At 37.0% G+C, this 72,089-nt stretch overlaps 1 protein-coding gene across 2 annotated transcripts; it reads right to left on the bottom strand.

Annotated features, from left to right (window-relative positions):
• Positions 1-12,778: 12,778 nt before the first annotated feature.
• Positions 12,779-56,680, bottom strand: DCN (decorin). Of its 2 annotated transcripts, none has more exons than XM_062202027.1 (8): positions 56,503-56,680; positions 52,437-52,683; positions 36,888-37,000; positions 30,957-31,170; positions 30,341-30,454; positions 23,113-23,206; positions 19,303-19,441; positions 12,779-13,518 (listed from the first exon to the last, which is right to left on the bottom strand). In XM_062202027.1, the coding sequence occupies exons 2-8, from the start codon at positions 52,648-52,650 to the stop codon at positions 13,324-13,326; spliced, it is 1,083 nt and encodes a 360-aa protein (XP_062058011.1). In that variant the 5' UTR covers positions 52,651-52,683; positions 56,503-56,680; the 3' UTR covers positions 12,779-13,323. The 2 variants fall into 2 exon arrangements, with proteins under 2 accessions (XP_062058011.1, XP_062058012.1); XM_062202028.1 differs by lacking the exon at positions 56,503-56,680 and adding an exon at positions 53,430-53,598.
• Positions 56,681-72,089: the final 15,409 nt, after the last annotated feature.

The following is a 72,089-nucleotide window of genomic DNA, read 5'->3' as shown; positions in this document are numbered from 1 at the left end:
GGAAATACAAAAACTAAAATGACACCAAAGATCCTTTCTTCTGAGGAGCTGATATTTGGGAGAAGAAAGATAATAAATAAGAGAACACTTTTATTACACTAATATGTGCTATAAACATAAAATAGAGTAAGAGAAAACAGAAAGGGATCACAGTACAGCATATACTCTTTTATAAAGAGTGGTCAGAAAAGTGACCTGGGAATCTAGATCTGAGAGTGGCCATGGGAGAAAGATCGATTACAAATGTCATGAAGTGGGTCAGGCTTGGCCTGCTGCTGGTAAGAGTTAAGTTCAGACAGGTGGGCAAAGATAAGATACTGCACAGCCTCATCATTGGAATTTTTGTCTAAAAACAATGAGGAGTCCTTGAATGGCTTAATCTTGGAGAAATGGGTGAGGAAAAGATGAAGTAGATGCAGAAAAATCAACCTGGATATTTCATAGCCCAGGTGAGAGGTCATCATGATGAAATAGGTGGTAGCAGGGGAGATGATCAAAAGGTAAGTATTCAGGATATGTTTTGGATGTTATGCCATTCATCTCTTTATTTTTTTCTCTCCCCTCTTAGTGGAACACTACATTTAGAAAATGTGGCCTATTTGAATTTCCTATAGTAGTGATTTACTTCTATGTACTGTTTATGAAGCAATATTTTTCTTCCTATATAGTGTTTTTATTTATTTAAAATCTGTCTACTTAGGACAGATGCTTGTGGAGTGGTTAAGACACCACTCAGATTATATGCATCCCATGTTGAGTGCCTGGGTTTGAGTGTTGGCTCTGTTGCTAATTCTAGCTTCCTGTTAATGTAGCACCCAGGAAGGCAGCAGGTGATAACCGAAGTATGTATGTCTCTGCCAGCCGCATGCAAGATTCAAATTAAGTCACCATTCGTACCACATCGACTGGATATCTTCCTTCCCAGAGTCCCTCTTGGATGTCTCTGTCTTTACATCCTACACTACTGCCATGTTGCCTTTGTTGCTGGGACCATCTCTAATGTCTTCTATGCCTTTTAATTTATTATCCAAATCAATTTACCATAAACAGAATACATTTAAAATTTTCCATTCAGTGATTTATGACAGATGTACATATTCATTAAGCCACCACTTTAATCACCACAGAACACTACTGTCATCACCAAGAATTTTGTCCTTCTCCTTTGCAATCCATCAATCCCTTGGATCTCTTTTTATCCCTGAGTACTAATGCATTTTAGTGATAAACTACTTATTAAAATATATTCATTTGTCAGTGGACATTTGGATTGGGTTTCTTGTTATTATATTTACTCCTTCACTTCTTTTTTATTTATACCTAAGCCCAGAAATGGAGAGAGAGATAGAGAAAAAATATCTTCTCATGCACTGGTTAACTCTACCAATGCCTGCAACAGCTGGGGCTGAGCCAGGCTGAAGCTAGGAGTTTGGACCCAGTTCTGGTTTCTTATTTGAATTTCTAGGACTCCTCTACTTTAATATCATCTGCTGCCTTCCAATGCAGATTAGCAGAAAGCTGGAGGGAAAGAGGAGCTACGTCTCGACCCCAGGCACTCCAACAATGGGTTCAGGACTATTAATCCTTGCATGAAACACCAGCCCTCCAGTTATTTCAGTTTTGGTTATTGCAAATAAAACTGCTGTAAAAATTCAGTATAGTTTTTGTGTAGGCATTATTTTTTCTGTTAAATACTTCAGAATGCAATACATGGGTCATATGGTAGGTTTCTGTTTAACTTGTTGAGAAATTACAAGCCTGCCTTCCAAAGTGGCTCTAAGAACAAGCCTCATCATCAGCAGTATATGAGAGTTCCAGTTGTTGTACATTGTAGCCAAGGCATGGATCTAGGAGTTTTCAATTTGAATCAGGTTTAAGGGTATATAGTGCTATCTTATTTTTTATCTTTTTTCCAATTTTTATTTACTTTTATAAAGAAAATGAAAATATGTAGTTCATAGATATAATTATATGAAAACAATGGTATTTTCCTTATTATAGTATAATTAGCATTCCTCTGATGAGTATGAAATTGATCTCATCATGTGCTATTTGGATATTTATTGTGCTTGGAGGGAATGAAGCATGAGAACCAGCTATTCAGCAGTTTTCTCATTTTTGAACTTTGATTGGCCTTATTGAGTTTGAAAGCTATATATACAAGTACCTACATACTCTAGATACAATTCTTTGTTAAATATATGCATGATAAGCATTTCCCTCAGTCTGAAGCTTTCTTTTCTTTAATAGCATGGATTTGAATAGCATGGATTTCAATTCTGATAAAGTCCGATTCATCAACTCTCTCATGGTTCATATTTTATGTATCTTATATAAGAAACTTTTGGTTACCTCAAATTCAGAAAAAAATTTATTCTTTGTTGTCTTCTAGAAATTTTATGGTTTTAATTTTAATTATTTTATGATCCATTTTGAGTTAGTTTTCATGTAGGTAATGTAATTGTCAATAACTAACTATAATGGCATGATTTATTAAGAGGTTTTCTTTCCTGTTTAAATTATTTTGTTACTTTTGTTGAAAAAAATTTCCCTGTATATGAAGCTACTTCAGAAATTTTGAGGAAAAATTGACTTTAAAGGTGTTCACTTTATACAAAATATTGAAGTTTATCTATAGTCTTTTATAATAGGCATCTTAATGTACTTACTAAAGATCACTTGTAAGCATGAATTTAAAATATTCTTACAACAAAATAAACTTTTTATTTCATTTCTATGAATTTTTGTGTGTTTGGGTTCATTTTCAGACTCTTCTGTTCAATAAATCTTTATGTCTATCCCTTATCCAGTACCACTGTACTTTCACAGACAATTTGACAGCAGAAGTCCTCAATTGTTCTTCTTTAAAAATCATTAGATTGCTGAATTTCCATATAAATTTTAGAATTAATTTCCCAGTTTTAAAATAAAGGCTTATTAGAATTATGATTGCAATTTTGATGATTCTCTAACTACTTTCATCATATTGAATGTTCAAGATATATATATATATATATATATATGTATATATATATCCTTTTAATATCTTTAATTTCCATTAGCAATATTTGGTACATTTATGATTTTTATCTTTCACATCTCTTACTCATTTGTAAATTCTTTTATGCATTTTATGATTCTAAGATAAACATATTAAGATCTATTTTCTGGTTATTTTATTAATAAATAAAAATAATTGTTACATAGTAATTATCTATCTTGTGATATTGCTAAATTATTAATTATGGTAGGGGTTTTTTGGGGGGCAGGATTTCCTATGCACATGTTTGTATCATATTCAGATGAACACAGTTTTACATTTTCCTTTCCAGTCTTCATGCTTGTCATTCACTTCTCTTTTCTGCTGCATCATCTAATCAATATTTACTAGAAATGCTGAGACCAGGCCAGACCTTTGACATGGCAGTTAAGACACCATTGGGATGCCTGCATCCTGTATCAGAGTGCTTATGTGGGAGTTCCAACTCTGCTTCTGATCTCAGCTTTCTGCTCATGCACTCCCTAGCAGGAAACAGATGACGGCTGCAGTAGGTTGGTCCCTGTCACCCACGGGTGAGACCTGGATTGAGTTCCAGGCTCCTGGCTTTAGCCTGATTCTGCCCTGGCTGTCGCTGCCATTTGAGAAGTGAACCAGTGAATGGAAGATCTGCGCTTGCGTGTGTGATTGTGTGTGTGTGGGGGGGTGTGTGTGTGTGTGGGGGGGTGTCTACCTTTTCAAAAAAGACTCAGGGGAGGTAAGCTATTTCCTGATGTTAGTAGTCTTCTTTCTTTAACTATTTACTATAGTCTCTTATAATTGTCCTAAGTAAATTAGCTGTCAGGCAGCTTTATTATTTGTTTCCACTTTAAGCTTAGAGTAGTAAACAGGCCCAACTCCATGCAGCTTGACACAACAAAACGAGGACTATTCTGAGTGAACCCAAGCACAGGCTTTCATTCTTGGTGGCTGCTCTACTCTGTCTCAGCAGACGTTGGCTCAGATTCTGCAGCTACACTTCAGGTCTCCACCCAGGCTACCTGCACCGTGCTTAGATCCCCAGGCACATCCTCCCTCAGCTCTCAGACCTACACCTGAGAGAGTGATGCAGCCCACGCCAGTTCCACATATCCCCTCTGCTGAGCCAGAGCCACTGTTTTGTGGCCCACTCATGTAGCAAGAATGTGAGTCTGTGCTCTGTGGGGCTTGGAATGCATCAAGAGGGTGGCTGATGGGCCTATCAGTGAGAAGAATAGGGAGCCAGTAAAACAAAGTATTTCTCATTTCCTTTCCCTGTTGGTAATTTAACTCCTCAACTCCTTTCCCCCGGGCTAATGAAGCAGGCTATGTCTAATCTCAAAGCATCATTATCTTATCAATCAAAGCACTTTTAAATAACTTATTCCTTATCTCTTTCTCTTATCATAATGTAACTCAATTGTCTTGTTGGTTAGCTGTGAAACAGCAATGAGATTGTGTGTGCATGTGTATCAATATAAAATGACATTATTACTATTATTGTTTTTATTGCAAACAAACATTCAAAGAATGGATAGAAAATTGAATTAAATTTGCTATTTTTAGGCATCAAATAGAACCAAAGTTAAGCAGCTCTAGTGATCAACTGAAAGACTGCTCTTACATTATTACTTGATTTCCATCTCTTGCCATCCAGGGCCTGGCACACCTTCTGAGAAAGGAGTCCAAAAATGAAGCTATAATCTGGAGGAAATGCAGGCTCTGAGAATGGCAGCCACTTTTATACATGAGATTAATTGCACAACCCAGTCATCTAGTGCATTTTTCTGCACAAACTTTCCTTTTCAGAAAACTACATGATAGTAGCCTTCATCTTTCATTAATATATCTTTAATGTAGTTATCCAAGAGAATTGATGAAGATAGACTCTTAAAAGTTTTAAAAATCCATCTAGCAATCCAGATGGTCTGAGAAGAACCTTAATCAAAATAACAGCATACAGAAACATCTGGCCCATAAGCTTTGTTTGTCATTTCCTGGACCTCAGCAAAAGCTGTGTCCTGTGATTTGTAGGTGGCCTGGTATTTCTTACAGCATTCCAGATGTTTTTCCTGAAGTCAGGGTAGCCACAGGAAATTTGTTTAACATTATAATTTTTAATCATGAATAGGTAAATAAGTTTTGACTTTCATTTCCTCTCGGGACTTCCTTACATGTTGAATTTTTATTCATTTTTAAAGTTTATTGAAATAATATCTTTTTCACATTCCAAAGTTATCTTCTAAAGGGAAGAAAATATATATCTGTTTTGTTTTTATTTTCTCCAGACCTAGCACAGTTCTTGCTACATTCTAAGTCTTCAATAAATGCATGAATTGATAGAATAAAAAAAGTTGAATTAATTTAAATTTTATTTGCTTTCATGTGAGCAGGTTCAGACTAGAAGAGCAAAAAACTCCACACATACCCACACCTCATTTTGTAAAAAAAAAAAAAATGAGGAAAAGTAAATTATTTAAAGAATTTTTTATTGTATTTTACTGATACCAATGCCAGATAAAGTGATATATGAGTTATTTATAAACTAGCGATCAATATAAACTACTACAGAATTCTCTGCAGCCACTCTACAACAGAATTGCAAGTAAAATGGCCTTATCTGTGGAATTTATACACAGTCCTATGGTTTTCTAGTTAAATGTACTGCTACAGTTCATGAAGCTCACTGAGAACTCTTGTAGTTTCACAAACATTTTTTCGAACTGTTTATTTATAACTGTCAAACCACCAGCAAGTTATCAACCCATATTCAAGGCAGGCACCAAGGAATGTTTTGTTAATATGAATTCTTGAGGAGAAAAGAAACTAGACTTTTTTTTTTTTTTACTATCATAAACTTTTAAGAGAAAACACAAAGTTAAAAAAAAAGCAATAAAATCCTTTCTCAAGAGGTTGATCTTTCTTTCGTGGTATTGTTTAAGCAATGACTGTTTTGGAAAAGCTCACAGAATCATAGCAAAGGCATCCAGAGGGAAACATATAATAGGTTTATTTATCTTAGAAACCACAAGACATTGCAAAAGTCCAGAATTGGCCCTGTAAAATCTGTTGCTAACATGTACAATTTGATTGCTTAGTTTGGATAAAGTCATTTCTGTGCTGATAAAGAAGGATCACAATGTTTACTCTGCCATCTCTAGCACTTATGTCTACAGCCCAACCCTTCCTCTTGACACTGAAGTTCTAGCTCTAAATCCTCCTTGATATTCCATTGTGGAAGTTGAAGACGCACTTCCAAAGGAACTGATCCAGAACCAAACTTCCCACTCTGTACAATTTAATCTTCTCACGGTCTTTCCAATCTCAAAATATGATGAATTCATCCTTCCTGTGGCTCGGGCCAAACCTTTGAGAGTCCTGTGGCTTAGGTCAAATCTCTAATCTTTCTTACTTCACATACGATTGCTCAGGCATCCCTATCTTCTCTATCTACAAAACAAGATCTGTATTCTGATCCCTTCAGAATACTTTCTCTGCTATTACTTAGGTCACAGTCACCCTATCTGTGGCTTGCTTATTGCAGTAGCATCTAAATATTCTTTCCTCACCTATTCCTATCTGTCTACAGTCTACACAGTCAGAGGAAACCTGAAGACAGTTTAATCAAGTCACAACCCCTTTGATAGCTTTCCACCTCACTCAGAGTAAAATCTAGTCTTTAGAATGGCCCAAAAATTAAAAAAAAAAAAAAAAAAAAAGAAAGAAAGAAAGAAAGAAAAGGTCTAAAAAGACCTACTGGATTCAATTCCTATGATCCCTCCAACTTTGCCTCATATCTAGTCCCCCCTTACCTCTTTATCTACTCCTATTTGCCCTCTGTGATATTACTGGTACCTGCTAGGCATCTTCCTAATTTTGGATCCCTTTTATTCAGTTGCTCATTCTATCCTCCATCTCTCTTCTCAAATATCGCTTCTGACTGCTGTCTTATATAAAACAGCAAGTCCTCCCTCTCACATGTCTTACTCCCAGATCCTGATGTACTGTCCCTTACTTCATCTGTGATGTCTCCTCCTACTGTGATATCTGGTAGACATTATTTATTGCTATATCTGAGTCACTAGAACAGCTTTAGGCACATAGTAGGTCATTAATAAGTATTTTTGAAAAAAGGAATATGTGCTAGTAGACATATCAAACCAGGACAGGAGAGTTCAACACTTTTATATATGTGGAGGGAGTAGATTTTAAAATTGATTTGTCTTCCTATACTTGTTCCTGATTGTCTGCGTGTGTTCAGTTACTCCTTCAGTCACTGTTGGAAAAATGTCCCTGGAGAGAAAGTCTTCTGACCACAATGCTTAATACATCAATGGGGTCATACTTGGGAAGCATCTCACCTCATCTTCTGTTTTACTGTTGTTGCTGAACAGAAGGGTTTCCTCTTTAAGATTATTTAACTTCATTGAAGGTCATTCTACATTCTTGGATGTTTATGATGTATGTGATTTTAATAAGTGTAGTGTTTTCCTTCTCTTGATTCTACTTTGTTTCCCATTATTAACTTTATAGCATGAAAGTGACAATCTGTCACAGACCTGTGACTGGAAGTAATTGTCACAGATGGTATGCTTGAATACGTGAACCGATTCACTGAAAGAAATGTCTCAGCAATAAGTTTGGGAATTAAAAATGAAAAAGTCAAGAGTGCAATGACGGTAACGTCAGCTCTACAGCCAGAAATGCCTGTGCTTCAGGAAATCAGACCTGAAGGATAATGAGGTCTTATGGAGAATTCCCTGTCTTATACCAGGCAAGTCTGGAACTCTGGGGTGAATGAGAAACCAATGAATAGAACGTTTTAAGTTTCCTTGAGGGATTAGGCGTTTCTTCGCTTGCATGAAGATAAAATGATGACATCCTCCATCTGCAGATGCAATAAAATTGGAATGGAGAAGTCCTTGGAACTGTATTTTGGAAAAGAGCAAAGGAAAGCATAACAATGGAAGATAATGGTGATGGCTCAGTGAACTGAAAGTGAACCAGAAGGAAAGGGGAGGCTCAATTTATGCCTGATTTATGTGAGGAGAATGACACAGTAACATTCATTGCCAAATCAAGGTCGCCAAAGAAAAATGCATTAAAAGAACTCACACACTCTCTTCTGGAAAATTTGGGTCACTTGAACATGGCAAGATGACCGCTCTCAAGATTGGAAAAGGCGCAGATGAGGACAGCACAAACACGAGGGGGGCTTGCCCAGCCAGAAAGGGTCAGAGGCAAATTCAGTTTCCCTTCAATCAAGTTAACCACACATGGTCAAATGGAATTTTTATTTCATAAAGAAATATTTTTAAAGGAAAAAGCGACTGGGTGTTAATAATTTACTGATGTCTTATCTCAAAATATATATTCGACTTCTATCTTCTCATATCTGTGAATGTGGCTTTATTTGGAAATATGATCTTTTCAGTCATAATAAAGTTCAATTGAGCTCATAATAAATTTGAGGGCAGGCCTAATTCAGTGTGACTTCTGTCCTTATAAGAAGGGGGAAGGGATGCAACCACACAAGAGAGAGAAGGAGACCCCATGAAGAGTTGGGCATCATGCTGTTGCAGCCAAAGAATGTGTAGAGCCATATGAAAGCTGAAAAAAGCAAGGAAGAACCTACTCCTAGACACTTTGGAAGGACCCTGGCCCAATCAAAACCCTGATTTTTGAACTTCCAGCCTGTGCAGCTGCAAGAAAATAAATTTCTATTAACTAAGCAACCCAGTGTGTTGTACCTCATGTATCTTTATTTCATAGGAAAAAAAATATATAAGAAAAGAGAAGTTGTTTTTATGTTTTAGAGATGAGTGCTGAAGAATCAGGCCTCTCTATGCTTTCAAAACTGAAATAGTTCTATTGATAGAAAGTTAGGGAATACTACTCAGCCACAAAAAACTAATGAAGTCCAATTTTTTGCAATAAAATGAATGTAACTGGAAAATATGCTTAGTGAAATTAGTCTCAAAAAGACAAATACAACATGTTTTCTCTGATAAGTGGCAGTTAATATAGAATATCAAAAATGTATAGGAATGAAATGGTCATTTTTGAATATGATTGTCATTTTTAGTCCTTGTATATACTCCTATGACTACAGTCTTCCTACATTTTACATGTTAAATTCTGAGACTGTGAACATAGAGTGGTTTAAAATTATGACTTTGCAAAAACTGATGAAGAGAGGGAAGGGAGGGATGAGGATTCACGGGGAGCAGGGGAGTGAGGGAAATGTGGTTGTCCTCTTGGGACTGTACCTCCTATGGAATGCATAAAATCTGTTCTTTATATATTAATAAGTTTGTTTTAAAAGAGGTGTACTGGAGGATCTGCCTTGCAAGTGATAGTCCAAAATGGTTTTTCCATCTTTCTGTCTACTCATCCCTTATCCTGCTTGTCCATTAAGTAGCAAGATAATTGTAGGCTTTCCTTCAACAGGAGAAAAGCTACAGTGCATCATTTAAACCTCCATCATGAAATTTACATCACTCTAGACTATAATATGGGGGCCGGCGCTGAGGCATAGTGGATAAAGCTGCTGCCTACAGTGTTGTCATCCCATATGTGTACTGATTCGAGTTCTGGCTGCTCCACTTTTTTTTTTTTCCCCAAAAAGCAGAGTTAGACAGCGAGAGAGAGAAAGGTCTTCCTTTTTCCGTTGGTTCACTCCCCAAGTGGCCGCTATGGCTGGCGTGTTGCGGCCGGCATGCTGCGCCAATCCGAAGCCAGGAGTCAGGTGCTTCTCCTGGTCTCCCATGCGGGTGCAGGGCCCAAGGATCTGGGCCATCCTCCACTGCACTACCATGCCACAGCAGAGAGCTGGACTGGAAGAGGAGCAACCGGGACAGAATCTGGCGCCCCGACTGGGACTAGAACTCGGTGTGCCGGCGCTGCAGGCGGAGGATTAGCCTAGTGAGCCACAGCGCCGGCCTGCTCCACTTCTGTTTCAGCTCTCTGCTATGGCCTGGGAAAGCAATAGAAGATGGCCCAAGCCTTGGGCCCTGCACCCATGTGGAAAGACCTGGAGGATGCTCCTGGCTCCCGGCATCAGATCCTCATTGCAACCAATTGGAAAGTGAACCAGTGGATGGTAGACCTCTCTTTTTCTATCTTTCTTTCTCTCTCCCACTCTTTCTCGATTTCTCCTTCTCTCTCTGTGTAAAACTGACTTTCAAATAAATAAATAAATCTTTAAAAAAAGACAACAGTATGAAAGGTATATCATCAAAGCTGCAACAAAAGTAAGGGTGCATCAATCAAAGTTCATCTCTGAAATAAACAAACAAACAAAAAAAACAGTATCCAATGATGGAACACTTTTTGAATAGCTAACTGTCTTCCAGTGGAAATCTCCTCTTCTGATTTCAAATCACAAAAATGTGAAAATTGAGCTCTTGGAAGATAGAAGAGACAAGAAATAGTCTCCTTCCCTCTTGTTGAACATATGGGGAATTCATATTTTCTGGTTCTACAAGACTGTGGAAAGAGAAAAATGTGGCTTCCCTAATGTTGTCATTAACTCTGATACAGTAAATGTAGGTGTTATATGCTTCTGCTGCCTCAGAAGGTGAAGAAGTTGAGAAAGCCCTTCTTCACGCCAGCTTATCTGAAGATGTGCCCGGGGGCCAGTATGGCAGCATAGCAGGTTAAGGCACATCTTGGCGATGCCAGCATCCTGTGTCACAGCAATGTTTTCAACCCTGGCTGCTCCCTGCTAATGTGCTTAGCAAAGAAGTAGAAGATGGCCCAAGTACTTGGGCCTCTTCTACCCATGTGTGAGACCTGGATGAAGTTCCAGGTTCCTGGCTTCAGCCTGGCCCAGACCTAGCTCTTGAAGTCATTTCGGGAGTGAATCAGTGGACTGAAGTTCTATCTCTGGTCAGGTATGTTTGTATATGTATGTTTGTATATGTATGTGTCTCCCTGTCTCCCTATCCTTCTGCCTTACAAAGAAATGAATGCATAGTTTTATATAAAAGTGTTCTCAGATATACCTCTTGGTCTTTGATATACCTCTAATAGCCTTTCTCTGTCAATTCTTTCTGTTGAATTCAGACATCAATCAAAACCCACCTTAACTGTGACTTCCTCAAAGAAGTCTTTCATATTCTTTTACATTCATTATGCTACTGTACACTGAGCCAATGTTATAACTTACATATATTCCTATCATAAAATGCATCCTGATATATTTCAACCACTGTTTCTTCTATTAAACTATTAGAGTAGGGGCCGGCGCTGTGGCATAGTGGGTACAGCTGCCGCCTGCAGTGCTGGCATCCCATGTGGGTGCTGGTTCAAGTTCCGGCTGCTCTACTTCTGATCCAGCTCTCTGCTATGGTCTGGTAAAGCTGAAAAGGATGGTCCAAGTCTTTGGGCCCCTGCACCTGTGTGGGAGGCCCAGAGGAATCTCCTGGCTCCTGGCATCAGATCGACGCAGCTCCAGCTGTTGCGGCCAACTGGGGAGTGAACCAGCTGATGGAAGACCTCTCTCTCTCTCTCCTTCTCCTTCTGTGTGTAACTCTGACTTTCAAATAAATAAATAACTCTTTAAAAAAACTATTATACTCAAATCCATTATGATCCATAGTCCTATAAATAGGACACTTATAAAGGACACTTAAAGACCTGTAAAGACTTGAGCAACAAATATACAATTTGTGGTAACTTGGAAACAAATATTATGTGGCTGAAATATTTGCAGAATTGGAGAGTTGGGCCCAAATGGGTTGAAGTCAAAGATGGTATCATTCATTATTATATTACTTTCATTCTGGGTTTGATCAATGGGGACAAACTGTACCTAAAGGGTCATCAATAGAAAGACTATCTTTTATTGCCTTTGTAGTTTAAAACAGTTGATTTTGTTTTTAACTTGGAACCATAAAACATCCACATGCATAAAATAAACAGTCTTGGCCGGCGCCGTGGCTCAACAGGCTAATCCTCCGCCTTGCGGCGCCGGCACACCGGGTTCTAGTCCCGGTCGGGGCACCGATCCTGTCCCGGTTGCCCCTCTTCCAGGCCAGCTCTCTGCTGTGGCCAGGGAATGCAGTGGAGGATGGCCCAAGTGTTTGGGCTCTGCACCCCATGGGAGACCAGGAGAAGCACCTGGCTCCTGCCATCGGAACAGCGCGGTGCGCCGGCCGCAGCGCGCTACCGCGGCGGCCATTAGAGGGTGAACCAACGGCAAAGGAAGACCTTTCTCTCTGTCTCTCTCTCTCACTGTCCACTCTGCCTGTCAAAAAAAATAAATAAATAAAAAAAAAAAATAAAAATAAACAGTCTTAACATATTTGCTTATTGTATGTTGCTAGCGTAATTGTTATCAAATGTATCTGATAAATATTTATTCTGATGAAATCAGCTCATTCCTCAGACTTGTTTTACTGTCTACTTTGATAGCTGTTTCTAAATCCTATGGAAAAAAATTCTAAAATCAGTAGTTAAATATGAACAAAGGTATTTTAATATGTCTATCAACTGTAGAAATGCTCAGACTATACTCCTAATTATATACATGATAGCTTTAAATTTACTTAACAAGTTACTAACTGGGAATATTAATTATTGAGACAAATCAGAAAATATATGATTTGTGCATTCTATGATTAACCCTGAATGTAGATAGTGTAAGTTGCCATACTCAAGAAAGACAGGCTGTGAAATTGAAAAGGTAAACTGTTATTGTCAAATCTCTACAGAAAATTGAGTTTAGGGAATATTTACAATTAAACTTTTTTGCCATAGTTATTTTGAATGTATTTTTTAATTTATTTTTTCAAAGTGATGACATTAGCAGAACGTTTACATAGCCAGTACTGAATTCACACATTCAAGTGTGGCTTTAGCAGTAACAGTGGTGGGTTAATACACACTTAGCATATCGCATTTCACTTTATGTCAACAAAGCTAACTGACCTATGAATTACAAAAGACCAAAACTCTTTATTTGATTCATTCTGAAAATTAAAAAAGAAACGCTTTACTAAATTATTGATATATGTATATTTACTCAAAATTTTACAATTAGTGAAATAAGATTAATTGTGGTAGCTCAGTTAACATCAATGGAAAACTTCAAAAAATGATTCTCAAAATGGCAGGCAATTTTTTTTATTGTAGGCAATTATTTAAACTGCATATTTAGCTTTATGCATAAGTCATGTGGGAAAAATATCCACATTGCAGTTAGGTTCCCAGTATCTAGCTTTTATTCTTTATTTTATTTTTAGTTTTAGCAATGACATTAACAGGATTTTGCCAGGTTATAAACATGAGGGTGTTCTTGGGAGTTACTTGTAGTTTCCCAGCTGAATGGCAGAGCGCATGTAGACGCATCTGAAGGTGGATGGCTGGATCTCCCAGTATTGCACAGGGTTGCTGAAAAGACTCACACCTGAGTAGGAAGCCTTTTTGGTGTTGTACCCAGGTGGGCAGAAGTCGTTTGCTCCAACTACAGAGATATTATTGTTATGAAGGTAGACAACCTACAATAGGAAACAATGGGTAATGGTTATTTTTTTCCAAAATACATCATGGACCTTCATGTAAATAATTTATGTTTGGTCATATGTTCATCCTTCAGTTTGAATACCTTAGTATTTCTCAAATCAAATTTTTTATTTTAAAACATTTTTCAAATTTTCCAAATTTGCTTTTCCCTTCTATAGTCTCTTCCCCATCACAGTAACTTGCCTGTCACTCATTTCAGATGCTTAATTATTATTATTATTATTTTTTTTTTTACAGGCAGAGTGGATAGTGAGAGAGAGAGACAGAGAGAAAGGTATTCCTTTTTGCCGTTGGTTCACCCTCCAATGGCCACTGTGGCCGGCGCATCTTGCTGATCCGAAGCCAGGAGCCAGGTGCTTCTCCTGGTCTCCCATGTGGGTGCAGGGCCCAAGCACTTGGGCCATCCTCCACTGCCTCCTGGGCCATAGCAGAGAGCTGGCCTGGAAGAGGGGCAACCGGGATAGAATCCGGCGCCCCAACTGGGACTAGAACCCGGTGTGCCGGCACCGAAAGGAGGAGGATTAGCCTGTTAAGCCACGGCGCCGGCATCAGATGCTTAATTATTAACATTATTTGTATTCTTGGTCCTCCCTTACTCTTATACTTTCTACCCAATCATCAAGTCCTGGTACCTCAGCCTTCAAAATGTACACATAATCTACTTCTTTTTCCAAAGTCCAGTACTAATAACCTTGTCCAAGTCCTTGTCTCTTTCTGGATGATTATAGTTGCCCACAATGTTGTTTTTTCTCCTCCTTCACCCCCAAAAGTCTATTATTTTTATATAATTATTTATTTCCCCAAACCATTCTTTTAAAAAGCAAACCAATGATGTCATGTCTGCCTCTGCACTTCAGTTGTTTCTTGTCTCTCACAGAATCCCAAGTCATCACAATGACCTACAAATCGTACATGATTGAGCAACTTCTGGTTTAACCTCATCTCTGCAGACTGCCCAACCCAACCATCCTGTGTACTTGCAATTCTAACACACAAACCAGGGTTCTCCCCTTAGGTAGTCACACATACTTTATCTACTTGGAATAAACTTCCCCAAGATCTCTGTAAAGTTTCGTGCCTCACCTAACTCATGTCTTCTTACCAGAGAGGCCTTCTCTAACCATGATTTGCCATTGTCACAATCACACAATTACATTGCCTTATTATTCTTCATAGCAAGTTATCACATTTAGAAAGACTGAATAAACTTATGATAAAAGTTTTCAATAAACTTGGAAATACAAGGGAACTTCATCAATTTGGTGATGGACAACTACTGAAGAGCTATGGCTAATATTCTTAATAAATTGAATGTCTCCTATTCCAAAAGAGAGAACAAGGAAAATACATCTAATTTAATACATTCCATTCAACATTAGACTGAACCTTCTAGCATTACACTGAGGATTCTTATTTAAGGGAAATAAACAAATGAATAAATCTAGATAAGAAAGGAAAAATTAAAACTTGGTTCACCAATGAGTTGATCAAGAAGTAAACTTACCAAAGGAAACTATAAAAATGACTGCAGCTAAAAACAGGCACAGCATGGTATTAGGATATAAGATCAGTATGTAAGCATCCATTGTATTTCTATCATCAACAAACAAATGAAATTCATAATTCATTCAAAGAAGCATAAAAATAATGAAAACTTAGAGATGGATTTAATAAAAGAATTGTAAGACTTACAATCTAAAATGAAAAAACATTATTTAAAATAATTTAAAGCTATATAAAAAGAAAGATACTGCTTGCTTGTGAATTGGAAGACTCAGTACTTCTAAGGTGGCAATTCTTAGAGAGGGGGATTGGCACAGCAGCTATGACACCACTTGGGATGCCCTTATCCCATATTAGAGGGCCAGTTCAAGTCCTAAGTCTGCTGCCAATTTCAGTTTCATACGAACACACATCCCGGGTGGTGGATGTGATGGCTCAAGTTGTTGGGCCGCTACCACACATGGGACACTGAGTAAATTCCAGACCTCTGGCTTGTGGGCATTTAGGGAGTGAGCCAGAAGGTGGAAACTGTCTCTGTTGGTCTCTCTTCTCTCTCTCTCTATCTCTCTCTCCGTCTCTCTGCTTTTCAAATAAAGAAAAATAAATTTTAATGCAAGTTCTTCATAAACTGATATTTGTATTCAACACAATCCCTTTGAGTGTCCCAGAAAAATTTTTAGTTTTCAGAAATGAATAAGTTGATTCTAAAGCTTACCCTGAATTCAAAGGAATAAGAAAAGTCAAACAATTTTGAAAGAATGAACAAAGTTGGAGGACATATTCTTCCTGATTTAAAAATTTAAACAAAAGCTACATAAATCAAAAGATATAATAAAAGGATATACATATAGATAAATGTTACAGAACTGAATGCTCACAAATAAATTTTACATTATGTACAGATTTTTAACAAAGATATAAGGCAATTCATTAGGGAAATAATAGTCTTTTTAATAAATGTCATTGGGACAATTGCCATTCTGTGCAAAATGTAATTAGACTCTAATTACTAAATATAATTATATTTATTTGCTTTATATTTATTTATTTATAACTATTTATTTATAGTTATATATTTATTTTATAATGTATAATTATAAAATACTAAAATTAACTGAAAATTTGATTATAGACATAAAGGTAGGATTTAAGAATATAAAATTTCTAGAAGTTACATAAAGCATTTTTAATTCAGTAGCAAAACTCTAGTCCATAATTAAAACTAATATAATAAATTAGATCCATAAATTCTTGTGGCTAAGAATGAAGTTGACAATTGACTAGATATGAAATAAAGAGCTATCTGGGGATCTGGCATTGTGGTGCAGCAGGTGATGCTGGCATCTCATATGAACATAGGTTTAAGTCCCAGCTGCTTCACTTTCTATGCACTCCCTGCTAATGTATCTGAGAGGGCAGCAGAAAATGACCAAAGTGCTCGGGCTCCTACCACCCATGTGGGAGACCCAGGTGGAGTTTCAGGCTCCTGGCTTCAGCCTGGAACTACCCTGGCCATTGCAGCCATTTGGGGAGTGAGCCAGCAGATGGAAGATCTAGTCTCTCTCTCTCTCTGTAACTCTGATTTTCAAAGAAATAAATATTTAAAAATGAAAGCATTATCTGTTGTGAGGGCAGTAATAGAAAAAATTTAAAACCAGATTTTGATGCTGGCTAAACCGCATATTTTTGATAAAAAAAAAATTGACTTGCATATTTTACAAAAAGAAGTACAAAGTGGGTGAAATCCCTAGGATCCCTGTGAATGTAAGTAAAATGGGTATAGGTATAGGCAAGCCAAGACGGAAAACCAACGATGAAGCTCTTCCAAATGTGTACCTCTGTGCAAATGTCTACAAGATTTGTTTACATTCAAAAAAGGCTCTGAAGCAGCCTGCTTTATAATTTTTCCTGTGATCTTCAATAAGAAACATGTTATACATTGAGGCTCTGTATATAGATCTGTGTATATGAAACAAAAAATTATAGTGATCTATTTTATTATTGTTCATTTTTAATGTTTCAACGGAATACATTGAACTAATACTATGAACTCTATAACGTATTGTGACCAATATCTGAAAATCAGCAATCAGAAAGTGAAATGATTATTCTGAGATGTTCGGGGGAAAAAGTATCTTGATTTTTCTTGTGGCTTCAAACTTAGCCTGCTCACGATTCCATTACCTCCATAAAAGAACCCACTGAAAATAATTAGTATTTTTTAAAAGATCAATTTCATCTTCATACTAATAAATCAAATGGCTTTTTGAGATATAAGTAACATAAATTAGGTTGGTCAATTTAATTTGGAGTTTTTGTCACAATTAAAAAACATCAAAACATTTAACAGTATTTTATTTACATTGTTGTCAGGAAAGTAAGAGATAATCCTATCTAGAACCCCAGGAAAGTTTAGGTCTAGGTTACAAATATGTAACTTTGTATAAATGATTTTACCTATGAAAAAGTATCAAGATATTGTTTATGAGTCATCATCAAGAACTAAGTATTTACATTTTTGATAGAAACAGATATTAAGTATGATCTTTAAAAAAACTGAAAAAATAGATAAGTTTATATGTAAAATCCTTGAATAATTATATTATTAATTTTGTAACAAAATTTGGAGCCAGCATTGTGTCTTATTGGGTAAAGCCGCCACCTGTGATATCAGCATCCCTGTGGGCATGGATTTGATTTCCTGGCTCCTCCACTTTTGATCCAGCTGCTTGCTGATGGCCTGGGAAAGCAGCCAAAGATGGCCCAAGTGTTCACCCATGTGGGAAACCCAGAAGTTCCTTGTTCTGGGCTTCAGCCCTGCCCAGTCCTGGCTGTTGCAGCCATCTGAGGAGTAAACCTGAGGATAGGAGATTTTTCTCTGTCTCTCTCTGTTTCTCTCTCACTCTCTCTCTCTCTACCTCTGAATTTCAGATAAACAAATAAATCTTTAAAAAAATTAAAAATTAAATCATTTGAAAAATATTTTTGCTTTGCTTCCTCAAAGTTACAATGTAGTCTTAGATTGTTATCGATGAAATTATTATCACTATTTAAAGTAGTAAGCAATTCTTTCTTTATAGATTTATAGACTGCAAAATGCCACCACCACCTTGAAGCACTAAGCCACATCTTTCTGTCCTGACTAAGCACTACAATTTTATAGTTTATATAAAGTTATGTCAGTCATACATAACTAAGCATTCATTTTTGAGCAGTATGGTATCTGCTGAGGTTAATACAGTGCATCATAGATTGTATCATCGTACTAGATCAGTATTTGTCTGTTTTAGTGTCCTATGATCTGACTCTACTTAGTTTCACAAAACATATTACACTTTGGCAGAAAATATTATAGTAAGTTCAAAACAAAAGTGTTCTCATGAAAATAATTTAGGGGCCAGTGCTGTGGCATAGCAAATGAAGCTGCCACCTGCAGTGCTGGAATCCCATGTGGGTGCCAGTTTGAGTCCCGGCTGCTCTGCTTCCGATCCAGCTCTCTGCTGTGGCCTGGAAGGCAGTAGAAGATGGCCCAAGTCCTTGGGCCCCTGCACCCTCTTGTGAGACCCGGAACAAGCTCCTGGCTCCTACCTTTGGATCGGTGCAGCTCTGACTGTTGCGGCCAACTAGGGAGTGAACCAACGTATGGAAGACCCCTCTCTTTCTCTCTGCCTCTCCTTCTCTCTCTGTGTAACTATGACTTTCAAATAAATTAAGTAATCTTTTTAAATAAAGAAAATAATAATTTAAACCTATGTGTTTTATAAGATAAGGATGAATCATTAAGTGGAAACATTAAAAATGTATCCCTGTACAGTCATATGAAGGTTTGCTTCCTTCCCAACTACAGAGGTTGAAATCCTTTCCCAGTGTGGTGGTATTTTGAGGTGAGGCTTTGGGGGCCCAAATGTAGAGTCCACGTGAATGGAATTCATGCTCTTAGAGGCAGATGCCTGAGAACTAGCTTGCTCTCTTAATGCCATGTGTGGAAAAATCAAGAAGTTGGCAGTTTTTAAACTGGAAGGGGTATCTTGACAGTACCTGACCAGTTCTCCAGATCTCAGATACTCAGCTTCCATTATGATGAGAGATAAATGTTTGTTCTTTAAGACACTCAATTTATGCTATATCGTTATGGGAGCTCTAGCTAAGACATTCTGCAAGCAACATTTCTGCATAGTGCTTCCTGACTCTTAGCATAAGTGTAGGGAGCGTTTACTCTAAGTTATCCCTCATAAGAAGCAGTGGCATTGTATTACCTGAATGTACTTATGATCAGCCAGACCACCAGGTACTCTGATAAGTTTGTTGTTGTCCAAGTGAAGCTCTCGTAGATGAGGGGCATTGGCCAGAGAACCATTGTCGACAGCAGAGATGTCATTGAAACTCAGACCCAACCTGCAACAGAAAGCAGAAATGAACGTGTACACAACACATGGGTGCCTTTCTTACAGGTGTTTTGTCAATAATTAAGTTGATAGAAAAGGCTGATCTTGACTTGGCTCCTATCATTTGTGCTTAGACTGCTTTCTCCAACCTCTTTAAGCCTATACAAAGCCATTTGTTCTCAAGGTTTCAGTTCAAAGTTACTTTCTTTGACATACCTCTGACAGATTATGAGTTCTTACACTAGTACTCTATAGCTTTGCATGGCCAATCTCTAATAAAACTTGGAGGATTGTGCTTTTTAAAATTTTACATGCAGGGGCCGGTGCTATGGCACAGCAGATTAAACCCCAGCCTGCAGTGCCAGCATCCCATATGGATGCTGGTTCAAGTCCCGGGTGCTCCACTTCCAATCCAGCTCTCTACTGTGGCCTGGGAAAGCTGTAGAATATTGCCCAAGTCCTTGGGCCCCTCCACCCATGTGGGAGACCCAGAAGAAGCTCCTGGCTCCTGACTTCGGATCAGCTCAGCTCTTGCCTTTAGGGCCATTTGGGGAGTAAATCAGGGGATGGAAGACCTCTCTTGCTCTCTGGCTCTACCTCTCTCTATAACTCTGTCTTTCAAGTAAATAAAAATAAATCTTTATAAAAATTTATTTGCTTATTTGAGAGGCAGTAATGGGAGAGAGAGAGAGAGAGAGAGAGAGAGAGAGAGAGTTCTATGATCCTATAATCCATTTAATGATTCCCCAAATATCCACAGTGGCTGGCACTTAACAGGGACTAAAGCTGAGAGCTGGAACACAAGCCAGCACATCCATGTGGGTAGCAGGAGCCCAATTACTTGAACCATCACTGCTGTCTCAGAGTCTGCATTAGCAAGAAACTGGGTCAAGAGGTGGAGTTGGGAATTAAACCCAGGTACTCCAATGTGGGATGCTCACATCTTAACCCCTAAGTTAAACCCCAACTCTGAAAGTGTGTTTCAAAGGTCTGTGTACTTGTGTGTGTCCCTGTCCTTGGAATAATGTATATTCTATGGTATATGTGGTATTAACACAGAATTTGTCATGTCCCATAAATAGCTGTCGAATTGGTTTACATGTGTAATCAATATAGCAAACTCATTTGAGAGAGAACCTAAAGAAATAGTGTTGTCATTTGGGTCACTTTGGAAATAAACAATCACATATCTTAAAAATTTATTCATTGAAAATAAGAGGTGCAGAATGTTCCTCGGTGACCATCTAACAGTCTCAGCACTTTCCTGGTGCCAGCATTACTAGGTACTGAGTTAGATATCTCTCTGTTCCACATATATACCCTCCAGTTTGATTCACTCAAGGTTTTGGCTCATATCTTTTAAGTTAAAGGTATAACAGATGAGGTTTTTGCTGCTGTGACATTCCCTTCTTGTAAATGGGAATTCAGGCCCAGAAGTTGACATGGTGATATTGCTAGACTACTCAACATTCTATAAATGAAATCTTCAAGAAGAGAATGATGTCACTTCAAAAGAAAGGTAGGGTTGCCAGGAATGAGGCAAGGAGATAATGGAATAGAGCCAGAATATTACAAGGAGAAAGAGAGAGAGGAAGAATCTATTGTATTCTTTTCAATAAAAGGGATAGTATCTAGACACCATATCTTCTAAATTTCAGCTATGTATGATCAATGGACTCTGTAGAGATTTGATGTCGACTTAGATAAGTTGATTTGCCCAATTTTAATTAAGGTTTGCTTTTTGAAACAATTGAAATTCATAGTATCATTGGTTTACCTCAGCTTTTGCTTATTAACTTGATATCTTGGCTCAGAACATTTTGTTTTTTTCTCATCTTGGACATTCACCTCTTGTTTCTGAGTTTTCATTTTTCTATTTCAGATTGTATTTCTTATGCTTTACAGTACTTCAAGTCTCAGTGTAGACTGGTATGTTTGTTATAAAATTTCTAATAATTAATTCAAGGAAAATATTTCTTTACTCAACCACCTTTGTATATTCAGTAAGGATATTTTTATTTGTGATGGAGGCATACACTATTTTCTCCTAACTTGTTCTCAATAACAAATTGAAACACTTTCTATGAAACAATATTTTGATATCGGTGGCTGATTCTTTCATTTTACAGTTTTCATTTTCAGCATCAAAGTACTTCTCATGTTCCAGTATCAATGAGGAGTAAAAAAATATTTAATGGTTTAATATATAGATGTTTCTGGATGGATTTGATTCTAAAAGCAAATGTGCGTGATAAATTAAAGAACTGAGGAAATTTGCCTGACCAATGAAGTAATGTGCTCTAATTTAATACATGGAATCCAAAGTCCATTTAAAAAGAAATTTGAACTTCCATTAGGCTTTTCATCATATATTAGCTCTCTATGCTTCTATTTGATACAAAGTATATAACATATCATTACTGAGGTACAGAATCTCATGGACTCCTTACCACTTTCAAATATGAACTTTCAAAAAGACATTCATTATGAATAATTTAGAATATAGTCTATTTATCACTTCAGAATATTATTTATTCCTACTACTGCTGTTACCACTAATAATAATAATTCACTAATAATAATTCAATAACAATAATTCAATAACGGTAATCATTGTAAAGACAAATTTACACAGAAAACAACACAACTTATCTGCCTACATTTTTCAAAAACTAGAGGGATCTAATCAATAAAGGGGTGCAGGTGATGCATATGTCATTGTGAAAAATGTTTTCATCCTTAGAGACTATAATTAAAATAGCTCTAGATGAAGCTGTTCTTATTATTTGGGACACCAGGGTAATATATTTTAGCTAGAGTCACATGCATATGGTCCTCTTCAGTTTTCTTCATGCACTGAATCATTGGGAAATAGCCATGGAAATGAGGAAAACTGTGTTCTGCATCGATTTGCTCTTAGGCATTTCTCAAAGACACAAGGATGTGCTTCGTTTTTATTCATCAACATGAAGTTTATATACAAAATTGACAAGAGAGTCAATTTGGCATAATACTGTGCTTTTCTATTAGAACATTTAGCAAAATACGTGGATTGAGAACAGAGTACTTCTTGAAGACAGCTGAAAAAGTTTCCCAGCGCTTTCCTTTCTTATTACTTAACCAGATTGTGAAAACAGAGATTGTGGTTAAGTTAGAAATCAGGACAGGCACTAGTGATCATTTATGAAGAAAAGTTTTAACAATGGACAGAAAGAGAAAAAAAATATTTAGTGTCCAGAGCTGTTTTTATTTTCTTTTAAACTCTCCAGAGCATAAAGGGTTCAGAAATCTCATCACAAGTATTTTAATAAGGATCTGTCAGAAGTCTGGTATTTCCATGTCCTAGTAGCTTTCATTTTGATGCATTTGCAAATTCAGGACACTGAATTTACTTAATCCTCTGTTTGACATTAATAAACTAGAATCTATTCAATGAAATAGAAAACCTTCATATGGTGTTCAAAAATATGAAATTGGTCTTGGTGATTATAGTAAGTATCCTGTTTATTTTGCTTTATTAAAAGAGTAATCAGATAAGTTGGAGTCTGAGACTGTTAAAAACAACAACAACAACAAAATGTGATGCAGTAAAAATCAATCATCATGTTTCTAGCTCTGAGCATATAGGTGCTAATCTACCTAGACAGTTTTTGATAGAATATTAGGAGAATATATTATTACTTAGCCAAATTATTCAGTCCTTTCAGGCTAGATGCATCGATTTTGGTGATTTTATTGCCATCAAGATGTAGTTCCGTAAGAGAAGGAGGAAGACCTGGAATAAGAAAAATGCAAGATTTAATATAGCAGATAAGCATTCTACATACAGAAAGTAGAGCAACTTAATGAGAAGGCATACCATCACTTTTCTAAGATACACAGTTTCAAGTAATTGGTTTCACTTCTCCTCTTTTCCTTTTCCCATTGTTTCTTTTATATTAATACATGCTCTTGGAAGTAGTGCAAGACCTTTTAGTTTTATCATAGATAGGCTTTAAGAAAACATAAATTGGTTCTGTCATGTAGTAAATACTTGTCCTAGGAATTATAGAACTGAAGTCAAATCTTCAATCTAATTATTCTCTTCCACTTTTTTAATGAGCTAACACTGCCATTGACAGAAGATATGAACTATTAAATGGAGAGGTGAACATTTGATCTATAATGAAGAGATTATGTATAAATTATTTCTATGCACAAATCCAATCAAGTTGTTCATTAATAAGCATCATTAATAATAACGTTAATATGCTGTTCTGGCATTGGTCTTATTGTACTTTTCCATAAAGTCATGAAATGCTTTCTTCAATAGGCTGCATAGAAAAGGTTAAAGCTCAATTGGATCTGTAAAATCATGACTGTTTCTTTGTGTTGGAGGAGTGCAGAGTCCATTTAAAAGCCATATGTGGACCATCTGGGGAAATAACCTTAGATGCAAAGTACCCATCAAGCCTCAGGGTAGTACTTCTTGAATGGTTGTGGTTTCAAAAATTTAGTAATATAAATGTAAGTTTAAATGTTTTATTTTCATTTCCTGCTGCCATATGAGGATGTACCATGTTTTTATGAAACTTTTTAATAGCATATTGTTCTACTTAAAAGAATAGCAACTACAGTGAAAATAGCAAATATGTTATGTATGGAACTGACATTTGATTGACAGAATAACTTGGTTAGTTGTCTGTAAAGGTAATAGAATTGGAAAATTACAGGTTAGGTTTGGTCAGAATTTTTCATTACAGCCCACTAAATTCTGTAAATATTATCATTTAATTTCACAGCTTAGACCATATTTGATTGAAAAAAAATATTACTTTAGCTATGGTAGTATATTTTGTAAGTGACATACTACAGAAAGTAACTTCTACTTATACTAGGTTTCTTAAATACTGAACATTGATCATGGCATTGTTCCTAACTTGTTTCTAATAATTCTTCCATGTGTAAATTATTGATTTTTAATTCCCTATAATAGATAAGGAAACAGAGACTAATGTTACAAATATTGTGGGCGCTCTCTCTTTTTTTAATTTATTTATTTGAAAGGTAGTTACAAACAGTGAGAGGGAGAGACATAGAGAAAGGGCTTCGTTCCATTAGTTCACTCCCCAGATGGCTGCAACGGCTGGAGCTGCGCTGATTTGAAGCCAGGAGCCAGGTGCTTCTTCTCAGTCTCCCATGCGAGTACAGGGGACTTGGGCCATCTTCCACTGATTTCCCAGGCCACAGCAGAGAGCTGGATTTGAAGAGGGGCAGCCAGGACTAGAACCAGTGCCCATATGGGATGCCAGTGCCTCAAGCAGAAGATTAACCTACTGTGCCACAGCACCAGCCCCATGGGTTGTTTCTCTTTAAAGTGGATAATTTAATATAATCCTGGATGCCAATAGGAAGTTAAAATAATATGCTCTTTACTGCAACAAATGGAATAACAATTGCGTTTATCTTATGAATGACTATTATCCCAATCATTTTAGAAATAAGAAGGTTTAGCCATTTGATTTTCTTTAGAAAAAATATGAATTGTTATAAACTCCCTTAAATATAACAAGGATGTAATGAAGCAAATTAAACATGTATCCTTTCTTCCCCATCAGCACAAACATAATTTTAAGTGCCTTGAATCTCTCTATTATCATCAGACCTGTCAACCTCATCTAGTTTCTAATTATTTCTACTTTCAGGGTATCAGTTTTCCAAAAGTAAAGTTACAGCAGAAGAAAGTTTGATGGTAGAAGAAAATTTGCTATGAGATAGCATCATTTTGCCACTGAGGTATTAAGCTAAAGAACCAATAATGTAGTTAATTTCATTTTTATCTTTTCCTTTTTCCATTTTTAAGATAGAATTTAATGAGAATCACTTGGGTCAAGTACTACATGTGTATATTATGGTCCCCTACCTGTTCCTTACAAAAATCCTAGAATATAGGTATCATTAAAATTTCCATTTTACAGATAAAACTGATGTTTCAGAAAGGTAAATAATTAGCCTAAAGGCACAGAATAAGTAAATGACTGAGTTAGATCTCTCACCAGGTTGGTCCAACCCAATGCAACAATTTTACATCTGTATACTACACTCTACTGATTTTCCATTCACACTGTGATGAAAGAGAATATACCAGGAGGGGATGATGTGCGTGCCTAAGAGATCCAGTCTAAGAATAGTAGACCCATGTTTTGGACAGAGGTATGCACGGAAGAGAGGATTTAAGATGGTAGCAGAGCGAAGCAATTAACCACACGAGCTCTGACATCTGCCCAGTGAGGTCACAGATCTGATCCTTGCTATGTATAAGGCTTTGGTGGTAACTCAGTCCACCTCTTTATGGTTTATTCTCCTCATTTACAAAACAAGGATGATAGTATTATTATAGAGAGATGTTTTGAGAATCCTCTAAAAGAATCCATGAAAGACATTTGGCATAATACCTCACTGTAAATAAGTGTTTAATAAAGTGTTGTTACTAAAACTATTATATTATTAAGTGGTAGTAAATAAAAGCAAGTGAGAAAGGTTGAGAAAAGAATGCCTAGCATAGGTAGAAGATATAACAGAGTAAAGTAAAATACATCAATAAGTATTAGGATGTTTCACTGAGAGATATTTTGGAGGATGCATTAGTAGGAACAGAAAAGTCAAATATGGGCTTAATTCAAGTCGATTGTCCGCATGATGTGAGGGGGAAATCCGGTGACTTCCCCTCCTGCCACTAAATGACTTTATTAATTCTTGGAGGAGCAGCATTTAACCTAGCGGTTAAGACACTTGCATCTCACAATGGATGTCCTGGGCTCAGTTCCCAGCTCCAGCTCCTGACTCCAACTTCTTGCAAATTCAGATTCTGAGAGGCAGTGTCACACTGAATTGCATTTCTGTCTCATAGCTCTGGTCTCAGCCCAGCCTTGGTTATTATGGACATCTGAAGATCAAGCTAGCTGTTGGGAGTTCTCTCTCTCTGGCTCTGTGCCTCACAAATAAATAGAAAATAGCAAATATATTTTTAAAGCATATGTAAAAATATATATACTTTATGTAAATAAAGTATATATAAAAAGTATAAACTATATGTAAAAACTATATATTTAGAAAATAGAATTAAAAGATAAGTTTATTTTGGTGCAAAAAAATCTTGAAATCTATGCAAAAGAAGTGTTTTCAAAAAGTTAGTGGAAATGCATTTTAAAAATCTATGCATAGATATATGTACTGATAGGATTTGGGATGTGTCTCTGGATATAAACTTCTGTGTTGTGTGTGTGTGGTCCCAGTACTCCTTTTCTATAATACTTAAATTTGTGGATGCTCATGCCATTTGTATAAAATAGTGTACTATTTGCTTATTACCTATGCACATCATCCTTATACTTCAAATCATAATACTTAATAAAATATTAATTTTAATACTTAATAAATGCTAAGCAAATAGTGGTTAAACTGTATGGTTGAGTAAACACCAAAAAATCCCACCAAATTATGTATGGGTTCAGTATAGATTTTTTTTTGTATTTTTGATTCATGATTGGTTGAATCTACAGATATAGAAGCATGAGATCAACATCTGACTGTATATTTGCATATGTATACACACATAAATATACATGCATAGCTATTTATCTTTCATTATCATCATCTATCATCTATCCATCTCTATACATGTAATATCCTGCATTAGGAACTAAAAAAAATCACTAGTTTAACACAACGAGTAAATGAAAGTTCTTTTTACACTACAAATCAACATTTTTCTGCCTATCTACCTGCCTGCCTATCTCTCCATCCCAGTAGTTATGAGTATTAAGGACATCAAAAGCATGCTTTGTAGTAAAAAGACTGTGGAAATAGCAAAGGACAGTAAGAAAGCATCCTACGGAATATGTACTCTCAAGAGTTAAAATTCATGGTAAAGGACCAGTCATGTTTTCTAAGAGTATGTATTTATATTTTGTGCCTCATTCAAGAACAAGGTATTGAAGCTGAGAAAGGGAGAGTCTGAACAGAAACCTTGAGGGCATAGAAGGGCTTATGTGAGACTGAAAAACTTATCATAGGGAAAATGTACAAATTAGAAGAATTTATTATTTGTGGTTTGATGCCTTTTCTGATTCACAAAAACCGATTTATGTGCCTCTTCTGTATATCCCTTAGCATGGTGAGCTCATCCCTTCTGACTGTGGGATGATGGCTGTTTACTTGTCTGGCATTGCTTTGGATAAGAAGTTCTTCAGGGCAGGTAGCATATCTTAATAATTGGCCTATCTCCAGTGTTTGGCACATAGTTTAAGCTGAGCAAGTATTAAAAATATTTTTAATATGGGACATGTACTCTATAGAATAATATACAGTAGTCAAAAACAATGAAACCCGGTCATTTGCAACAAGACGGAAGAATCTGGAAAACATTATGCTGAGTGAAATAAGCCAGTCCCAAAGGGACAAATATCATATGTTCTCCCTGATCAGCAACAACTAACTGAGCACAAAAGGGGAAACCTGTTGAAGTGAATTGGGCACTATGAGAAACAGTGACTTGATCAGCTCTTGTCCTGACTGTTGATGTACAATGCAATACTTTATCCATTATAGTATTTTTTTGTTCTAGTACTATTGTTTGAACTCTGTAATTAACACACAATTATTCTTAGGTGTTTAAATTTTAACTGAAAAGTGATCCCTGTTAAATATAAGAGTGGGAAAAAGAGAGGGAGGAGATGTACAATTTGGGACATGCTCAATCGGACTTGCCCCAAATGATGGAGTTAGAAATGTGCCAGGGGATTCCAACACAATCCCATCAAGGTGGCATGTACCAATGCCATCTCACTAGTTCAAGTGATCAACTTTAGTTCACAATTGATCACACTGATAGGTCTAAGAGTCAAAGGGATCACACAAACAAGACTAGTGCCTGCTAATACTAACTGATAGAATCAAAAAGGGAGAGAACGATCCATCATGGGAAGCGGGATACACAGCAGACTCATAGAATGGCAGATGTCCTAAATAGCACTCTGGCCTCAGAATCAGCCCTTAAGGCATTCGGATCTGGCTGAAGAGCCCATGAGAGCATTTTAGGCATGGAAAGCCAAGACACTCTGGGAAAACAAAAGAAGAAGAAGAAGAAGAAGAAGAAGAAGAAGAAGAAGAAGAAGAAGAAGAAGAAGAAGAAGAAGAAGAGGAGGAAGACCTAAATGAAAGATCTCTATGAGTGAGATCCCAGTGGAAAGAATGGGGCCATCAAAGAAGGAGGTACCTTTCTCTGAAGGGAGGAGAGAACTTCCACTTTGACTATGACCCTATCGGAATAAGATCGAAGTCGGCGAACCCTAAAGGCTTCCATAGCCTTAGCAACTCATGACTAGAGCCTAGGGAGATTACTGACGCCATAAACAAGAGTGTCAAATTGTTAAGTCAACAACAGGAGTCACTGTGTACTTATGTCTCATGTGGGATCTGTCCTTAATGTGTTGTCCAATGTGAAGTAATGCTATAACTAGTACTGAAACAGTATTTTACACCTTGTGTTTCTGTGTGGGTGCAAACTGATGAAATCTTTACTTAATATATACTAAATCGATCTTCTGTATATAAAGATAATTGAAAATGAAAAAAAAAACTTGGTTTTAAACTGGACATTGCATAGAAAATTAATCAATTTTTAAAAAATATCATGTAGGATCTCTGTCCTTAATGTGCTGTATATTGTGATTTAATCCTATAACTGGTACTCAAACAGTATTTTTCAGTTTGTGTTGCAATGTGGGTGCAAACTGTTGAAATCTTTACTTAATATATACTAAACTGATCTTCTGTATATAAAGAGAATTGAAAATGAATCTTGATGTGAATGGAAGGGGAGAGGGAGCGGGATAGGGGAAGGTTGCAGGTGGGAGGGAAGATATGGGGGGGGGGGGAGAAGGCATTGTAATCCATAAGCTGTACTTTGGAAATTTATATTAATTAAATAAAAGTTTAAAAATATTTTAATAAGATACAAGGTAATCATAATATCCTACTCACACATATGTCAGATATTCTTTTAATAATATATTAAATTCTAAAACAACTCAATAAGGTGGATATTAACCTCATTCTTACTTTACAGATAAATAAGTTGAAGAATAGATGTTGAATAATTTGTTCAAGTTCCTTGAGACAATTAGCAACAACTTGAACTCAAGCCAACTGACTTCAAAAATCTACACTTTGCAAAACACAACCAACCCTGTTAAGCAAGAGTGTTGAAACTTCCTATTCAGTTATTAAGTTTTGGGATGTCCTAAAATAGAAAAGGATTACCAATTATACTAGAAAATCAAAGTAAAACTTGATCCAGTTTCAGAGGTACTTCCATGCATATCTATATCTGTAATACAGAGATGCTCTATTCAAAATAGCTAACTATACTTTGTGATGTTGTTCAGTTACAGCTTAGGAGGGATTATACAAGGAGTATATGCATCTCCACAGTGAGACTGAAGTCCAATGATCATATATGCCCAGTATAAATAATTCCAGGGACAGAGAATTTAACAGAAATAACATTGGCCAGTTGTTTAATAATTAAAATTTCCACATTTTTAAATGTCAAAGACTTTGGATTTAAAAAACAGAGGGGGGGGTACTGTTGGTTCATTCCCCAAATGCCTACAATAGCTGGGGTGTGGCCGAGACAGAGCCAGGAGCTGAAAACTCAATCAAGGTTTCCACATGTGTGTCAGGGATCCAAGTGCTTGAAGTATCACTTGTTTCCAGGGTGTGCATTAGCAGGAAGATGGAATTAGGAGCAGAGCTGGGACTCAAACCTATGTACTCTAATATGCGATATGGGTGTTCCAACTAATGACTTAACTGCTATGTCAAATGAATTTAGATTGTTGAAATGATTTGGACAATTTTCAATCACCTTGAGGGATGCTGGTTATGTTGGTATCAGCAATACGAATGTAGGAGAGCTTCTTCATTCCCTGGAAGGCTCCATTTTCAATTCCTGAGCTCTTCAGAGGGTTGGTGCCCAATTCTACGAATGCAAGAAATGCAAGACTTTTAGTGAACATTTTAGAGTATTAAAAATCAGAGTACTGTCTGTTTCAGCAAGAATTCAAAAAAGAAATTTGTTTCAACAACTTGATGGAAAAACAAAAGAGAAACTAAAAGTATGTCCCTCAACACAATAGCAAAACGGGGTAAAAATGTCCCTTCCTAGAACCAAGGAAAAAGACCTAAAACTTATACAAAAAACAGTAACAATTAAATTATTTAAGGTGACTTGAATCTGTCCTGTGTGTCACAGGGCACCTGTAGCCCTAGTGTTTTCTCCACATTTTCAGACTTTCAAGAAAGAGAAGCATCATTGTAAGCTACCAAGTGCAAATTTGCAAATTTTCCAGTCCTGTTTCCATAGTTCATTTAGGCTTAAGGTATGTAGGCTTTAGCTGATTTCCCTTCCTACAGCTAAAGTGTACTTGAAATCTCTTAAAGTGAACCTTGATTCTTGGTCTCAAAGTATAAGAAATCTGTACCTATGACAATCATCTGGTTCATTCCACTGAACACAGATTTTCGTACTTTAGTGATCTCATTCTCATGGGCACGCAGCTCTTGAAGAGATTTGGGCATTTTTTCTGGCAATTCTTTCAGATGGTTCTTAGACAAATAAAGTCGCTCCAATTTCACCAAAGGTGTAAATGCTCCAGAGCTGATTTTGCTAATTTTGTTGTTGACGAGGATCAATGCCTGTATGAACAAAAACAGCATCTCCTTAATATTTTTTTAAACAAATTTCAAAAGGCAAAGGGACAGGTGAAAGAGAGAGAGAGAGAGAGAGAGAGAGAGAGAGAGAGAGAGAGAGAATAAAGGCACTTAGGCAAATTTAACAAAGTCTAAGAAACTTGCCCTCAATTATTGAATGTCTGCGTATTTGAGAATACAAGGAGGAAAGGGGAACTAGAGTGAAAGAGAATGAAAATTTTCAGTCTCAAAAATGCAAGAGTATTAAGATGTATAATTAACCTATGAACATCCTCATTGGCTTACACTATTTGATTAATTGCAACTTCATTTTATAAGTAGCATAATCTGTTAGCAAAACTTTCAGCTAAAATATAATGGTTGAAGCCGACACTGTAGTGAGGCAGGTTAAAACGCCTCCAAGAGTGCTGGAATCCCATGTGGGCGCTGGCTCGAGTCCTGGCTGCTCTACTTCCGATCCAGCTCTGTCTGGAAAGCAGTATAAGGTGGCTTAAGTCCTTGGGGCCCTGCACCAGCGTGGGAGACCCAGAGGAAGCTCCTGGGTCCTGGCTTTGGATCAGTGCAACTGCAGCCATTGCGGTCAATTGGGAGTGAATCAGCAGATGGAAGACCTTTCTCTCTCTCTCTCTGATTCTCCTTCTCTCTCTGTGTAACTCTGACTTTCAAATAAATCAATCAATCTTTTTTTAAAAAATAATAAAATATGTTGGTTGATTAATACAAAATTCTAAAGGAATCCCAAATACTTATAGGAGTTAAAACTCAAATATTTGTAGGAGTTAAGGTATAGGAAATTGTCATCAACAGGCAAAAATTAGGGAAATTGGTAAAAGCTAGAGTCAGAGAGCAGAGCGAGGTGATTTGCACTGCTACGGGACACACAAAATGGCAGATGCTTAATGAGAAAATCAAAGGAGATAATCAGTTGCAGGCCATTGAGGACAATGTTGATGTCTTGATATAATTAAATGTATTAAACAAGATATGGAAAATCTATTTTATTTTACATGATGAAATATGACTTCATAATATCATGTTCATTTTTCTCGAAAGCCACTCATGTAGGGCTTATTCTGTAACCAAGGATTAGTTTCAAAGTCTTTTTTGGTTAGCATTTTATTTATAGGCAATTATTATTGTATTCATTCAAGACAGACTGCCCCTGAATCTGTAAACTCAAGATTTGCCCCTAATTTCTGTGTGACTATGAGAAAGCAACTTGACTTCTCTGTGTTTTTGCTTCCTCATTTGTAAAAAAGGAATATCAAGTGTGTATATGTCATAAGAATAACTATAAGATTAAATAAGTTAATGTTTATCAGGTACTAAGATCAGTGCCTAGTGTAGAGCAATTGCTAAATAAGCGTTTGCTATTATTCAGTCTGACATTTTTATTGAATTTGATAATAATAATAATAATGTCCTAAATAGATTTATTAAGCTTTAGTTCAAAGGAAATACACTTTTTTGCTGTCATCACACTTTATTTTTCATTATTGTCGAGAACAAATATACATTGTTTTCTACGGCATGTAGGTAAGCATAAAACTATGTTTATACAACATGTACCACTCATAACGAACCAGATGTGTAAATGGATACAATTATTGGAGAATAAAGGAATAATTTTCTCTTAAATCCTTTCTATATTTAACCTTGCTAAATTTTAATTTCTCTCCTGCCTTCTTATTCACATATGGCTTTTTGAGCTGAAATTATTATGTTTATTTGTATAATAACAGAGGCAAAAATGATCATGGATGAAAGAGCACGAGAAAAGTAGCTGTTCAGAATCCTCTGAGGGGTTGGAAGCTCTAATAAACTCTCTTCTTCCATCTGATGTGTGTTTGGAAGTTGAAAGAAAACGATTACTAAAATGATGGTTACCTAAAAAACATGCTTAGAAGGAGACGGGGAAAGAAAGAACACATTATCATGAACGCCATATTTAATGAGAATGTTACAGAAATTGATGTCTCTTTTTTAAGGATAGAAAGAGCTTAAAAATTATTCAGTTTATACTTAAATATACAGGAAGTTCAGATTAGAGTAAGAGAATCATTTTTTCCTTCAAAACAGCAGAGTCAGGGTAAATTTATGCAAATAAAATGAAGGTTTTTAAATCTTAGTTTACTAAAGTAAGTGATACTCATTTATATTATCGTCTCTTTAAACTTATTCTAATGATAGGTTAAGTAGTCCCTGACAAACCCTGTCAGTCTTGCCACATCGCATTTCCAGTAAACCTTTAAGAGAAAAGCAAAGAGCTGGCGAATAGGGGTTCATGCCTACCATCCATCTTGTCAGTGGTCCAGGGTTCAGGACCTCAGCTTCAGCCTTGTCCTCCAGTACAACCAGTATGTTTTACTCCAACCAGCTTGTGCTCTTGTATCTGCTGCTTATTTTCTTCTATATTAGCTATCTTCTTACACTGAAAGGCCTCTCTTATACTCTCTGCCAATCAGAATTCTTTTGTTCCACATTCTCTCAAAACACTAACTGGTGACCTCATAAATCATGATGCCTGAGTTTACCCTTTTTGTGCCCTTACTACTCACTAGTTACATTGTGCTCATATTGTTGAACACATCAATAAACTGACCGTGACACTTTATTATGTGCTATTATTTTTTCTAAACATTCCATAGAGAATCTTAAAATTTTAGGAAAAATATCTTCTTCCTCAAAAAAATTTGAGAAATTTTCTCCTAGTGAATAAATGTTTATTGCTTTTCCCATCTTGACTGTCAGAAAGTTTATAATTGAATATCATCTTGATCATGCTGTGTAATACCTTATGACCAGTTTATTCTATTTCATACTGCATTATAGCCCCATGTATACAAGTACTTCAGATATTTTGTGGAAAAGTAATTGAATGCAAAATTTAAAAAAAATCATAGCTTTTTCGTAATACATATTTGGCATGAGATTTTTATGAAAAATATTTACCTGGATTTCAAAAATTGTCAGTACAAAAATAAAATTACTAGGGTCGGCATTGTGGCGCATTGGTTTACACCATCATCAGTACCCTATTTGGGCACTGGTTCAAGTCGCAGCTGCTCCCTTTCCAATCTAGCTCCCTGCCCATGTGCCTAAGAAAGCAGTGGAAGATGGCCCAAGTGCTTGGGTCCCTGCACCCACATATGAAACCCAAAAGAAGCTCTTGGCTTCAGCCTGACCCAGCCCCAGCTGTTGCAGCCACTTGACGAGTGAACCAGCAGATGGAAGATCTCTCTCTCTCTCTCTCTCTCTCTCTCTCTGTCTCCCTTTCTCACTGTAACTCTACCTTTCAAATAAATAAAATAAGGTTACCTTTTAATTTCATTTTTCTATGTGATTTTGTGGTATATTCATATATATATGTAATATATATATATATATTTCTTCTTTGATTATATACTAACCAGGTGATTTATTTTATATTTTTACTTTACTATGGATTAACTATTATTAATGTATATTCCCCCTTGAAATTAGTTTTCTATGTTTATGTTTTCAAACCAGAGAATGTTTTTGTGACACCTATTATAAGAAATTGTGAACTGTTATCTGTGCAGGATAGGAACACATCACTAGGCAATCTCTGTTTTCTGAAAACTATAACACTTTAAATTGCAGCTCTGGGGTCCTTGTTGTGGCACAAGGGGTAAGGCCATCACTTGTCATGCTGGCATCCCATTTGGGCACCCATTTGTGTCCCTCTTACTCCACTTCTGATCCAGCTCCCTTCTAATAGTCTGGGTCAAGCAGTGGAAGATCACCCAAGTGTCTGGGCTCCTGCCACCCATGTGGGAGACCTGGATTAAGCTCCTAGCTCCTGGCTTAGACCTGGCACAGCCCTGGCTGTTGGGGCCATCTGGGGAGTGAATCAGTGGATGTAAGATTTCTCTATCTCTCTCTCGTTTCCTTGCAATTTCCACTCTGTAGAGCAATTCTGTCATCTTGTTGATGAAGCAAGTAAACCCAGGTTCCCTTCTCCAACATGACCTGTCAAAGAGAATTACATTCAAGGTAGACACCCATATCACGAAGAGTGCTGATTGGACAAGATTTCCAGAGTTTTATCCCTGTGAGTTTCCTTCTCTGGATGCTCTTTGATGCCCTCCTTAAAATTTCTTGAATCTTGCTGAGGACCAGACTCAAAAAGAATGTCCTATCAGAGTGAAATGCAGATATGTTGAGATTTTCATTGTATTTCTTTTAGACACTGAAGTCTGGCGTATACATACTAATGTACACCAATATTTTAAGGAAAAGCTATATCATACTCATCTCACAGATATCTGGATTAGGTAAAATAACGTTTATTCTGGTGTTCTATGTGAACAGATAATGAATCTAATTTTATGAAAGGCTGTCTCATTCCTTATTGGATTGGGTTAGTTATTGTTGATTGGGTTAGTTACTCTTGATTTGGTTTTTCTTTTATATAAAGATTTATTTATTTATTTATGTGAAAGCAGGGGCTTCCTCCAGGTCTCCCACATGGGGCAGGGGCCCAAGCATTTGGGCCATCTTCCACTGTCTCCCAGTCCATTATCAGAGGAGTTGGATGGGAAGTGGAACATCTGGGACATGAACTAGTGCCCACATGGGATGCTGGTGTTGCAGGAAGTGGTTTTAACCTACTATGCTACAGTGCTGGGCCACAAAAATTTATTTGATTAAATCCAATAACTACTAATTATGGAAATTTTGGTAAGCTAGGAGTAGAAGAGAATTTCCTCAGCCTGTCAAAATGTCATCCCCAAGGTTAGTTGTTCTTGATTAGGTTTGTTATTCTTCATTCATTGCATACCTTCTCCCAACTATAGATATATTCACTCTTTGCCCTGTTTTTAATCCTCTTACACATCCTGGAAGTATGACCTCAGAAAACCACATCAATAAAATGCTACTTGTCTTGTGGCCTTCAGGTAGGTTCAGTCTTAGGAGACACTGGTAGGAAATTGGGGGGAAGATTGTAGCTCCTCAGCTATTCCATGGCTTTAGTTCCTGAGTCCTTGTGAGTCACATTGCTTCACGATGCTTGGTGGTGGCTGTACACCTTTGCAAACAGTCCATTCTATAAAGTCTGTGTGGACCTCTTGGAGGGTATGATCTCTTTTCTCAATGGATTGTGACTGGTAGATTGGACAGGTTAGTGCAAATAACAATAACACAGCTTAGGATGCCACAAACATAGTACCAAATACAAAGTAGGAAAATGTGTGTGTATTTATATATAATTGGAAATATAATTATATTTACTAACTATGATATGAATGATTACCCCTTTTTCTCTTGGTATCAATCTTTGAGACTTTATAAGGTCTTGCATAGTTCTTTTAGTAAAATGAATGAAAGGAAACAAAATAAATAAATAAACTATACCAGGATCAACCCATTTTGTATTCTGTTCCCTTATTTCAGAACCATATAAGTGAGAAGATAAGTGTTTTACTCAACAGAACATTAGAGGATTAAGATATAAAGTACTTTTAAAGCTAATGCTAAAGATGTATGTAAGAAGAGTGGATGATTTCAGAGTGATCTATAAATATGATTCTTTCCTTTTCCACCATCACCAAAAATAATTTAATAGACACTTATGCACTAGTGCACTACCCAATAAAAATTTTTAACTTACTTAGTTTTTATTTTTTGGAAAATGTTTTGAGTCATATCTTATAACTAAAAATAAAAACTGTTCTTACGTGAAGGTTCTTCAGGTTCTTAAAATCTCCATCTTTGATTTCAGTTATTTTGTTGTTTTGCAGGTCCAGTAGCGTTGTGTCAGGAGGAAGGTCCTTGGGCACTTTGTCCAGACCTAGCATGTGAAAGAAAGGAATGTGGAGTGAGTAGAAAGCGCACAGGCCTACAGAGTCACAGAGAATGTATTCACACAATCAAGCTTATATTGCAGTGATAGTTTTACCAGAAAAATATTTTTTTCTCCTAAAAATTTCTCAAACTGTAGTTTACAATGTTTATTATTTTCAGTGAAGTCAAAAGATTTTTTTATTTGTTAGTCATAAACTGAACATGTTTTCCCTATGATGATTCTTCTGCTTAAGCGGAAAATCTGTATTTCTTTAATGTGTGACTCAACTGTCTCAGTGCACACTGTGTTCTACCTCAATGCTCTTATACAAGTGTTCAGTCTGACCAATACTTAAATCTACAAATTTCTACTTAAATACCCTGTCAATAGACAAGTCCTCTAGCCAAAGCATCAGCTATAAAGATCTTTCTGATAAATCTAACATTGTCAAAGATTTAAGCCTAAAATTAAAATTATGTATACATGTAACCCAATTGTGTCAGTGACTAGAAAACTTGTCCAAAGTTCTGAGAGAGAAATTCTTTCAGTTTTAATTGGAATGCTAAAACAATCGCAATTTCAATTAACATCTTATGACCAATAGGTAAGCAGCTAACTATGAAACATATAAATTTGTTAGTGTAATTCCCAAAACTTAATTATATGAAGCATTACTCTTGGATTTTATTTTTAGTTCTGACTAACTGAATTACTGGTTTTACTTTATGCATGTAAATACATTGAATAAGCAAGTGGTCCATGGTATTAAAAAATATTTCACTAGTCACTTGACAATTCTATTCAAATCAACTGTCATTTTCAACAAATCATTATAAATGCTAATGGAGAAAACTATTAAAGGAGGCCTTTTGTATTTCCTACAGTGGCTTTGCCTCACATTGATGTAGAATGTTAAGTAAACATTTGATATTCTATTAACTAAAATTAATGTAATAATTTCTACATTTTAAAATAGCATGTGTCAGGAATATTTCAACTTTTGGTCAAAGCAACCTCTCCATCATTTCTGAAACCTGAAGTACTAAAGATCATTCTTTCATTCATTCAACTAAGCTTTGTTCAGCACTGCATAGGCACCATCCATTCATAAGATGCTGAGGGTACAGCAGGAACAAGACAGAAATTCCCCACAATTCATAACAATTAAAATTCACTCTACAGTTTTCAATTAGAAATAAAACTGCAACAATTGTATTAATTGCTGCATGGATTTTGAGTCTTACATAAGCATATAAACAGTTATTGTAGCCATATTTCAACTATTTACATTACTTCCATGAAAATCACAGAAAAAATATTCCAAAACACCTACTTCTGAGTTATTCTTAAATAATTTTTGCTCACAATACCACTATTGTGTTCATAGTTGAAACAAATTCTTATTCCTAATTCAGTAAGCACTATATAAATTTTAATATCAAAATGCAAGTGATTCTAAGCCATCTTAAAAATGCTACATAAATACAGAACTTACTATTGAAACAGTTCTCACAGAAATAGCAAGAGTGAAGTATTTTCAGTGCTGAACAGTAAACCACCAGAAGAGCCACCTTGCAGGGAGGCTATTGAATGGCTCTATGCAGTCGTAATCACTGCCATTTTCAGAAATGTCAATTTGCTAATTTCATGCAATTAGGCGTGGTAGACTTCTGCCAAAGCTTTGATAATTAGCATTCTCCAACCAAGAAAAGACATTTCCTCTCATTTGGAATACAGTTAACTGCCCTCATTTCATAATTATTCCTTGTGCTCTTTTGTCAAAGTCTTAATTTCCACTTAGATGTACTTTTATATGTTGATGAGCTTAAATTCCAGTGACTCTCTTCATGTTTGGTCAATGTCAACTTGAAAATAAAACTTCAGATGCAAAAGGAAAGAATAGGGTGTCTGGATAGCTGACAATTTTGATTTTGTTGCTCTCCTAGAATATTATAACAACAAGAACTTCACAGTGAAGTTCTGGGGATTTAACATAAAATACCATATTCAGTCTGGTGATTTTTGCAGTTTATTCCTTGAAGAGCTATTCTAGTGATTAAAATAATGATCCTACAATCATCTTCAAATTATTAAGAAGTTCATACCCATTTGATAGACTTCACATACAGAGGTAGCAGTTTATGCAACTTTTAGAGTTTATTTGAAAAGCTGAAAATATGATATCTTATTCACTTCACAAGAACTCAATGTGATTGGTAAAACAGTATAATAATTTCATTTTCCAGATATTTTTATAAAGTTTAAAATATGAATAAGCCCATCTGGCTGGACTAAAAGACAACTCTCCAGGCTTCCAGCAGGGTGGTTTTTTTGGTGCATACCCATCTGTGTCCCCAAGGAGAATTTTCTGACATTAGATCCAGTAAGATGCTGTACAACTAGAGGATAAACAAGGCATCAGGATGTTAACTGTCTTGCTCAAAGACTAGAGGCAGAGTATAATGGAGAAATTATCCAAATCATATGAGTTTTTAAAATGTCACAAATGGAAGGACCCTTAAACAACAGCTAGTTTGTTGATCTCAACTGCTGATCAGGTAGATGCCATGATGAAAAAACAATTGGGGAAATCTGGTTAGTTTAACCTAAATTACTACACACACACACACACACACATTTCTGAGACCATTTCCTGCTTCCACTTCCTTTTCTAATTTTACATATCTTTTCCTTAAAAATTATTATGATAGTAGATAGCAGGTTGTTTTTATTCTGTTAGATTTGGTTCTGACATAAAAAATAAATTAACTTGTTCAACATCCAAAAATGTCTACTTGTCCCAGAAATTGGGAAATTCTTAAACTAACCCAATATTCTTTAGTAATAGGTAAAGAAACAAACTCAAATTAATTAAAAAGATTATCCAAAGTGTCTCCAAGCCTACTTAGACCAAAAATCAATATGGTTTGAGTAAGCTCACTACACAACTACCTGGTGTGCCATTTATGCAGATGGCCACCACTGTACATAATAAAAATAGAGTGGATCTACCGCTATCCCTTGGACATACTGTGCTCATTTACAGCCAGTCATTTCATTTGTACAATGCCTATTTTCTGGAAAACACCACTTACTCATTCCCTTCTACTTTCAATCTAACAATCCTTTTACAATTTACCCATTAGTTCCCCTCTTCCATAATGCTCATCCTGATCACCCCAGACAACAGTAGATTCCAAACTCTTTTTCTGCTGTAGACTTACGTGTTCAGACTATACTGCCTCCATGTAGTGTTTGTTTTTTTTCTGTAAGTGCAGACTAATGATATGTTCATCAGAGTGCTGCTCTGGCTGCTTAACTCATACAGCGCATTTTCCTGATTGTTTTTAGAATCTGTCTGCCTTGCTGTCCCTGATGGGAAGTTGCTGAGCATGGAAGGCTTTGAGATATTTTCCGCCATATATCATCACAACATGTTTCCGGATGTTGTAATCCTGCAGGTTTCTATTTCCCTTAGTGGTGTTAAGATGCCACTGACCACAGCAGTCATAATTTTCTAATTCACAAACTGACCAGGGACATTTTAGAAATGAATGCTATCATCAGATATGTCATTCTCATTCTCGGCCCCCTGAAAATTCCTCTTACTGTCTTCTGTACCTTTGATGTATTTGTGAAGTAGCCTTTTTTCACATGTGTGTCTGAAGAACACAGACCTTTCTCTCTACCATAGTTTGAATGCTTGTCTTCTCTGAAACTCATGTTAAGAACTATCCTCACCCTGTCTTTTATGACCTTGTCTAAATATTATCAGAGTCGGTGAACTTGGAAGGATTCCATAACCTTGGCAACTCATGAGGAGAGCCTAGGGTGGTTACTGGCGCCATAAACTAGAGTGTCAATTTGTTGGGTCAACAACAGGAGTCACTGTGCACTTGCTCCTCATGTGGGATCTCTGTCCTTAATGTGCTGTACATTGTGATTTAATGCTATAACTAGTACTCAAACAGTATGTTTCACTTTGTGTTTCTATGTGGGTGCAAACTATTGAAATCTTTACTTAATATATACTAAACTGATCTTCTGTATATAAAGAGAATTGAAAATGAGTCTTGATGTGAATGGAAGGGGAGAGGGAGCAGAAGAGGGGAGGGTTGCGGGTGGGAGGGAAGTTATGGGAGGGGGAAGCAATTGTAATCCATAAGCTGTACATTGGTAATTTATATTCATTAAATAAAAGTTTAAAAAAAAAGAATTAATTGCTGGGCCAGTGCCGCGGCTCAACAGGCTAATCCTCCGGCACCGGCACACCGGGTTCTAGTCCCGGTCGGGGCGCCGGATTCTGTCCTGGTTGCCCCTCTTCCAGGCCAGCTCTCTGCTGTGGCCCGGGAGTGCAGTGGAGGATGGCCCAAGTCCTTGGGCCCTGCACCCGCATGGGAGACCAGGAGGAAGCACCTGGCTCCTGCCTTCGGATCAGCGCGGTGCGCTGGTCGCAGCGGCCATTGGCGGGTGAACCAATGGCAAAGGAAGACCTTTCTCTCTGTCTCTCTCTCACTGTCCACTCTGCCTGTCAAAAAATTTAAAAAAAAAGAATTAATTCCTGTTCTAATAATAGTAAGAGGTGCAACGTTTGAGAGGTAATTAGGATTAGATAAGCTCATGAGAATAGGGATAGCTAAAGCTTTAGAATGAGAGTGATCTGAGCTATCAAATTTGCTATGCTGCCTTGCAACTGTGCACAGAGTTGCCGACTGTTGCAAAACCTCACCAGAAATACTCTTTGATCTTGAACTTCCCGTTTTCAGAACCATGAACTGAATAAATATACTTTAAAATTTATTCAAACTTTTGTGCTTAAGCTCCTGTGCCTCAACTGTCTTACACATTTTATAGAACTTTTCTATGCAATCAAGCTATGCTGCAAAGTGGTATCCTACCAATGTGCAGAGCAGGGTATCAATTACTGCTAGTTAGAATCATTACCCAAAAGGAAAAGAGAGAGTACAGTTCTAATTATCTTGCTGATTATTAGTCTGTACATATTTTTCTTTCCTGTGTAAGACAATTATAAGGCACATTAACCTGGAGGTCAAAATCTATTTTGTAGATATATCAAACTCAGATTTGCAACTGAAGATTCCAGTCAATTTTTTAATCAAACATTTCCTAGCTTTGTTGCATTTGTCATTGGTCCTTTGATGTCCAAGGCCTTTGCAGAACTTGTCTCCTGAGCTCTACCTTTGGATAGTTAGCCTTTAGTTTAGTAAGTACACTCTTCCCAACAGCTATTGTTGGTCAACTTAACCCTACATAATGGAGGTAAAATGCCATATCTATAAAATATCATACCTTATTTATAAAAACTTTGAGCCAGAATGACATAGGTTAAAGTCAACTTTGCCACAATTAGAGACAAGTAGTACATGTAAGTTAGCATCCCTCAACCCTACGCTTCTCACCTGAAAATGCTGAGTCTGAAGTAAATTGAGGTATAAATTACTTTTTATGAATAACATGAAACATTTTATTTGAACTAAAAATCAATCTTTAAAGAATATAAAAACCGGTATTCTTCTTTGGAAATGGTTCATGTACATCAAGATTTTTAAATCTTTTATATCAACAACTTTAAAAATTCTATTTTTATGTATAAGTGTGATTGTACTAACTATATATAATTTTATTTTTAAGACTTATTTATTTGGGGCTGGCGCTGTGGTTCATTTGGTTAATCCTCCGCCTGCAGTGCCGGGATCCCATATGGGTGCCGGGTTCTAGTCCTGGTTGCTCCTCTTCCAGTCCAGCTCTCTGATGTGGCCCGGGAAGGCAGTGGCGGATGGCCCAGGTGCTTGGGTCCTTGCACCCGCATGGGAGACCAGGAAGAAGCACCTGGCCCCTGGCTTCAGATCAGTGTAGTGCGCTGGCTGTAGCGGTCATTTGGAGAGTGAACCAATGGAAGGAAGACCTTTCTCTGTCTCTCTCTCACTGTCTAACTCTACCTGTCTAATAAAAAAAAAATTTTTAAAAAAGACTTATTTATTTGAAAGGCAGAAAAACAGAGTGGGAGAGACACACACACACAGAGAAAGGGTACTTTTAAACTGACTAATTCAATCCCTGAATGGCTGCAACAGTCAGGCAGGGCCTGGCTGAATCCAGGAGCTAGTAACTCCACATTGATCTTCCACATTGGAGGCAGAGACCCAAGCACTTGGGCCATCTTCTGCTTCCATCCCAAGCACAGTAGCAGCATTCTGAACTGTCACTCCAAGGTGGGATGCCAGCAAATGTCATGTTAGCAGCAGCGGTGGCTTAACCCCCTGGGCCCCAACACAGGTCCCTGTGCATGATCATTCTTACTGATGCTCATAAATTTTATGGTTACCCATAAAATGATATAGAAATTTAGACAGCAGACATTGTAAGTGATGTATCAATTAGGCAGGTAAAATTTTCTTCAAAAAATGCATTATATTAAACACTTTATTAAAATCTTAAGTCTAAGACTTAACTTGAACATTAATTTGTATATCCCTTTTTTTGTTGTTGTTGTTTGACAGGCAGAGTGGACAGTGAGACAGAGACAGACAGAGAGAAAGGTCTTCCTGTTGCCGTTGGTTCACCCTCCAATGGCCACTGCGGCCAGCGCATCCCGCTGATCCGAAGCCAGGAGTCAGGTGCTTCTCCTGGTCTCCCATGGGGTGCAGGGCCCAAGCACTTGGGCCATCCTCCACTGCACTCCCAGGCCACAGCAAAGAGCTGGCCTGGAAGAGGGGCAACCGGGACAGAATCTGGTGCCCCGTCCGGGACTAGAACCCAGTTGCTGGCGCCGCAGGCGGAGGATTAGCCTATTGAGCCGTGGCGCCGGCTGTATATCACTTATATAATACCTTAAGTTCAGTCCTATGCTGCAAAATGATATTTCAGTCAACACTCCTCCACATGTGTGAACTTATATGGGTTCCATAAGATTCTGTTGCCTAGGGGCCGGCGCCGTGGCTCACTTGGTTAATCCTCCACCTGTGGCGCTGGCATCCCATATGGGCACCGGGTTCTGATTCTGATTGCTCCTCTTCCAATCTAGCTCTCTGCTGTGGTCCGGGAGGGCAGTGGAGGATGGCCCAAGTGCTTGGGCCCTGCACCCGCATGGGAAACCAGGAGGAGGCGCCTGGCTCCTGGCTTTGGATCAGTGCAGCGCACTGGCCATGGTGGCTATTTGGGGAGTGAACCAACGGAAGGAAGACCTTTCTCTCTCTCTCTCTCTCTCTCTCTCTCTCTCTCTCTCTCTCTGTCTAAATCTAGCTGTCAAATAAAAAAAAAGAAAAAAAATTCTATTGCCTAGTGAGATCATTGTCATCTTAGTTTGTGTAAGTGCACTTTAAGATACTTGCACAAGAAAGTGCAGGTCTCAGAACTTACCCATCATTAAGCAATATACCATTATAGTTTGCAATTTTAAACAATGGCATTCTTTGGAACATATAGTATCTGTGAAGCTTTCTATATAATATATGATTTTTCCTCATACTTCCCATTATAAATGATATGATTTTCGTATTCTACATGATTTTCTACAATAGGAATCCATCAAAAGATAAATTCTGGCTGGCGCTGTGGTGCAGTGGATTAACACCCTGGCCTGAAGTGCCAGCATCCCATATGAATGCCAGTTCGAGTCCCGGCTGCTCAATTTGTGACCCAGCTCTCTGCTATGGCCTAGGAAAGCAGTAGAAGATGGCCTAAGTCCTTGGGCCCCTGCACCCATGTGGGAGACCTGGAAGAGGCACCTGGCTCCTGGCTTCAGATCAGCGTAGCTCCAGCCTTTGTGGCCAATTGGGGAATGAACCAGCAGATGGAAAACCTCTCTCTCCCCCTCTGCCTCTCCTCTCTCTGTGTAACTCTGTCTTTCAAATAAATAATTTTTTTTAAAAGATGAAAACTAAGTCTTCTCCCTTCCCTTTGAATCTGGGATGCCTATATGAGTATTTCATAAACCATTAGGTTATATAGAAAAGAAACATGACGTTTAAGGCTAAGTGAGATAAAAATGGTAAGTTGTTAATGGAGTTTTAGGTTACTTCCTATAGTGACCTCCAGTGCTCATAGAAGAACTATTTCTACACAGAGACTACAATACTGAAAAAGCCACCTGAGTTAGCAGATCACAGAACAACTGACTTGGCAGCACCAACTCCCAGTTGAGAGTGAACTATCTTGGGGGTTGTCGCCTTCCCACAGCTATAGCTCTAAGCTGATATTTCACTGAAATTACATGAGACTCCAAGTGAGAACAACACGCCTGAGTTGTTCCCAAATTTCTTGTTCCTGTCTTCATGAGCAAAATATAATTTTTTAAACTGTAATAATTTGGTGAAATATTTATTCACCAAAATTTACAGGAACAAAGTTGTCTACTAAATTTGTTTTTCAGTGAGCATCCTTTAAAAACATTCTAAATATTCCATTAAAACAGAAGCCACCACAGTTATTTGTTTTCTCTATTTCTCTTAAAGAAGATAAATCTTTAAAATATGGTTATGGGGGCCAGTGCTTTGGCAAAGCAGGTAAAAGTGCTGCCTGCAGTGTCAGCATTCCATATGGGTGCCAGTTCGAGTCCTGCCTGCTCCACTTCCAATTCAGCTCTCTGCTGTGGCCTGGGAAAGCAGCAGAAGATGGCCCAAGTCCTTGGGCCCCTGTACCCACATGGGAGATACAGAAGAAGCTCCTGGCTCCTGGCTTTGGATCAGCACAGCTCCGGCCGCTGAGGCCATTTGGGGAGTGAACCAGTGGATGGAAGACCTCTCTCTCTCTCTCTGCCTCTCCTCTCTCTGTGTAACTCTGATTTTCAAATACATATTTTTTTGACAGGCAGAGTTAGACAGTGAGAGAGAGAGATAGAGAGAGAAAGGTCTTCCTTTTCCGTTGGTTCACCTCCCATATGGCTGCCACGGCCGGCACACTGCAGCCGGTGCACTGCGCCGATCCAAAACCAGGAGCCAGGTGCTTCCTCCTGGTATCCCATGCAGGGGGAGGGCCCAAGCACTTGGGTCATCCTCCACTGCCTTCCCAGGACACAGCAGAGAGCTGGACTGGAAGAGGAGTAACCAAGACAGAATCTGGTGCCCCAGCCGGGACTAGAACCTGGGGTGCCAATGCTGCAGGCAGAGGATTAGCCTAGTGAGCCGTGGCTCTGGCCAAATAAGTTAAAAAAAAAATGGTTATGGGACAGGTGTTCAGCGCAGTGGTTAAGTTGCCACTTGGAATGCTGCATCCCATATTGAAGTGTCTGGTTACAATCCTGGCTTCTCTGCTTCTGACCTTGCTTCCTATTCATCACACCTTGAGAAGAAACAGGTGATGGCTCAAGTACTTGGGTCCCTGCCAACCCATGTGGGAGACCTGGATTGAGTTCCAGACTTCTGGCTTCGACCAGGCCAAGTGCTGATTGTTGCTAGCATTTAGGGAGTAAACCAGTGGATGAAAATATCTCTGTCTCTCTGTCTCTCTCCTCTCCCTACCTTTCAAGTGAAATGAAAATAAACAAATTAATTAATTAATTAAATGTGATTATTTATCACAGTAAAGAAAACTCTACTTAAGAGATTACCAAAAAAATAACTTGAATAAAGACTGGAAAGAAATTCCTGGTTTGTCTGGTTGTCTCGAGGATGAATAGCCTCGTTCTACTAGCAAATGCTAGCAATCTGTAAACATTGTGTTGGACAAAGACCAAGCTGCCTTAAAACATCACCCTTTTCCCACCACTGTGGCATGGGACCAAACCCCCAAGTTTATTCTTGTTGACTTCCACCAATAATTTTTTATATAATTCTGTCTTCAAGTGAATAAATAGGACAATGGAAGTTCACTTCAGTTTTTGTCAAATGAGCAAAGTGCTATTTAGATGCCACCATCTCAACAAAAACCTTTCTGCTGAAAATAGGCATGTTTACCTCTTTCACTCTTAAAAATGGCAATTTTTGACTGTGGTGACAATTTTATGAGGCTTCATAAACTGAAGATTTAATTTCATTCTTTTTCAAACAAACTCATGGAAGGTAAGCTTCCTGGTTTTCGGTCATCCTCAAAAGGAAGAAGCAAAACTGTGCTGCAGCTCCATGTCCTCTAATCCTGTCTGCCATGTCCCCTCCTTTTGTCAGCATGGTGAGGTCAAAAATACTGTAGACTCTTCAACCAAGCCCTCATCCAAAAACCAAGCTACGCATATGTCCATTTATTCATTCATTGGGCGTTTTTGATGTTGAAGAGACTTTCAGGAATAAGGCAATTTGTTGAGTAGAAGATATACAAAGGTAAATTGTCACATTTCCCTTTTGGTATAGAAAGCATTAAATATAATGATGTAATTAAAAGATACTAAATAATTCTATATAGGTAATTGATTGGTATAGAATATTCAAGGCTCATGTAGATTTTGGTGAAAGTGCAGAAGTAGACAAGTTACAGAAGTTTTTTCAAAGCTATTCACAGAGTAAATTAAAAGGTTATTGATTCTTGAGTGTTAACAGCAAAGTTGTGATAGGGCTTTCTCCTTTTCCTGAGATGGGATAGAAAACTGGTTTAATTTATTTATGTCTACTTTCAGGGAAATATATAATCATCTTTCTACCCTTGTTAAGATTAGGCTGTTTCATGATTTTCCTCTTCTACCCAGGGAATTGATATTCCAGCTAACCTATTGCCATCCTGTCGCTTGGAGCCAGGATTTTCTTCCATTGGAGTATGCATCACAGCTGCACTCTAACAGAATGTCTTGATCCCACACAGCTGCTTCTTCCTCTCCCCCTCCAGGGACAGAGAAGGAAACCAGGGATATGTCAATCCTCTGTGCTGTGCGGTTAAGCAGACAGATGCTTCCCTTAGCCTTCACTGACTTCTCTCTTCCTCCTCCCATCTTTAACCCCTTGAATCAGGAGCCTTGGTATTGTAGGTCACACCTGAACGTTTCTCTTGCTTCATATGAGGATCAGTCATATTACACCCCAATTGTATGCCACTGGGCATGCTCTATGCAAGCCTCCTTTTACCATGCTTGGAGATACCTTTTTTATGTATCTGAAACTCTGAACAAGGGATATCTATATCCTTGTGGCTGCAGAGCTGGGAAAAAAAAAAAAAAAGCCTTGAGAAACACTTAGCTTTCAGCATTCTGTCTGTTCCTCTACAAAACTGCTCTGGTTAATTTTTCTGGGTTGATTTCATGGGAGAAGCCTAACAGTTCATTTATCTCCCATATAAGGTTTACTTCTAGAAAATCAATTTCCCATTCATGCAATAAGCTGTGGTATATGTCCCAAGTGGCAAGCACTGATAAAATTTTTACCAGTTCAAGCAAACTGATTAAAGAGAAGAAGAAATTAACTTTTTGCAGCTTAAAGAGTTGTACTTTCTCCCGAGATCTTTAAAATTAAAATCCCCTTTGCACTGTGAGGTACGTTTTCCCAAGCAGTTGTTATCTGTATGCAGTCCATCTCCTAGAACCATTTTTAGAAGGCTTATATATAAGTTTAGAATCTTGTGATTACACCGTGGCCATTGCTTCATTGTTCTCAGTCCATCTGAGGCAATTTTGTTTAAAACAATATTGGATTGGAAAATGTTGACTTTGTTGATAATTGTATAGTATTTCTGATTTTTGTCTATTTCCACTTGGAGATGATGTGGCCATCTTTAGGTGGGGAGGGGAAAGAAGGTGGTAGTTTGTATCTAGCTTGACAAGCCATACTCTTATTAGAAATTCTCAATTTTCAAAATGAAAATAAAAACTTGTCAAACACAACCTTACAATGTTACTGACCTTATCTGAAATGCTAACTTGATATCTGATTACTGTGGTTTCTATAATACTCATTTTTACATATATTTTCAATTATCACCTGATGAAGTAACATATAGTCCCATTTAACAAGTGAGAAAATAAGATTTTGAAAGTTTCTTACACTGCTTGTAAATGGTGAGATTTGAATTCATAGGTGTTTAATTGCCTAGCCCAAGATTTTTACACTGTCAAATAATTTATATAAGGCATTTCAAGCCTTTTGAGACTTGTTTATAAGAAAGATATCAGTAAAAGCTACTTTAATTTTTGAGAATGGTCTAAAGGCAGCTTATGCTTACTAGACTTGTTAGAATTAATCTGCATTTCAGCAAGGAGATGAAGTCAGAGCCAGTTATGCTCCCTGGTGACACTTCATCCAAAACTGAATGGCTGAGCCAAAGAGTCCCCATACGTGTAAGAGAAATTGATTTCCTTCCAGATACCAAGCACATGAACCAGAACATCCAATGGGATAGCATTTAGGACATTTTCAAAAGATTTGAAAAGAAGTAGTGACATTATGGTTTTATAATTTTAAGGTAATTCATAATTTCTCAATTTGCCAACCTTATTTAACAACTTCATACTGTTGTTTTTTATAAGTGCTATAATTCAGAGTGAATTGTTTTATGCCTTAAGAATACAATTTTTAAAGAATAAGACATAGTAATCATAAAATTCTTATTTAAATTATTAATGTAAATTATAACAAGTTCAACAAAACAATTTATGAAGCATACTTCCTTTGTATTCGGGCTCAAAAAGCACATGGCAATGCTACTCTGCTGAATCATAACAAGGGACACAAACATTCAATGCATCTACCACATGCCCTAAAGTTTTCTCACGGAATAATTTTGTGTTAATTTCACAGTTTTGACTTCTTAGTTTGGGAAGAACTATCTAACAATTTGATTTTATTTAACTTTATCAGACATATTGCTTAGTGGAAAAGTTAACGATCATAATTTAAGTTTGTATTAAACAGTGTTTAGATAGTAAGATAGCAAAGGACTACTGTCCTCCCACACTGTAGTTTCTCTGTGCTCATTGTAACTTCTGAGGATAATTCTGGAGACAACATCAGCCCTTGATACAGATAATGACTAACATTTCCAATCCGGAAGTGCATTGCACTTATTCTTTTATCATGAAAATCCAAGATTTATACTCAGATCACTAGGGAACTTGGAACAAAGAAACAAACTACTTCTCCCTAACTATGAATGAAGTTACCCATTTCTGCTTTCTTATTTTCTTTCATTTCTTGATGTACATAATTATCATACAATAAGAAACTGAGTCGAGATGCCACTATGAACCAACTATCTCACACTTACAAGAGGAGTTCTAGGCTTGACTGTGATTTTTCTGCAAATGAAGATGTCAAGGCCTTAACAATTTGCCAATGAGAAAGGGTTGGATAGTAGTTGAAATTGTGAATAGAGTTGGTTTTTTCTCTTTAAAAGTAAGGGCATTTTTCTTCCTCTTCAGAAGTATACTCTGCTTTAGAAATATCTGATTAAAATGTTCATGGTATCTTTTAATATGCATTTATGAGTCAATAAAAACTAAAGATACTTTGGATCAGCCCATTGCTCCCCAGAACTTAGTTAAATATGATTCCTTGAAACAAATGGTTATTATAATATTAGTTACTTTTTAAGAAATGTAAAAATTTTCCAGGCTGAAAACAAAACAAAATAATCCAAGCAAAATGAGAACAACAGCAAAATTGTATTATGAGATTCCCCAGTTAGTGAACTTGATGTTTCCTAAAACTAGATTTTGCTATTTAGTTTCAAGCCATAGTCCTGACCTATTACTTTAATCAGAGTCAAGCTTTATTAAAAATTTGTTATGGGAGCAAACTGAAACTATATATATAGAAAAATAAAACTTCAGTAAAGTCACTAGCCATCTATTTTTTCCCTTAAAATATCAACTGTTAATTTTTGATAATCTGTGCAATGGGAGTAATGAATCCTTTTAACTTTGTTGTCAGAAATAATGTGAAATTTAACTGGCAGCGTATTTCTTGGGAACTTGGCCATTTTAGTAATCTCAGAGAAAGACAGTTTATCACTTCTATATCAGTTGTGATGGTTTCTTTATTCAGATTTTTCAGTTTTTTTTTTTGTTTGTTTGTTTGTTTTCTCAGCTAAAACAGTGATACAGGTCAGATGCTTTGAAAAGTTTCTGGAGAATTTGATAGCAATTCAATCTCCCCTGTAGCAAGCATGCAAATAAAAAAAAAAAAAAAAAAACAGTCAGCACCCCTAACATCTAAGATTCACAGGAACTGCGACCATATTTGGCCTGGCACAGAGCTGACCCATGGCATGCTCTCAGTAGATTTGCGGGATGAATAGACAAATTAGGGACGTATGTTATCTTCTTAGAGCTGTGCTACAAAATACATGAAATCTGTTATTTTATATTAATGAATTTTTAATTTTTTAAATGAAAACAGAAAAGTGAAATTTCCTGTAGCTTTCTGAAAACCTTGATATACACATTTTATTTAGGTTTTATACCATATATATCAGCACTGAAGAAGCTATCTCAGCATTTGATTTTCAGTTGTTATTATTGAACCTATTTCATGTGATTCCATATTCCTGCGTGTCATTTATTCCAATTGCAGCAGTTAGTAACAATTTGCTTTTTTCAAAATGCTGCTAGAAAGTATATTCTCTGTAAGTACAGGGCTACTGAAAGACATGCTTTCCTATGTGATGGAATTTCTTTTGTAAGGAAGAGCACTATGGCAGAATCATACTATGAGGATTGTTTTTCTCTTTTTCTTTCCAATAAGAAACTATATCAAAAGAAAAGATGAATATAAATTAGCTGCCATGTAAAGTAATTTTTTTTTCCTTTGGCTCATCATCTGAGGCCTCAAAAGTTTCTGGAGATTTATCTTCTAAGTATGTTGCTTTTGGAATTTCCAGGCCAATTTTTTTTTTTTCTCAAAAGATGATAAATCAAACTGTCTCTGGGGTGTTAGGCTAAAGATAAATGCTCTGAGACCATGTTTAATATTTACACTGTACCTTAGTTATAAATATTTCCCTTGAAACTTTCTAAAGAATATAAACAGCTGGATTACAAAATGCCAAAGTTAAAGGCAAAACTAAGACCCAAAGATTAAGCGTGTATTTTGGTACTTGAAAGATAAGTTTGTGGCGTAACATTTATCTTGTTTTTCAACTGGTAACTTTGAATACTTTATTATTTAGTAATGCTCAAACTCTGTTATCTGGGCCAATTCAAGAGTAGAGAAACTTCCCTGGGTTTTCTTAATATCTGAGATTTCATGAACACAACTCAGAGAATGCAAATAAACCATCACTCTGCAATCCTAGTATGTAAGAGTATTTTGTTGAAAGCTTTATGCTGCAAAAATAGAGTCCATGAAGTTAAGAAAGATTTTTTTTAAAAGCGTTTTATTCCGAAGTAATAGAACTGTGACTAAGGAAAAGCAAAGGACTACTAACTCAGTTACTTCTCTTTCCATTCTACTTTACTTCCTCTCCTACTCATTAGGTGGCACTGTCTCTCGCATTTGAATCTCAGAGATTAACATTGAAAACTAAACTCTCAGACAAGGAAGGTAATGAAAGCCTGCACCCAACTTACCCAAATCAGAACACTGGACAACTCGAAGGTGACATTGACAGCGGAAAGGACACACTGGTCCCAGCATCTCCAAGTCAGGGAATTCAGGAACTCTCTCTTCTGGTCCTATCCCAGAAGCTTCATCTTCTAGCATAAAGTCAAATAAGCCTCTCTGTTGAAACGGCCCGGCCCAGGAAACTTGTGCAAGCAGAAGGAAGATGAGAGTTGCCGTCATGATTTATTTCATGTATTTTCACAACCAGGGAACCTAGAAAACAAATGAAAGGTTTGGGAAGAATAGCATTGCCTGGTCCATAAAGCCGCACCATAGCATGAGCACAGGGAACAGCATAAATTCTAAGAAGCAGAATGTTAAAAATGTATTTGAAAGGTGATAAGGTCCACTATAGTCTCACTTGCACAACTATTTCCATATGAAGAGAAATTTGAATATTAGGCTTTCTTGTTTAGATTTGGGGTCTGAATTAAGACAATACACTATGTGATCATATCAAATTTGCTAAATTCTCACGATAATAAATCATGTTGGACTTTTCATTGCTCATTCAACACAAGCCATGCAGGAGTCAGATAAAATTCTGTCTATACACATGAAAGATCTCCAATTCCTGCCTCAGAAATATCTCTGGATGCCAATCTGATATCTTGGTCCTACTGTATTTATGTTTGTCCTGGCCTTCTCACCACTGCCTGAACTTTTGCAAGAGGTGCTACTCATCTCTGTCTTGAGTATTTTCTCTACTTCTAGCCACTATGTTGTACAAGTCATTTTCAAAAAAATTAAAATTCATCTGTTAATTTCTACTATGAACCTTTCATTGAGTTCCCATGGTTTAACAATAAGGGGCACATTGACTATGTTACACGTAGGACTACTCATAATCTGATACCAGCAGCTACTTCTAAGCATATTTCTTTCCATTTTCTCCCCACTACCAGTCCCCATTTCAACCCCAACACTCAAAGCTACTTGTCATCATTTAGAACACCTACCTTGCAGGAGCCTTGTAGAGATGAATTGAGACAATGGGCCTCCCTTCTCTATTCCCTGGCTCATCCAGGAAGGATGCTGCGTTCCCTGTCTTCTGTTCTCCCAAAGCACGTCGCTCTTACCTCTTTTAAAGGACTTATCACATTAGATTGTAATTTGTTGTGCCTACTTGTTCTGTCCTCCCCACCAGAAGATGTAGTCCTTCAGGGCGTGTCTTATTATCCTTTGCTCTGTACCCGGTCCTTGCACAATATTTTGCACACAAATGACTCAATTGACCATAAATATATTAACAATGCAATCTCTTTGATTTCTTCTTAGCATCCAATTTGTCTGATTTTTAAAAACACACAATTATCCTTTTTTTCTATATCTAATTTCTGGTATAAAAAATTACCTAATTGAAAACCTAAACTTGGTATTATCAACGTTCTTATCAAATATTAACTCCATTGGCTTCTTTTTCAAACTAATTGTTTTAAGTATACAAGAAATACATATGGAAAATCCTAACTTATTTTTATATGACATATATGTTATGTTATCTGATTTTACCAATAGGGCTATTTTGTTGAAAACAACAAGGAAACTAAAAATGTACAGATTTTACAAGTATATATATATAATATCCATTCATTAAACAAGAGCTTCTAGACATATGTATATATCTACGTTTCTAAATTGATCAAAGTGAACTAAATAAATCTGAATAACAAATGTAGTTGATTGCATAGAAAAACAGAGTCCATTTGTGAGATGATCTATTTTAAAGTAAATCCTAATGAAACTGTTCTAAGTATTTTTAAAACATATTGCAAATGTTACATTTAGTCTTATCATCTCTACCTTGAATTATATACTGATAAAGCTATACATTCATGATCAGATTGAAAGAATTGTTTATTGTGCAGTGGTAGCACAGATAGCAAAGAAGAGTAGAGAAAAAAAATCTTTATGTGCTCTAACATGAATGCAACTTGTAGAAGTTTATGCAAGATCCACTAAAGAGGACACAAATATTTTTCAAATTCTTACTCATTTGTTCTTAATTTCCATTTATCACTAAATTACATATAGGCGTGACTTTTCACTTAAAAACTACCATAATTATTATTAGTTGCATGGTCACTTTAAGTTCAATATCAAGTTTTCTCCAGCAGCCTATCCCCACTGAGTTCCTGACTTTCCCTTTAAGAGGAGCCTCTATTGTTTTGGCAGCATGTTTGCTTGGATTAAATCTAAGGAAGTGGTTTTCTATCTGTTTTACATTAAAATGCAATGTTTATGGTTTACCACAAGTTTGCTGGCGTTGCATATTTAATATATTACAATTTTAGAAGAAAAATGAGGCAAAGTAACTGCAGATTTAATAAATAGCAAGCTGAGTTAATGCAGATGTCGTTTTGTAATCTTTTCTCCAGAGCAAAAAGGGCCTAGTTATTTCACTAACAATCCAAAAAAGGAAATGTTGAGATTTGCTTAGAGGAAAAGTATCATCATTTATATTTGTTTACTTGTGTTAACATGGTGCAGTGCTTCACACAGTACTCTTTTTGATTGAAGTTGAATACAGACAGGCAATATATAGTTTCAATTACTTATTTTTATATAACTTTCATTTGCTGTGTGTGTGTGTGTGTGTAGGAGAGTGCCTGTGCTGCATTTAACCATGAATGTCCCGGGGTACCATAACAGCATATCTAGAAATGTTATGTGAGTTTTTCCAAGAACTAACTTGTTTTAAATTAGTGTCGTGATTCGTGAAGACCCAGCATCTTAAAACATTTAATGTGGGCTGTTGATACTAATAATTTCTTTAACCATTCCCTTCCTCCCTTAATGAATCAAAGATATGAACTGCAAACAGCAGTTACTCATGTTGAAATCAGGGAGATCATTACTGAGATAATCTACTTGTAAATTTTCACTGAAATTGTTTCAACTATTCTCCACATGTTCTCATATGACACGTTTCTAGATGCTCATTGCTAGTATAATGCTTCTCCTCCAATAAAGCTAGTTGCCATAGTTTATAAATGTTTTAGCAAAAACAGTTTCTAACTCCTTAAACTACTTCATCCTGTTAAATTAACTATATTGTTCATATCAACATTTGGCATAATGTTACTTGTGCTCTTGGTGTGATTTTCAAAGCAAAAATTTAACCAATAAGAGATAAGAAAAGCTTTGCCCCAGCCCTGGGTGAAATAAAAAATTCAATAATAACAGGAATAATTTTAAAAATAAATAATAAAAGCTTCTACCCATTAATGGGGTTGCTATAAGAGGCAGTTGGCTCTTTTTCCAGTGCAAATAGCAAGAGGAAGGAAAAGCCACAGGTATTTATATCACGGTGAGCCCACTTAACCAGTGGTCATCATGTTACCCTGTTTTAAAATTAGAAAAAAAAATTAACCCAAATCCTTATTGTATAGTGAGTGTATCTTATAATAAAATTTTATTTTCATTCAAAATATTGACAGGGGCACTACTTTTAAGTAAGGAAACTATGAGAATATCTTAGGTCTTAATAGCATACATATTTTCTATGTTGATTTTTCTCCTCTCTGGTGGTAACTTCTATTCATTCCTGGGGTTGCAGAAATATACATTAGATCACTGCAAATAATCACCAACATTGCTAAGGTTTTAAAAGTTCTTAAAGTGTACAAGAATTCAGCAGGGAAAAAAATCCTGAGATGTATAATTCAGCTACAAATAGTATACTAGTTTAGAATACTTTTCTGTTAACACTTCCTAAAGAGCTAAACATTTCATTAATACAAATACAAAAACATCAATACAGATAGTCACGGTGTTAGGTTACAGTTTTTTAATAAGCATCTTTGTGAGAACAGAAGATAAAGAGCACAAACAATGCATTAAACCACTTTACCAAATATTTAACCTCTGTTTTCAAGCAATACGTGCTTAAAATGTTTCAAGAAATTATTAAAAGTTTAGCATAATTTTCTTTCTTTTCTTTTTTCTCACCAAACATTTCCTGTTGCTGTCCATTTGACCGAAGTTTTATGAGTCTGTAGCAGAGTTCAGGACAATTATTGAAAACCATACCTTTTAATCCGGGAATTTGCCACTGGAGCCCTCAAAGCTGAGATGTAATTACACTAAATATTCAGCCCAAGCAAAAGAGTTTGCAGGTGTGGAAAGAAGGAGGGGGTAGGTGCTGCTCTGTGACTGTCACTAGGTTGAAAACCTCCTGCTTCTACTCCATAGCTCAGTTAAAAACTAAGGTTTCCCTCAATGAACACAATCCGGCTGACACCCACATTAGATCATATGGTAATGATATGTCTCTTGTATTGTAGCCAGAAACTTTATCGGCCTTTTTTTTCTCCCCATTTGCTATATTCCTTTTACATCTGCTTAAGATTCTTAACTGCTTATGTTGTCTAGTGGAAAAACTTGATTTGAAATTTGTCTTACGGATGATTCTTTCCCTAAGTTATTGAGGCTAAAGGATTTGCTTCCCCACCCCCAGCCCTACTCTGCTAGCCACTCTTCTTAGCCATGTTTATAAGAAACATTTATTATGCTTCCAAAATGACAGGGTTTTTTTTGTTGTTGTTGTTGCTGTTTGTTGGCTTTCAAGATGTGCAAGTCCAGAAAATGGAATGAAATTAATCTTGCAGTTGTTTTAAATGTGGTCTGCAAAAATAAATGAGTAGCCTTTGTAAAAAGATCCATTCGGATTCTTACTTGCCTTGAAATATTTATGCAAGCTTAAATACTATGCTGTGGAGTTTTTCTATGTATTATGAATGTATTTATGAAGTCCTGGGGAAAAGCTATGGTATTATACAGAAAGTATGTTATTTACTACTTTCATTACTCATCATTTAAAAGCTTCCTTGTCTATCAGTTTTTTTTTTTTGTTTTTTTTTTTGTTTGTTTTTTTTAACAAAACCACTTTGGAAGTTGATCATAAGGTAATTTAGTCACTGTATGAAAAAATCTGATATCCTTAGGCTATATTTTATGTAATCCAGAATTTTAAAAAGGTAATGGATTCTATGGCTCTTTCCAAACTTTAGTAAATGGAAAAAAGATCAAATACAAGTAAAGATATTTATTTACCTACTGGAGATATTTTTTGAGATTTTATAATTCCTTTGCTGGATGCTGTTAGTTGTCTCTGGGTAGGTCTCTGTGACTTGTATCTTTATGCCCTGGCCCCCTAGGCTGTTACCAGGTGGAAATTTGAAATCAACATGTGTGAAATAGGAGAGGATCCCCCTCCCATCTTCACCCCCTTTCCTACAGCTACCTAAGTTTATGCTTCCACTGTAAATCTTCTTTTGCCTTGATGAAACTTGAAGGAATTTAACTTTAAACCTCCCACTCTCATACCTTACCCCACTCTTCTCTTGCTATTTAGTAACCAAATACCCAGTTTCTCTGACGGTTTAGGAAAAGACAAGCAATTATTCTCTGTACATTTTTTGCAAAACCCATTAGGCTCTTACTTGGAATGAATGAATTTCTCCTCTTAATTCTCCTTGCATGGGAATTACCTCTGTTTTGATGACATGCAATTACTTATTATTTTTACACTGATTTAATTACATATCTTACTCCAAGGGAAGAAGTACATCATGCTTATATTTGTGGAGGCCCTGCAATGAGTATAGTCAGGATATATGCTTAAGGTAAATTCTCAAGAAACACTTGATGAATTACTAAAGACTTTATAATTGCCTATGGGCCATGCCATAACACTGATATATTAGATAATGTTATATTCATAAAAGCAGAACCATTTTGGTTAATATTTCCATCTTAGTTCCTCCCTATGACAGCAAGCTGTATGATCACAGGAAACCTATTTATCATCATTGAATCTGTTTCCATGTCTGTAAAATGGGTACAAATGATTACTTTAATCATGAGTTGAAGAGACAGTGCAATATGGCAATATGTGAGTTTATTAATCAATTAACTTTGGGGACGGCACTGTAGTGTAGTGGACTAAGCCTCCACCTGTGGTGCCGGAATCCCATATGGGCGCCGGTTCAAGTGCCGGCTGCTCCTCTCCTAATCCAGCTCTCTGCTATGACCTGGGGAAGCAGTGGAAGATGGCCCAAGTGCTTGGGCTCCTGCACTCACGTGGGAGACCTGGAAGAAGCTTCTGGTTCCTGGCTCCGGATCCATTGCGACCATCTGGGGAGTGAACCAGTGGATGGAATACCTTTCTCTTTCTCTCTCTCTCTTCTATGTCTGTAACTCTAGCACTCAAATTTTAAAAAAATAAACAACTAACATAGACCATGACCCTTATAGGTTGTACATAAAATTAGCTTTTTATTGTTTTTCTGATGTATACACAGCAAACCATTAAGTTAGGCAAAGACATTATTTAGTATTTTGATTTTATGAATGAGAAAAATTGAATCCTAATGACGTCCCAAGTTCACAGAGCTGGTAAGAAGCGAAGCAGAAACTAATACCAGTTCCTCTCATACCTAATCCAGTTTCCATTGTTTTGTTACACCTCAATAGCAAACTCTTAATGGAGAGAAAATTACCAAAATTCTTGGGTAAAATACCTTTAGGGACTGCTTTAAAAACTGCGATCAAGGCCGGCGCCGCGGCTCACTAGGCTAATCCTCCGCCTTGCGGCGCCGGCACACCGGGTTCTAGTCCTGGTCGGGGCACTGGTCCTTTCCCGGTTGCCCCTCTTCCAGGCCAGCTCTCTGCTGTGGCCAGGGAGTGCAGTGGAGGATGGCCCAAGTGCTTGGGCCCTGCATCCCATGGGAGACCAGCAGAAGCACCTGGCTCCTGGCTTCCGATCAGCGCGGTGCGCCGGCCGCAGTGCGCTACCGTGGCGGCCATTGGAGGGTGAACCAACGGCAAAAGGAAGACCTTTCTCTCTGTCTCTCTCTCACTGTCCACTCTGCCTGTCAAGAAACAAAACAAAACAAAACAAACAAACAAACAAAAAACTGCGATCAAGTTACAGTGCTTTTTCTAAAGATTTATTTTATTTATTTGAAAGGCAGACTTACAGAGTAGAAGGGAACAGGCAAGGAGATGCAGAGAGAGGGATCTTCCATCTGCTGACTCACTCCACGAATGGCCACAATGGCCAAGGCTAAGCTAGACCAAATCTAGGAGTCAGGAGCTTCTTCTGGGTCTTGCACGTGGGTGAAGGGTCCCAAGCACTTGGGCCATCTTCTGCTGCTTTCCAAGGCATATTAGAAGGGAGTTGGATGGAAAGAGGAGCAGCCAGGACTTGAACCAGCGCCCATATGTGATGCTGGTGTCGCAAGCAGCAGCTGTGCCTCAACAATGGCCCCAAGTTACAGTGCTTTTAAAAAAATAATTTATATTTTATGTGAGAACAAGCAAACATTTCGTTTTTTAAATTTTAATAACAACCTCATTTTTGAAATCCCAGACATTCTAACAACCATAACATTATTTAAATATGAACCATTAGTAATATGTTAAATTACACATAGTTTGTCACACTCAGTTTTTAGATAAAAGCAACTAACAACAAAACCATACACAATTAAATCACAAAGAGGCCATGGCATTATCACTAGAATAAAGATCTCTTGTGATCTGACATGGAATGGAAGAATTTTTAGGCTAAAGTCAGCACTGGAGTAGAGACTGCCCGAGTTTATCCGGGCTTGGAATGTTTGGGATAGGATTGCCTGAAACCATGGCTGCTATAGAGATATTTCGAATATTCCAATTCTGAGCATATACTTCATCTGGCATTAAAACAACTTGAAGTGTAAGTTCTATTGACGATCTACTAACAATGGAATAATTGCATTTTGCATGTTGTCAAAGTCTCTTTTTGGACTACTCAGTCTTTCTCAGGAACCTCACCGGTGAGTGAGTTAAATTGTAACTGCATGTTGAGGATGTGAAGAAGGCCAAAGGCTTAGAAAGGGCTCCTCTTGACACTCTTTTATTTTCTATGAGGTCAGGAAGCATCTGATTTTCTTCACAAACCTGATGTGACTGGTTTATTCTCAGAACTAACTCTTCAAAATTAAGTCAGGCACTGTAGTGGATTATCGGCTCTATAGCTTGTCCCCCTAGACAGATTGCTCCATAAACCAAGTTAAAATGCTAGAATGGAATTTAGGGAAGTCTTAAATGCAAGGTATCTTGAAATAAAATTTCATGTAGATGACTCTTACCTTGGCTTTCTTCCCATGCTCACTTCCCCCATCCATCACCTTGTGTTCAGTACCCTTGGACCTTGTACAAGTAGCTTAACTTCTCTGTTCTTCAGGATTTTAGTCTAGAACCTCCAGAAAACCATGGTGCTGCCTTTATTATGGTATGTGATAGGGTTTAAGACGGTAATACAGAAAACATTTACAGCTGTGCCTGACACCTCTCCAGCAACACATATTTGTTGTTGCTACTACTGCTGTTGCTCTCAGGGTTGTTATTACAAACCTGCCCTGGGACACTGCAGTACAAAAAGCAGACCACATTCTTTTTATAGCCCAGTGGATTGTCTGTCTACCAATCCAAGAAATCACTTACACTATGATACAGTTGGAAAAGAAGGATTTTGCAGCTAAATCAGCTTGAATTTAAGTCTCTGCATTGTTAAATATCTTGACTTCCTTAAGCATAGCATTCTACTGAGTTTCAAGGTCTACAGAAATACATTCATAGATTTTTGACAGGTTCAGAGACTCCAGATTAAAAATCTCTTCCTTAAGACATGAAGTAGAAATGAGCTCAGAGTCAGGGACAGGCTAGTTAATGAATGAAGGCAGAGGAAAAATCTGGAGTTATAGGCCTCATTTCCAATGCAAGGAGATATTCAGTTCCTTCATTGTTGACTTCTTGAATGCTTAGGAGCAAGCAAAGGATATTTTATTTTCTCCTTTATATTGATCAGCTTGTAACTGGACAATAAGCCAACACTTACTGACTATCTAGTAGTCTATGCAGGACATACTAATCTGTTAAATATAAGAAAATTTCCAGTAATCTATCAATCAATCATTACACAAATATTGACTGAGGAACCACTATGGGAGAACATGTTCATACCAGGCCCTGTGGAAGACACCAGAAAAACACAAAATGCATTGTGAAAGGCATGACCGCAAGAGATTGACACAGCACAAGGAGATATGGCATAAAGTATAATTCAGCATTTTAGTATTTATCATACCTGAAAACTTACAATGCGTAACTCCTGGCCAAATTAAAGCATTAAAAATAATTGTCATAGCAAGTCAGAGAAGGGACGAGGGAGAGATCACTTTACACTTGAGAGGTTAGATAAGTGTTTATGGAGAACAATTTGAACTGAACCCTGAGGGATAAAAATAAATGTGCATGGAGTGAAAGGAGAGAAAAGGCTTGAGGGGCTGGCAAAATGTACTAAAAAATCTTAGCCAGGAGAAAGCAGGAGACAACAAAGAAGTCACTGTAGTGTAAGAGGATGCCTCCTTTCGGAAATCCATGAACTCCTTTGTCATCTTTGCTTATTCAACTGCTATAATGTCTGACATATTGGAGTCAAATGATAATAAAAATTTCACGTTTATGGAAATTACTAAAGAGACATAAGCAAATAAATGAGGGTAACATCTAATTGTGAAAAGACCTGAAAATTTTCCATGGGAAACTTATCCACTTATTTATTTGTTCAACAAATGTTCATTTGGTGACTAGTATGTTACAATTACTTGTCTAGAATCTGAATGCTATGAATGCTATCAAAGGTACTGGAATGAAGTAATAACATGATAAGAGCTTTGATTGCATGTTGGTTCACTCCCCAAATGGCCGATACGGCTGGCACGCTGCGTGGATCCGAAGCCAGGAGCCAGGTGCTTCCTCCTGGTTTCCCATGCAGGTGCAGGGCCCAAGCACTTGGGCCATCCTCCACTTTTTTCCCGGGCCACAGCAGAGAGCTGGACTGGAAGAGGAGCAACTGGGACAGAATCCAGCGCCCCAACGTGGACTAGAACCCCGGGTGCTGGCGTCACAGGCGGAGGATTAGCCTAGTGAGCCGCGGCGCTGGCCGCCAAGAACATTCTTTAATTGGAAAAATGTAACTAAAAAAAAGATTGTTTCCTAAAACTCTAGATGTATGCAAATAGCATAAGAAATCGACCATTCTATGCTAATTTGACTGTAAGAGTCCAAAAATAAAGTAACTCTTGACAGTAACTCTAGTGTGAGGAATGCTGAAGTTATGCAATCAGAATTATAGACTGAAAGAGAGAAGAAAGAACTAACACAGCCCTCCCCTGACTGGCTGAATCCTCACACGGGAAAGGACCTGGTGGTGAATGAAGCCTTCTCACCCTGAGTGATGGCAGAAAGGTTGACTTTTTACAGAGGAGACCAGATTTGGAGCTGTGCATATTTGAAGTGAGTGGAAACTACACAAGGGAAAGATAAAAGCCAGACACTACCTGGAAGATCAACTCCCTGGCCCTGATTCTGACTGTTTGTATCTTAGTTGACTAATGCTGATGGAAACAAGGCCTGCTACCATAAACCTGCCAAATCTGACTCCTTTGGCAATGCGTTACTTCCTTCTCAAACAAAGAAAAACATCTTGTGCAAAGACAAAAGTTGAAGTCAAACACAAGGCAAGACAGAATGCAATACCGTACACTGCCTGAATTATAGAAAGAAGACATTTCATATTTGTAATTTCCTTAAGCAAAGAGCCCTTCTGTCACTAGCTTTTCAGGGAAATTGCACAGTATAATTGTTGAGCTACGACCCTGAGGTCGTATTGCTTAGATTTGATTATGAGCTCTGTCACTTTTAGGGTCTGTGTGACTCTAGGCAGATTCTCCGTTAAGGATAGTACCCTCTTCATGCTAGGATAAAATGACTTAAATCATGTAAAGGGTTTAGAACAGAGCCTGTCATTTAGGACAAGCTCTGCAAGTTTGTGTTAAATAATGAAAATTGCAGAATAGATCAGGATTTTGCAAGATTCCTTCTAAATGCCTTTTATTCATATACTTTAGGCTAAAAGCTATGTCTTGTTTAGTTTGGAGCATTCAAATGCAAGTCATGACTGTGCAATGTGTATTTACTGCATGGCACCTATTTGGTCTGTAAATATTCTCCTTTCAATTTACTCTGTAGCCTAGGAAAAGTAAATGTTCCACCACAGAGTCAGCCCTCCAGAATTTAAGTAGGCAAATGAATGAAAAGTTTTATTCTAATGTCGGTACTATGAAATAATGACTTAGTTTAGGGACTTTTTTTTCTCTGAGATAGTTACAACCCCTTTGGAGCTACTGGATTTGGTTCAAGTTATCCCCTCAATGGTAATAATTTATCCCTTGCAATTTGCCTTGTTGAGGTTATTTCTTTCATAATTCATGAGATGAATTTTTTGATACAGATATATATTAACATGACAACAAAGTGAAACGTGTTTTCCATTTGAATCATATGGCTGTTTTACTTTTAGAAACAATTCTATATCTTAAGTAAATCTACTACAAATATCTGAAGAAATATTAATGCTTGAAAATAATTTATATGTCCATTCTTTATAGAATGATGTCTGAGCTTATCATTTATAAAAGCATTAAATTACCAACATGCAAGCTTACTTTATAATTATGAGCCTCTGGGGAAAATAAAGGAAAACTGGGGCATGATCACATTTAGTATTTCAGGTTTAAATCTCTTTGTAGCTTCCTTCATCAAAAGGTTGGCTTCTCATGAAACATCTTCATTCCTGGAGGCTAGTTTCAATAGCTTCTCTAGCATTACTCATGGTCTAAGACAATACAAATACCCAACTAGAAACAGTACTTAATTCTTCCCATGGACCAAGAACTATAGAAGTTTGTGCCATCAAAACACTGTTTAAATAGGTGATTTGTTAACCCTCTGAATGATAAGAACATTGTGTGCCTGTCTGAAAGTAAAGCCATGTACTGAAAGCCGCTGAGAGATTGTAGAAACTATTGTGAAGATTTTTTGTCTGTTTCTAATGCCATGTAGTTGCACATCTTTACTGGTGCCAACCAGCAATTAAAACGTGGTAGCACCAACATTACATTAACGAGTATTTCAGGCTGCCATTGCAAATCTGATGGTTCAAAGGACTTTTTTCATTGTTTGTGTATTTTTTTATCATGGGAAAATACACACAACATAATTTTTACCATTTTAGATTTTAAATGTTCGTATTAGTGGCATTAAGTACTTCTGTAAGGTTTGCAGCCGTTATCATTCTCCATTGCCAGAATATTTTCATCATCCCAAACAGATATTCTATGCCAATTAAACAACTCCGCATTTTCCTCCTCTCCAAATCCAGCTTCTGTCCTATTTCCTGTTTCCACAGATTTGTCTTTTCTAGGTTCCCCATATAAGCAGAATCACAGAAACTTTTAACTGAAGGCAAAAATGAGCTTTCTATATTATGTATTTATCTATGCATGTGTGTATATTTGTATGTACATATGTATGTATGTATTTTGGCTAAATTTTCTTCTCAAATTTAAATGGGAAGGGAATAGAAATGACCAAAGGTAATGATGGAGCCAGCACTATAATGCTTCTAGGGGAGGGGCTTCTAGGAATAGAGTCCTGGCCTCATTCATTAAACTGATAGGCCTGGAAAAGTCCTGTGATTATATAAGATGTATAATTCAGAAATGCATAGCGTTATTTATGACAATAATGCAAAACTGAAAACTAACAATAAAATGTGCATATTGTCTGTATATATCAATTCATCAAGGAAGCATTAATGTCACCAAATATTTGTTGACAAAGTATCCATTAAGGATGGAATTTGGAGACTAGCTAATACATTTGGAGCAATAAGAATGACTCCTTGTTTGCATATATGCATTTTAAATTCTCTACTGTGTGTGGAAAATAGAGCTACAGTAATGTATATGTCTTGTCACACTAGTACTGTGACAAAGGAGAAGAAACTTTTAAATAAAAGCTTTAATCCTGATCTTGCTAGAAATATTTTCCATACAAACTAGCTGTTTTTATGAAAATACTTCAGATTTTCTGAAAGAAAAAAATTATGAAGTGTTTTCTAAATTTCTTTAAAAATTTGAGTACTATGAAATTTATAACAAACCACTTAAATGTTTAATTCTAAATGATATAAATAATTTAAACACCAGATAAAGACTTTTAGAGAAAAAAAAAGTGAGTACCAGGCAAAAGAGAAAAGTAAAGTTACTTTGGCTCATAGTTTAAAAATTACTGTTTAGTTAATATCCTTACCTAACTAATGCTAAGGCATCTTTTGGCTGGCAAAAAGAATGCAAGCTCCATAAAAGTGATGATAGCAGAGCTGGCATTGTGGCTTAGTAGGTTAAGCCTCCACTTGCTGCGCTGGCATCCCACATGGGAGCCATTTGAGACCCAGCTGCTCCACTTCTGATTCAGCTCCCTGGTAATGCACCTGGGAAGACAGTGGAGGGTGGCCCAATTACTGGGGCCCCTGCACTCATGTGGGAGACTTGGAAGAAGCTCTTGGTTTTTGGCTTTGGCCTAGCCCATCCCCCAGTCATTGCAGCCATTTGGGGACTGAACCAGTGGGTGGAAAATCTCCCTCTGTGTGTCTCTCCTCCTCTCTCTGTAACTCTGCCTTTCAAATAAATTTTTAAAATAAGAAAATAAATCTTTTTTAAAACAGGGAAGTTAGCATCCCATTTAGTCACTGTTCTGTCTAGAACAGGCATAACACATGGTGAACCTAGGTAGACAGTTGTGAAATATTAGCTCTGTAGAACCTAAGATTCTGCAAGCCCTGAGGAATGCACATTCAGTTTTTCTGTCTTACATGTCCTTAAACTTCTAGAAGATTCTGTCCTCACAGGCAAAGTTCTGTTAGATTGCCATAGGATCAATTTCAAGAGCCATCCGAGCTGAACGTCTGTTGAAAGTGATCATTTTGGAGACCTTAGTTCTTCCAGTTTTCCTTGCCATTTTCTAGAGTGAGACTTCACCTTCCTAATTTGTTCTCGCAGTCACATAATTAACTCCAAGACACCCAAGATATGGGGCTGCAACACATCAACACATTATCTGTTTATCCTTTCTTATTGCCTATCCACTTCCATTTCCATTGCCAAGGTTTTTCCAGAGATCATAATCCTTCCATAGTTCAAATCCTCAAAAGTCGATTGATTATCAACTTCATAACTTTTATCACCTTCTATTATCTATTCAATGCTTATTACCCTAAATAATAATAAAGTCTGAAAGTTACAATCTTGTGAGATTTCTATGTTTTCTGTTGTACTTTCTGTTATATACTAAAACAAATATATAGTTATTAATAAAACTTTTCATATTTTTTCACCTATAATCAAGTTGCCTACTATTAGTATAGTAGCATAGCATTACTTTTTGGAAAATATTCAATAATTCTTAATCCAGTGCTAGTAAAACCAAATTTCAAGATTTTGTATTTAATATGATATTGGTGATTAACCTATAATAGATTTCAGGAATAAAGGTATATGGGGGATTGATTCCTAAAGTCCTCTTTAGTTTGTTGGAATTGCATAGGAAACATATCTTTAGTTCTCTAAGCATGTGTAGCCATTAAAACTTGTGTCATGGAGGATTCTCAGTAGCAGTTATATAAAGATACACCATCCTTATATCTTAGGAATAAGTGCTATATCTATTTCTGTGTGGGTTGCAGGCCCATTTTTCATGATGCTCTTATTGGGTAGAGTTACCTGAAGCAAAAATCACCAGATCAAGTTTCATGGACTTTCTAATACGCTATAAATCCCACATTAGATTTCCCCTAATAGATACCCTCATGGGTATGTTATTTCATTCCTAGAATGCCCACCTTAATACTTTTCTTGGCATTTTGAAATCTGATGTGTATAAACAATCAGAGATGTCAGGTCAGGATCACTAGAATGCAGAATCTGAGACAACAATTGTAAGGGAGAGTGGAAAATAGGATTAGACAGAAGGAGCAATTGAACTGGATTATTGTCACAAGAACAGCCTCAGCCAATCCCTTGAGAAACTGCCTTGAATTTAACAACAGCTGAACTTCTGGGCTCCATCAGACTGGCATGGTATGCGAGCATCCCCTGGGGGGAGAAGCTTAACCTCAGACAATGTGGCTCCCTTCATGCAAAGAATCAAACTCTGAACCATCAGTTCTCAAAACTCCTGACAGCTAGAGAGTTAAGAGTCTGCAGATAAGATTGAAGCAATGACCCACAGCATCCACCACTGGAGCTTTCTACCCTATATCAAATATCACATTTTCTTTGCCTATAAATCAAGCTCACGGTATTTTCCTTTATTTTGAAAATTTCTTTGTAATGTTTTCTCACTAGACATAACTTGGTTGAAAGCAGGGCAAAACCTTTTCAACTGTGTATTCCTGACATCTGGCCTAAGAAGCTATTCATTAGTTGCTTGTTAAATAATTGAAATTAAAAAACTGGAAACATGACACATATCCATAAACTTCTAATCAAATTACACGGCAGTAACAGTGTATTGAAATCATGGATTTTGTTAATAGACTTCTACATAACCATTTATATATTGTTAATAGGATACAAAACCAAAATGCACTATTTTATAGCATTTTTTAAATGGTGGGGCTGGCATTGTGGCATAATGGGTAAAGCCACCACCTGTAATGCTAGCATCCCAAAAGGTCACAGGTTCAAGTTCTGGCTGCTCCACTTCGCATCCAGTTCCCCACTAATGTGACTGGGAAATGCAGCAGAAGATGACCCAAGTGTTTGGGCCCCTGCCATCTACATGGGAGACCAGGATAAAGCTCCTGGCTCCTGGCTTCAGTCTGGCCCAGCCCTGGCCATTGCAGCCATCTGGGGTTGAACCAGCCAATGCAAGATCTCTCTCTCTCTCTCTCTCTCTCTCTCTCTCTGTATGTGTGTGTGTGTATGTGTGGTGTGTGTGTGTGTCTTTCATTCTCTCTGGAACTATTTCAAATAAATAAACAAATCTTTAAAAATAAATAAAATAAATATAAATATACAAATAAATCGAATGGTGATGGATTTTAAATAAACCAGGGGATTTCAGACCTGATTCTTCCTAAAACTCCTCTTCAATCATAACAACACTAATTTATGTTCAAATCATTCAATAACTGAGAAAAATCCTTAAACACTAATAATTTTCAATAGTCATTATATGTCTATAAAGCTATCTCAGTTTTTCACATTTATAAACAGTTCTAAAATAAGATAATTAGAATGATACATAAACTTAGATGCATCAACTTAAAAATGTTTGCTCTTATAAAGAATCAATATTTAAAAAATTGTCTTGCTTCCTAAAGTGAAGTTGAGTCTATTAGTTTTAGATCTTTGTTGTTTTTTAATTCTCACTTAATGCTATAAATTTTTCTCTTAACACTGATTTCCCACAAATGTTCAAAAGTTTTATTTTCATTTTTGCTTATTTCACTATTTTTAAAGTTATTTTGAGATGTACTCTTTGACTCAAATGTTATTAAAACTGTGTTACCTATATCCAAATATTTGGGAATTTGATAACAATTTTTCTGTTTAAGTTCTATTTTAATTCCATTGCATCTGAGAACACACTTTGTATGTTTTACACTCTTTTAAAATCGTTAAGGCATATTTTATGCACCCAAAATGTGGTCAATCTTGTTAAATGTCCCATAGAATTTTGAGAAGATAGTGTACTCTTCTGTAGTTGGCTAGAGTATTCCATAATGTCCATTAGGTCAAGTTGATTGATAGTAAGATTGAAGTTAAAGATATTCTGATTTCCTCCCTGATGATGTATCGTTGAACAAGAAGTGTTGAACTTTTCAGCTATTGTAGTGGACTCATTCATCTATCTTTCTGTTCAATTTTATCAGACTTTGCTTCATGCTTTTTGATAGCCTGTTGTTTAGGAGAAATAAAAGCTTTTCCATTAGGTGGTACCTATTCTTCAACAATAATTGTCTAGGATGGGCTTTTGGTGCAACAGTTAAGTTGCTGCTTGGGAGACTGTAGACTTAATTGGAGGACCTAGTTTGAGTCCTGTCCACTTCATTTCTGATCCACTTTCCTGTTAATGTGCATCTGGGAGGCAGGAGAGGATTACTCAAATACCTGGGCCCCTACCACTCATCTGGAAGACCTGAATGGAGTCCTGTGCTCCTGGCATCAGGCTGGGACAGCCCAGGCTGTTCCAGGCATTGTGGAAGTGAATCAGTGGTTGAAGAAACTTTCTCTGCCTTTTAAATAAAACTGAAATAAAAAAAATTAAAATCTTTAAAAATAATAGTGCTTTGTATAAGGATACTTTGAAATTAATATGGCTATGCTGGATTTTTATTATTAATGCTGCTTGTTGTCTTCTTCCATTCTTTTACTTTTAACCATTCTGAGGTCTCCATATTTATTTATTTACTTATCATATTTTATTTGAAAGGCAGTGGGAGGGAGAGAGAGAGAGAGAGGAAACAGAGACATCCAGACACAGAGAGAGATCCTCCATTTGCTAGTTCACTTCTCAAATAATTTGAAGAGCTGAGGTTAGGCCATGCTGATGTTAGAAGCCTGGAACTCAGTTTGGGTCTCCTACTGGGTAACAGGTCTCCAAGTAGGAGCACCATCAGCTGCTACCTACTAGGGTGTATATTAGCAGAAAGTTAGACTCAGAAGCAGAGCCAGAGCTTAAACCCAGGTTTCCTCATAGATATGGGATGCCAGTGTCTCCAAAGACATTTAACCGCTGGGCCAATTTCCTGCCCAATCCCCCCACAACACACACACCCAATCTGATATCTTATTTTTAAAGTTAGTTTCTGTTAGACAACATGAAATCAGTTCTTGGGTTGTTTGGCTTTTTAATCTACTGTGGTAAACTCTGTATTTAGGCAGGATTTGATCATTGAGAATTGTTCAACATTAAGTACAATTGTATTTTCCATATTTATAACTGTGTCATATTTATTACATTTATTCTTTTATTCTCCCCTTCTTTTGTTTATTCTGTTGGCATCTTATATGACTCCACTTTATCTCCTGTCTTAGAATATAGTTTTTCTTTAATTTAGCAGATTCTTCAGACCTTCCAGCACAAATTGTTAACTATTTTCATTTGAATAACACCATATTGCTTTACTTGTAGTGCAGGCACTTTAGAGCATTTCCAATTCTTTCTCTCTTCCCTGTAATATAGCTTCCATTTGTGCAATCCTTTCATAACCTATAAACACACTGTAACTTGTTATTATTAACACTCTAGAGGAAGACTTCTGTTATAGATCAAATTATAATAAGAAAGTGGCTTTCCTTATATCTTCATCCCCCACACCCCCACCCCTAGCCTGGTGCTCTTCTTTTCAATGATTACTTCAATGTATATGGCTGACATAATTTTCTTTCTGCCTGAAGGATTTTTTTTCCTGTCCCAAATAGCACTTTTATTTATTTTCCCCCCAAGAAACCCATTTATTTAATGAGTACAAACTTCATAAGAACAACTTTAGGAACACAGTGATTCTTCCCATCATACTCATCCTCCCATCCCCACTCCCACACCACCTCCTTCTTCTTCCATTCCCAGTCCCATTCTCCATAAAGAAAAAAAAAGAGCTGTTCTTTGACTTTCAAGACAGGGCTGTTCAAGTCATTGCTTCTCAAAGTGTCAATTTCACTTCTACAGATTTCCTTTTATGTGCTCTAATGATTATCACAGATCAGGGAGAACATATGGTATTTGTCCCTTTGGGACTGGCTTATTCACTAAGTATGATGTTTTCCAGATTCATCCATTTTGTTGCAAATGACTGGATTTCATTTTGTTTTATTGCCATGTAGTATTCCATAGAGTACATATCCCATAATTTTTTTTTTATCCAATCTTCAAGTGATATGCATTTAGGTTGAATCCATGACTTAGCTGTTGTGAACTGAGGCTGCAAAAAACATGGGGGTGCAGATAACTCTTTTATTAGCCGATTTCATTTCCCTTGGGTAAATTCCCAGGAGTAGGATGGCTGGATCATATGGTAGGTCTATATTCAGATTTCTGAGGTATCTCCATATTGTCTTCCACAGTGGTTGCAGCAGTTTACATTCTCACCAACAGAGGGACTTTTCCCCACATCCTCTCCAGCATTTGTTGTTTGTTGATTTCTGAATGAAAGCCATTCTAACTTGGGTGAGGTGAAACTTCATTGTGGTTTTGATTTGCATTTCCCTGATGCCTAGTGATTCTGAGCATTTTTTCATGTGTCTGTCGGCCATTTGGATTTCCTCTTTTGAAAAACATCTATATAAGTCCTTTGCCCATTTGTTAACTGAGTTGTTCATTTTGTTGTTGTAGAGTTTCTTGATTTCTTTATATATTCTGTTATTAATCCTTTATCAGTTGCACAGTTTACAAGTAATTTCTCCCTTTCTGTCAGTTGCCTCTTAACTTTCCTGTTTCTTTTGCAGTACAGAAGCTTCTCAATTTGATGTAGTCCCATTTGTTGATTTTGGCTTTGATTGCCTGTGTCTCTGGGGTCTTTTCCAATAAATCTTTGCCTGTGCCAATGTCTTTCAGGGTTTTCCCAATGTTCTCTAGCAATTTGAAGGTATCAGGTAGTATCTTTAGGTTTTTAATCTATTTTGAATACATTTTTGTATAAGGTATAAGGTAGGGGTCCT

The sequence above is a fragment of the Lepus europaeus genome, chromosome 10 (genome assembly GCF_033115175.1).
Source record: "Lepus europaeus isolate LE1 chromosome 10, mLepTim1.pri, whole genome shotgun sequence".
NCBI classification, from domain to species: domain Eukaryota; kingdom Metazoa; phylum Chordata; class Mammalia; order Lagomorpha; family Leporidae; genus Lepus; species Lepus europaeus.
The sequence above is the reverse complement of the archived record's forward strand: the minus strand, read 5'-3'. Positions and strand labels throughout refer to the sequence as shown.

Excerpts from the sequence above, each read along its gene's own strand:
- DCN (XM_062202027.1), bottom strand. The coding sequence starts at position 52,650 with ATGACGGCAACTCTCATCTTCCTTCTGCTTGCACAAGTTTCCTGGGCC. Across the intron at positions 37,001-52,436 it reads TGTCCAGTGTTCTGATTTGG|GTCTGGACAAAGTGCCCAAG; the intron begins GTAAGTTGGGTG and ends TTCACATGCTAG. Across the intron at positions 19,442-23,112 it reads GGACTGAATAATTTGGCTAA|GTTGGGTCTGAGTTTCAATG; the intron begins GTAATAATATAT and ends TTTCTGTTGCAG.